This window comes from Mercenaria mercenaria, unplaced genomic scaffold (genome assembly GCF_021730395.1).
Source record: "Mercenaria mercenaria strain notata unplaced genomic scaffold, MADL_Memer_1 contig_5081, whole genome shotgun sequence".
Lineage (NCBI taxonomy): Eukaryota > Metazoa > Mollusca > Bivalvia > Venerida > Veneridae > Mercenaria > Mercenaria mercenaria.
In genome coordinates this window covers 1-72089 of record NW_026463365.1, presented here as the reverse complement: position 1 = coordinate 72089, position 72089 = coordinate 1, and the positions used below count along the sequence as shown (strand labels likewise).

Sequence of the window (72089 nt, the reverse complement as noted above, 5' to 3'; positions counted from 1 at the left end):
AAAACGATTTTGCGCAAAGGCTGAGGGGAAAAAAACCCCGTTTGATCGTCTTCGGGAAAATTTCCCCTCACCAAACGTGTAAAAAAGTGAAGGGATCTGGTAAAAAAATTTTCCAAAACTTTTTTGGGAAATGATAAATTCGGCAAAATGAAATTTTGGGAACCTCAAAAATCGGATGGATGGACTTTTTTTCATCAACCCCAATTTTACAAGCGGGTAGGGTTTCGCAAAAAGGAGGGGGACAGATTTTTTTAAAAATTTTTCAAAAAGGACAAAGTTTTCCTTCGTACGGGAAAAAAGGGAATTTTCATTTTTTTTTTTCCAAATGGAAAATCGTTAAAGGGTTCAGCTGCCGCGTTTTTTTTTCCTTTCCCGGACCAAACTTCTCCGACGTCGACCAATTTTTGGCGCCCTTTTATGAAAATATAATTTTAGAACGTTGCGCTGTACAATTTTCAAAACAAAATGAAACCTACAGCACCTAAAGTCAAGGGGAAAAAACAACCCCGAAAAAACGTGCAAGAAAGATATAAAAACCCAATACATTGGGACTCTGTTGGTGAGAGAAATCTTGCCCGATCTTGAAAACAATCAGAAGATAAGAAAAACCCAAAGCATAAAAAGCAAGACCCTTGATCAACGCCCCGACACTAAGCCCAAAAAACCCAAAATTTAGATAAAACTGACCTTCCACAAAACTTCCACTGAAAAAATAATCAAAACTGCAGCAAAGGCAGCAAATTTTCCCCTATACATACATAAACTGAAAAAAGAAAAATTTTACATTACGGGAGTTTCAGATTTTGGTCTTTTACTTTTCCCTTACCATGTTACAAGAGACTTTAAAGGGTTTCTTGCCAAAACTACGGATTTTGATAAAAATTATTTCTAGTGAACAGGAAAAATTTTTTTGGGCCGACAAGCAAAAGTTTAACCCATGTAGCTAAACCCTGATCAGATTCAGATTCTTTAAAAAACGGGGATGCTCGGGGCCTGTTTGGAAATTCTTGCCCAAATTTCAATTTCCCTACTTAAAAACCAGATGTTTTCCTTTCTTTGACTACAACACCTATACCAAAAAATTTTAAGTAAAACCTTTGGCTTAAAAATTTCCAGACAAAAGGCGGGTCTAAATATTGGGTGATTCTAAATTTATCTACTGATCTTCACCAACAGATTTTTTTATCAAAAAATTAAAAACTTTCACAATAACGTCCACTCGCCCATACAACTTTTGAAATGAATTTTCATGGGGCCCCAAAGCATTCAGGGGAACTTAAAGGTTTTTTTCCCCAAAGAGGGAAAATTTTAAAGGGAAACCAAAATTTTAAAAAAATAAAAAATTCTTCAAAATGGAAAAAAGGGGACCTCCTCCCTGAATTTTTGGGCTTTCCTTTTATGACATATGCACCGGGGGCGGGGAGGCAAAAACCCCATCATTAAGGCTTTTTTTGGGGGAGCACCTGATTGGGAGGCTGTTGCCCCGTGTTCGTTATACGGAATCGTTTTCCCGGGATTTTGGGCCCGGGTTTGCTAGCGAAAAGCTTTTCGCTAAAACGCAATTGGCCTTGGGGAAGGAGGTGAAAAATTTGAATGCCCTTGAAGATTTCTTTAGTTTCGTTTTCCCAGCCAAAAAATGGGCTTTTCAAGAAAGCCTTGAAAATTTTGGAACAGTTGACCCCTGAAGACCCCTTGAATCACTTGACCTCTATGAATGTAAAAACGCCCCATGTCCAGAAAATTTTAAAAGGGCTTTTTAATTTAGAAATAGCACCCACCCATTTAATTAAAAAACCCAAATGTTTGTTTGAACTAAATTTTTTGGTGAACTAAAAAAAATTAAACAAACCCAAAAAAAAATTTTCGATGAAATCTAGGGGAAGATTACCCCATCCAAAAAAAAGGGAATTTTTAAAAAAAATGCTTCATTTTTCCAGAACAAATGAACACTTTCGAACTGGGGGTGCCCCAAACATCTGAAAAGATATGTAAAGGGGCCTTGAACGGGAAGAAGCTTAAACTTTTTTTTTAAGGTTTTAAACGGGCTCTGATTTAAAAACAACCAGGGCAAAATCGATTGAATTCACTTTTTTTGGGAAAGGGAAACCTTTGAGAGACGCCAGTAGCACATCCCATTTGGGATGTGTTTTTACAACTGCCACAACAACGAGAGTTCCCTGTTTTTCGGCCCTGATTTTTGACAGGCTTGAGTCAAAAGGGTTTTGGGGAAACGGGACATCATTAAGTGTTTTTTTAAACCATGAAAACAAAAAGAAATGATGTTTCATGCTTGTTTAAAAATTTGAAATTGATTTTAGTAAATTAGCGAATTGTTTTTAAATTTTTTCATTACAATAAATTTTTCAATATTGAGAAAATATTTTTTTGAAGGTCAAAATTTTGAAAACTTTTTTTGCTTTGAACTTTTTTAAAAAGTTTTTAAACCATTGCGGGTAAAATTGATGATGGAAAACTTACGAATAACTCTTACTTTTCTAAAAAAAAAGTATGTTTGTTTTGAAAATTTTTGCCAAGCGTTTGTATTTTCAAAAACCCCTTTTTTTTGTTAAAAGGTCATTTTTTAAAAGGAACCCAAAAAGACATTCCTTTAAAAAAAAAGTTTGGGGATAAATTTGTATTCCCCCTTAAAAAAGGGGAAGGGTAAAATTTTTTCCCAGATGTCGGTCGGTCGGTCGGGAAATGAAACCCAATCCTTTTTCCGGGAAAAAACCCCCAAGAACCTTGGGGCCCGGGGGATATTGAATTTTTATGGGGTAGGTTGGTTATTATCACAGATGACCCCAAATTGATTTTTAAAGATCTGAAGGGCCCCAAAGTTCAAAGTTACATTGACCCAAATTTAGTAAAAGGGTTTTTCCTATGAAATCAAGAACGCTTACCCCTAGGATCATGAAATTTGATGGGGAGATTGGTCACCAGCGATGCCCCAATTGATGTTGAGTTCATAAGGTAAAAATTTCAATGTCACTTTTGCCAGGAACAGTTAAACGGTTTCTTGACGGTAACTTGAGAACGTTTTGGGCAAAGGGCATAAAAAAGCAAAGCATGACCAGCAGATCCCCTTATTTTTTGAGGTTTTTTAGGTCAAAGGTCGGGTTACATTTCCCCGGGAAAATTTTTAAACTTTTTCCCCAGACAATTACTTGAGAACGTTTGGGCCCTAGAATAAAGAAGCTTAATGGGAGGTTAGTCAGGGACCAGTAGTAACCCCTAAGTTTTTCCAGTCGTACCCAAAAGGGTCCGAAATTTGACCAGAAACATTTAAAAAACCCCTTCCCGGGAAAATAACTTAAAAACCCGTTTTCCCGGGCCTGGGATAAACAAAAACTTAATAGGGATTTGATCAAACCCATCAGATGTTTTTTGAGGTCAAAAGTCAAAGTCAAGGTCACTTAAAACGGGAACAGAAAAACTTTTGTTTTTTTTTAAAATTAGCATATAATTTTTTGTTTTTTGTGAAATTTAAGGGAAATCCCAAAAAGGGGGGGCAATATTTGTTTCGAAGACCCTTTTTTATCAAAAAGCGATTTTTTCTACTGAAAAGAGGTGAATACTTTTCATCAATTTAAGCCAAAAAAATTTCCCCAAATGCCTATTTAGTCTTTGAGAAATTTTTTATTTTCACGGTATAAAAGGTATTTTCCCAAAACAAAAATTGAACGGGGGCCCCATAATAATAAAAATATAATGAGCTTTTATTTTAAACCCCAATCACGTATACGGGGCGGGGTTTACCTTCTTTTTTGCCATAGATAGAAACGAGAAAATCCAATCGATCCGAAAGGGACCCCGAAACCCTTAAAGTTTTAAAAAATCCGTATCATTTCGTACCAACCCCGTACTGCTCAGGTACTGATCGATAGGGAATTATTACTTTCCCATCCATGGCAAGGGGCGCAATCCGTGCCGTATGTGTCACGGGGTAAAATTTTTGGGTAAAATAGTTTCACAATAGGGGCTTTTTTATGCTATGAAAAGCATGCATGCTACAGTATTGAGTAAAATTGAAGGATTTTTTTACATGCATTTTTAAGCTAAACCTAAAGCGGGAAAATTCCCAAAATTGAGCTTTTTTCCCATCGCCCTGTGTCCGAGGGTCGTCAGTGGGTCCGTTGTCGTAAAACAATTTGACTTTTTAAACACTCTAGAAAACCACAATTTGGGCCCAAAAGTAATTTACACTTGGCCCAAAGGGTTCCCACAAAAAATTTTGGGACAAAATCGATTTTGGTAATGGGGGGAAAAACCCTAGTCCCAAAGGTAAATCAAAGGAAAAGTTTGGGTTAACACTCTAAATTTCCAAAATTTTTTGGGGCCCAATCAAAATTTAAAAATTGGCCCAAAAAATTTTGCCCTAAAATAAAATCTTGGACGAGTTTGATTTTGGGGGTCATCTGGGGTCAAGAACTAATCACCAGGTCAAATAAAAAAAAAGCTTTTTAAAACACTGTAAGGCCATTTTTTATAAATTAAATCCTCATGAAATTTGGGTAAAGAATTTTAAAATTTTGGGATATCTAAAGGGTCCAGTTGAATCTGGGTCATGTGGGGAATCAAAAACTAGGTCACCAGGTCTAAAAAGGAAAAGCTAGTTAAAAACTTTTGAGCCCAACTTAATCTTGGTGACAATGGGCAAAACCAAATCTGGTCAGGGGGGGTCGATACTAGGTAACAAGGTCAAATAAAAGGGAAAAAGGGCTTGTTAACACTTTTGTGCCACATTTATGACGTATTTTTATGAAAAAAAGTTAGAATTTTAATTTTTGGTTTCTTTAGGGTAAATTTTCGGATCGGGTCATGGGGTTTAAAAAAAAATTGGGTTCCCCGGGGTCAAATCGAAGGAAAACCCTAGTTAAAAATTTTTAAGAGCCACATTTTTTGTCCATATTTTAAAAAAAAATTTGGGCCCAGATTTTTAATTTTAAAGATCTTTGGGTAAATAGGCCCAGGTGGGGCCGAAAAAAAGGGCCCTTTCTTTCCCTTTTGTATATTTTTTTGGAAGTCATCACTTTTCCAAATTCTTTTTTTTTAAAATTTTTTTAAAAATTTTTTTTTTTTACTTTTCAACATAAAAAGTACATGTTTTTTAAGGACCAAGACTTTTTTTTCCCTTTTAATTAAAATTTTAAATTGGCGTAAAAACTCGAGAGAAAGGCACAGAGTTTTCTAAAAATTAACCCAAACAACTTTTAAAGGGGAAAACGTTTGGGGTAAATTCATTTTTTTAAAAAAGTACAAGGGTGACAAATTTTTTCCAAATCTTTTACCCGGGCCCTGAATTGAACGTTTTTAAAGGGTTTGGCAAAAGGTTAAAAAAATTTTAAACTGCTTGGGTGTTATACTTTTACCCCAAGTCTTTTAAAATTCCCTCGCATTTTGTTTCCCTGGAAGCTCAAAAAGGGGAATGTTATTTTTATTTAACATGAATAATTTTTCATGTTAAATTAGCTTTTAAAATTTATATTGTTTTAATTTTTTTTAAGTAACTTTTTAACTTTTAAAAAAAAGGGTTTAATTTAAAAAAAAATTTTAAATATATTTTTTCATTCATAACATAAGGGAAAACATGTTTTGACACTTCTTTGTATCAACTACAAAACAAAAAGACTAAAAACTGGAAAAAAATTTTTCATTTTTATTTTTAACTACTTCCCAAGCCCATAGGGTTTAACCCTCCAACGAAAAATTCCGATTTTTTAAATCATTAAAACCCTCCTTTTTTGCCCGTCACTACAAAAATTTAAAATTATCTAAAGAGGAAGGTGCTACCATATTTAAATTAAACTTTAGAAAAAAGGGGGGTACATAAAAATGAAAAACCGTGCCCGCCCCGGCACATGTTTGTGTAAAACGTTCAATAGCTTTGTTTTAAAAGGTAGGTTTTTAAATAACTTTCACAAATACCCAAAAAAGGCGAAAAAGGGTGTCATGTGCAAAATCCAAACCCAAATCCCTTAAATGTCAAGATTAAAATTAAAAAGGTTTTAAAAATATTTGGGTGTCACCTTTCTTGTCTCTTATTGATTCTTTAGGCCCATGGATATTCAAATACTTTGGGCACAAACATTTGCCGGAAAAAGGGCAAAGTGTCGCTTTCAAAAAAAACCCCACACCACATCCCATAAAGGTAAAGGCAAATTACCTACAGGTCAGAAAACTAATTCATTTTTTCCAAACTCCTCTGAAATTTTTTGTAAACTTTCATGGTATTCAAAAAAATTAGCCACAAACTTTTACCGCACCCGGGCGGTGTGCCCACTCAAACCCTTTTTAATATCCCCCTTTAAAAGGGTCAAGGTGCATTTTTGTGATCAAAGTTTTTAAAATCATTTTTATTATCCGTGTATCCTTTTAAAATTTTCAAGTCCCTTTGGCAAAAAGCTTTCACCGTAACTAAAACCCAGGGTTTGCATGAAAAGTGATAAGACCCTTATTCAATGTTCAAGGCACTGTTTGAGGCCCTAATTTTTCGGGGGTATAAAATTTTTGTGTAGATTAATTTAAAAATTTTTTTTAAACTTGGCATACTATTTGATTTTGGCCCCATGGGTTTCCCGGGGACGTTTCTGTGAAATGAGAAAAAAAATTGGAACCACTGTCTTACCTTTGCATAAACGTAAGGGCAACTAAAAAGGGCCTTAACCTCGGTTTTGCAGTAACCCTGGGGATTCCAGCAGGTTTTTAAAAATTTTTTGATTTCCATACCTCAATTTTTTTATTTCGATGAAAATTTGAACGGGGAAAAACCAAAAATTTTTAGTCCTTTTTGGCCCATATCCAATACTGGTTGGTGCCCGAAAAACCCAAATAAATAAATAAAAAAAATTTAAATTTTTGGGATTTTACGCGTAAACCCCTAGGCTTTTAATTTTGAAATTTTAAGGGGCACACCTGGAGAAAAAAAAAAAACCTGTTTTTTTTCTTTCCATCTTAAAACTTATGTGCCTTGTATTACAAATATTCACCATAAAAAAGAGAAAGGTGTTTCAAGTGCAGGGCCCTTTAAAAGGGCGTTGCAAAAAATTTAAAATTAGTTTTCGTGTCCCCCGGGTTTAAATTTTTTTAGACGTAAAAAAGGCTTTTTCAGTTTTCCCTTGGGGAAAGCATTTCCCAAAAAAAACTAGACAAAGTGTTTTCAACAAACCTAGACCCCTTCCCCCAAAGATCAAAAAACACTAAAGGGCACAGATGCCATATTCTTTCATTTGTGTTCCTTTTATAAAACCTTTTTAAAAATAGAGGAAAAAATTTTAAAAAACTTTAATCTTTCCCTCATAACAAACCAAGTGTCTCATACACCCCATAAAAATTTTACCGTAAAGGTAAAGGTTTAAAATTTTTGAAGTAAAATAAAAACCCTGTCCCAAAAACGGAAATTTTTCCCCCTTAAAAGGGGAAAGTAACCCTTTAGAATTAAACCCGCCTATATAATGGGCCAAAGTGTATAAATTTTTTTATCATTATTTGATTTTATTTTTGGGGTTTTATAATGAACGTTTTTTTGTGAAATCTTGGGGTTGGGAACTATTTGAATTCTTGGTTTTTAAAAAATTTTACTAAAAACGAACCCAAAAAATAAATTTTTAAAACCCCTGGGTGTAATGGATGAAACATCATGTCCAACAGAATAAAAAAACATTTCTGTTTTTTGCTGTTTTTTTTCCGTTAATAAAATTTCAATACTGATTTTATTTGGGTTTCTGTTTAATCACAAAAACCCTTCGCAATTTGGTTGGCTTTTTTTTTGAAATTAAACCCCAAAAGCCTTTTTAAACCCCCGAAAGGGGCGTAAATTTTGTTATACCCCCCCGGGGTTTCCCTCTGTCCCCCTCCCCTCCCCTTACAATTTCGTGTCCGCTCCCGCAAATTTGGAAAACCCCCTTGGGAAACATTTCCCAAAAAAGCTTTACAAAAATGTTTACCCCTACCGAGAAAGACATGGGGACGCATGTTTTCCCAAACCCCTTCGGGTCAAGGTCACACTTAAGGGGGCCCCCAAACCATGTCCCGTTTGTTTTTGGTCCGCTCTGTAACTCCCTTTAGCTGCTGGGAAAATTTCAAACAAAATTGGGAGAAATTTCAACCCCACTAAACACATTCAAAAGCGCATGTTTTTGGAAAGACCCCGCTTCAAGGTCAAGGTCAAACTTAAAAGGTTTAAATGCCGTATATGACTTTGCTTTTTGGGATATTGCTCTGTTTTTGCAGTGCCTTGTTTTTTTGGCCCAAACCCTTTTTTTTTTTCCTTTACAAAAATTTTTTTGATTAACTTTTTCCCTTTTATGTTTTCTTTTAAAAAAGCTTATTTTTTAAACCTTTTTTTTTTATTGGGGGGTTGGAAAAAACCCCATACCACTTTTTCCCGTGGTTTCAACAAAGGATGGGACCCCCAATTTTTTTGGGGTAAATTTTTTCAAACCGGGACCGGAAGGAATTTTTTTTGGGTTGTGGACTCGGATGTTTTGGGAAGTTCTTTCCCCCGTTTTTTCAGTCGTTTGGGCGGCTACAGTCCCCTTTTTTTTAAATTTTGCTTCCATTTCCCCTGAGCAACCCTTCCCGGGGGTAAATTGCCCCGCTTTGTGGGCCCCCGTTGTTCTTTGTTTCACGAGCAAAAACCCCAAATTCCGATGCAAAACAGGGTCATGAATAAAAAAAAAGACAGAGCCAAAAAGCCCAAAAGGGGGAATTTTACCGATAATTAATGAGTTATTTATCAAAAACATTAAACCCTACCTATTAATAGAAAAAATAAAATGCGTAAATTACAGAAAATATAAATTCCAAAGGCAAGATCAGGCGAAATCAAAAGGCCCCGTGAAACACTTTTGGACTACGAAAACAAGGGCGCGAGTTCGAGCATCCAATCCTCGAAATAAAAAATTTCAAAACACTGGGAAAAAAGTCCCTTGGGGGGGTTTTTTACAACTGGCAAATTTTTTTTAAAAAAGGAAGCTTCTTGAATTGGAGCGTCCCTTTTTGCATCTTTCATTATCCCCCCAAATAAAAATTTCCTTTCCCCTCTTCTGGAAGAGTCCCCCCATATTTTTTACTGGGCCCCACTAAAAAAATAATCTTCCCAAAAAAAAGAATATACCCCAAGAAAACGGATGTTCATCCCCGGAAAGCGGCGCGTCCCGATAAAAGAAAAAATTTGGAAAACACTCAATGCCCCAAAATTTATAAAAATATGTGTCCGGTTCCCTTTTTGGGTAAATAATAAGTACTTTTTTTACTGCTTTTTTCCAAAAAATTTAATTTTTAATTTTTTACCATGTTATGAAAAAAAAGGCATGTTTTGACCGGCCCAAAAAGAAAATAAGGGCCCCAAAACCGTTTTTTTCCATCAAAATCTTGTACAAAGGGTTATTAGATTATTAAATAAACATTCGTCCCTTTTTATGTTCTTTCTTTAAAAAGTATATAAAATACATGTACACCCGCTTTACTGGTGTTTCAAATTTAAAAACCAACAGAACTTATGCGGACCAAACAAAACGGGGTCTGCAATATTCACTAATTTTCCTTTCCTCGGGGCTTCTGAGGAAACTACTTTTTAGGCTCTTTTTGAAATATTATTTTATTTTTAAGTTTTTTTAAATAAAATATCTACATATATGAGGGAAAACATCAATTTGTGTCGAATAGCAATTTTTTCTTTTTTTCGAGAAAAAAATTTTCTTTGTCTCATATTTAAACAAAATCATAACTTCAACCCTCTTTAAATTTTGATTTTTTTTTACGCGCAAAAACCCCACCCCACGTCGCGCCAAAAACCCCTTTTAAGCGCATTCCCCCCTGGAATTGGATTGCCCGTTTACCACCCTTTATTCAAAAAAATTAAATTGTCACAAATTTTTCCTATGATATTTTGGGGGCATGCTCCCAAAACCCAACCCAAACTCCAAGGGCCCAAATTTTTTCCTTCGGGAAAAAATTTTTTTTTCTGGTTTGCCCAAAAAGATTCATACCAAAAAAATTTTGGGGAATTTTGCGCAGACCCAAAAGTAGCATTCTTTTGCCTGTGCACACTTCCCGGGGGTTTTTTTCGCTAATATTTCCAGGGTCTTGTTTGAGCTTTAAATTTAAAAAAAATAGTGCATTTTGAAAGTTATATATACTTGTATTTTTCCCCCATAAAATGTCAAGGCGGGGATGGCTATTGTCAATTACTTAAAAACACACCAAAAAAATAACTGAACCTTTTGTATTTCCATGATGGGAATTAACATTTTTTTATGGAGAAATGTGAATAACAATTTTTTCAGTAAAAAATAAAAGGGTAAACAATTTATTTAAGGTCTAAAAAATAAATTTTTCAATTATTGTAGTAGTAAGCACGGACTTCTTGGGATTAAAGGGGAGTTTAGACCACACTTTGTTTCCCACAGTGTAAGAAAAAGTTTTTAAATTTTATGTTTATAAACTATACTGAGAAAAAAGACGAAAACAGTTTGCGGGTGAAGTTGTGAAACCCCCCGGGATAGATTGTCCACCTGTCATTCTGTAAATAGCTGTATTATACCTTTTTTTACCAAATTTTTTTCCCCCCAATTCAAGTTTTGGGGACAAATAAAACAACCAGGTCCCCGGGTTTTGGTTTTTTTAACATTTTTTAATAAAGATGGATAAAAAAAAAATTTTCTATAGCTTATAATTAACGGTTAATGCGAATACGATAATTTACACACTGAAGCCACACGAGAAAATACATTCAGATATTTGACCCTTTCCGCAGTCCCCCCCACTGCGAAAATATAAAGTGGTGATATTGGATGGGAATTCATTTGGGATGGGGAGGAAACCATCAAGCTGGCTTACAGAAAGTCGTAGGGGGTACCAAGAAAGACCCCGTGGGTAAATAATGCACGGGGGGCACCTGGGTATTTCCCCAACAAAGCTAATGGGCGCTATAGGACCTTTAATGGTGTCCTTGTTTACTTTAAAAAACCCCAAAAAAACACATAAAAAACTACCCGGACAGTAGCAAAACCCGGGGTTGAATATACAAATCCCCTTACTCCGCGAAAATTCCCAGTAAGATTAAAAAAGAAAATCCAAATAGGAAATCAAGGCACTCGAATTTTTTTTTTGCGATCACGTTTTGAAAATCGTGGAATTTTCCCCAAACTGTCCTTTTTTCTTTTAAAGGGCCCCCTTTAGGGTATTTAATTTTTTTTAAAATCAATTAAATTGCGGTTGAAAATATAAGAATCCCCAATTTTATAAGAAAAATATCAAAAACACCCTCTTTGGGGGTTATAATTTTTAAAGGGAAAACTTTTTATATTTTATTGTAAAAAAGCATAACCCTTTTCTGTGTATCGTTAATTAAAATTTTAATGAAAAATGAAAGGTTGAACGTCCTCGAGTTAGAACTGGTTTACGTTTTAGATCAAAAAAGCCAAAAAATCCACATCGATTTAAAGGCACTACAAAAATTTTTTTTAAAATTTTAGTAACCCTTTTTTAAGTCGCCTTTATTATCAGGGGGCTTACACTTAGTTAAGGCCATAAAATTTAATTTAATTTTTCCCTCCTTTTACACCCCTACCTTGATTTTGCCCCGTTTTCCCCATAATGGGGAAAAAATTTTTAAATTTTAAAAGGATTTCTAAAAACCTTCGAAGTCAAATTTTTCATTTTTGATGGGATTCCCGATTCCGCTTTTTTTCTCTAAAAAAGGTCAAAAATTTTCCCCTCTTTTTACCCCCTAGAAATAAAAAAAATCCGAAGAGTCCCCCCCCCCCGGGGCCCCCCCCACACGAGGGGAAAAACCGGGGGGGGGGTTTCCCCCCACCCAACCCCAAGTGGGGGAAAACCCCTGGAAAAATTTCTGGATCCCCCCCGCATGCAATACAAAAACATTACAGAGTGTACAAGAAAAAAAGACACCAAGTTTGGGCGGTTTACCGTTTTTTTTTGGCGGGCTTTGGAGGTAGAAATGTCCCACATACATTGCAAAATTTTTCAAGAATAAACTACCAGGCAATCGAAACAAATTTGGGAAATTTGGGCTTTAAATTTGGGCCCCTTTTTTTACAAGTAAACCTTTCAAAGTGCTTGTATTTGGAAATTTGGTTTTACTCACGTTTTTCAGGTCAAAAGGCAATTACATAATTAGTAAAATTTTTCTTTTTTTAAAAATTTTGCCAATAAACATTATCCTTAAAACATATAAAGGCATTCAAAGCCCCCAAATTGTTTATTGAAAACTTGCCTTTGTTTTTTTTTTCAAAACCAAAAGTACAAAAAAAAAAAAAAATATTCAAATGATGGAACACAAACAAAGGTAAAAATTTGTTTTTAATTACACCAAGTTGGGCCCTTTTATCCATATTTCTTTTAATTTTAAAAAAGCCTGCAGCATCGAAACTTTACAGTAACCAAATATGTTTTAGTATGACCTAAATACCATATTTTCATATCGCCCCAAAAAAAAATAAAACCCTAAATTTGGGGTTTCAATCATGGATCATGTGCTTATGCACCGAAGCCATTTCACAAAAACAATGGCTAAAACGTCTTGATAATAACTTGTTAACACACACAGTTTTAAGGGCCTTTTCCCCTTTAAATTTTGTACAGTTCCGACCGGAAAATTTCAAACGTTTTTTCTTTTTTCCCTCCATGTTCTTTTCTTTAGAAATCCAACATTTTTTTTTTTTTTTTTTTTTTTACATCTACGTCCAAAAGACTTATCCTTTAAAAGGGACATTCTTTCCCTTTCACCTTAGGGAATGACAAGGACCGGCGTAAAGTAAGTCATATACACCATACTCTTTAGTATTTTAAAAATTTTTTACAGGACGGGCCCCTAAGCCCCAAAGATCATTTTTTGGGTTTTCCTTATTGGGGGCAAGTTCCACAGCATTTTAATCCTCCTCCAAAATCGGGTTTTGTAAAAAAAAATTTCATTTTTAAAAAAATGAAAAAGTAAACGCAAGGGTTTTAAACATTTTCCCAAAAATTTTTGTGCTGCCTCCAAGTGTTTTAAAAAAAAAGCCCAGTGAAATATGAATAAACTACCACGGCCTTTTTTTGGGTTTGGTTTAAAAACTCTTTTTTGCTTTACATATATTTTTCCCCGGGAAACATTTAGGGTTTAAAAAACAACCCATTAAAGAAGGGGTCTTTTCCCCTTTTTTTTGCTTAGTTTAAACAAAATAAATTTTCATTTTTAAAAGTTCACGGGCACCAAAGGGAGGGGGGTTTTTTCGAGTTTCTATCACAAGAAAAAAGTAAAATTAAAAGTTATTTATCCGTCCCCAAAAAAAAAAAAAAAAAAAAAAAAAAAATGTTTCCCCGACAAAAAAAAAGATAAATAAAAACCAAAAACCCTTTTTAGATCGGGCTATGGTTTAATTAAATTTCCCTCCCAAAAAAACTTACATATGAAAGCGAGGGAAAAAAGGGGAAGGGGGCCCAAATTTTTGAAAAAAACTTAAACTTTTGGAAAAAGTTTTTTAAAGCAATTTTTAAATACAAAAGCTCTCTACTGTTGGGGAGATCGTAGCGGGAAATGATGGCAGCTAGTGAAGGGACCGGGTGGGTATAACTTTTTCATAAACCAAAGGAAGAGTTTTTCAATTTCCCAAAAACCTTTTTTATGGGCAGAAAATCTTTTTTAAAGACTAAACCTGGGGGCGTCAAGAAAAATTTTTTTTTACCATTCCCGAAAAACACATGGGCCTTTAATTTTAAAAACCCGCCACTCTTTAAAAAGCAAATAGCAATTAAAAAAAATAATAACAAATTATTAAATAATTTAAAACCAAAAATTTGTGCAGGGACATGCTATTTCTTTTAGAAAAAATTTCTGCACATTAAGGGGCCCTTTTTCAAGTGTTTTTGTTTAAAACACTATAACATATTTGTCCCGTACAACCCCTCACCTTTTCGTCAGCTCTATTTTTTAAAGCAACCAATTCTTTTTTCAAGAAAAAAAAAAATTTAAAATTTAAAAAAAAGGGGAAAATAACGTAAAAAAACAATCTTTTCGGGAAAAATTTTTTTATATTACAAAAATTGCCCCTTTAAACGCTGGAAAATTTGAAATTACAATTTCCCAAAAATTTTATATCTTTTGAAAGAAGAGCATTTTTATCCCTATTTAAAAAAAAAAATTTTAAACGGGAAAAATTTCCCAAACAGCTATTTGTCTTTTAATGAAATTTAAAAAAATGTATTTTTATGAAATTTTATAACTTAAAAATGTTCTTACTTGGGGATTTCCATAAAGACAAACCGGGATTCTTTTCCCGGCTTAAAAGATTTCCGGGGAATAATCTATTTTCCCTTTGAGCAATTTTTAAAAAAGGAAAATCCAAAAATTTTGTGCATTGCCCTCCTCAGGGAAAAACCCCCCAGTTTTTGATTTTTCCCGATTTGCGGGGCTTTCGAAACCCTACCTAAAGTGTTTTAATTTGTTTGCCCGGGGTTAAAAGTTTTCGTGAAAGAAAGTCTCAGCTGAGCCAACCCAAAATTTTCAGTGCCTCTATCTCCTCGCATGAATTTTTGGGCCCTCCCCCCCTATTTTAACAGCAGACACAAAGTAAAGCGCCTACCCAACCCTTGGATCACTGCTGATAGTTTTTGGGCCCCTAACCAAAAATATTAAAACTTGAAAAATCCCCCCCCCAAAACACCCGTTTATAGCTTTTTCCGTAGGGTTTTTAAATTATCGTAAAAAATCAATATTCCACAAACAGTTAAAGGTCCCCCTTTGAATAGTACTTCGCCGGGCAATCTTTTTCGTCGACGTAAATCTACTCCTTCTGCGTTCCCAGTTCTTTTAAAAAATTTTTTAAAAGTCATCCCTAAACCCATAGAGAGGCCGGGGAAAAAATGAGCTTTTAAAAAGCATTAAGCCGGACCATGCTTTCCCGTCCTGAAAATTTAAGTTGTCACCAATAACAAATTTTCAACAATGAAAGAGTCTGTTTTGATTAAAGAAAGACATAGATTTTAGTCGGCCCAAGAATTCTTTTTTAAAATGTCCCAATGGAAATTGGTAGCCAAACTGACATGATAAAACTGATACAACTCCTTTTGTTTTTAAAACCCAAAATTTAAACACTGGCATATAATTTCATCAATTTCCCCTTTCACAAAAGACGTTCGGCTTAGCAGGGGACACATAGGGCAAAACCCAAAAAATTAGAAAAAGATGTTTGAGCGATCAAGATAAAAGGGCCCTTCGCACGAAAAGAAAGTTGGTCGCCGAGATAAAAATTCGGCAACAAATAAATGTTGACCCATTTGGGGAAAAAAATGTTGTTTGCTCAAGAAAAATTTTGTTGATCGCCGATAAGAGGGTTTATCGCTCCCAAATAATGTGTTGATCGCCAAGAAATAAATTTTAAAGCTCAGATAAGATGTTTGTGCACCAAAAAAATAAGATGTTTATCGCTCAAGAAATATTTGATCGTCAAAAATAAAATGTTGATCGTCGAGAAAAAGATATTGATCGCTCAAGATAAGATGTCTGCGCACAAAAAAGATGTTGATCGCCGAGAAAAAGTTGAAAACGCTCCGATAAAATGTTGATCGCTTTGAGATAAATTTTTTGATCGCCAAGAAAATTTTTTATCGCTCGAATAAAAATTTTTAACGCCCGAATAAATGTTTATCGCTCAAGAAAAAGATGTCGGGGCGCACGAAATAAGATGTTGACGCTCCCAAGAAAAAAGGGGGTTATCGCTCGAGATAAGAAAGTTTTTCGCTCCAAAATAAGAAGCCGTGGGGCCGAAACAAGATGTCGGCGCACGAAATAAGATGTTTATCCTCACGATAAATGTTGATCGCTCAAAATAACATGTTGATCGCTTTAAGAAAAGATGTTGCTAGCTCAAGAAAAGATGTCCCTGCCCCACGAGATAAGATGTTTTATCGCTCGAGATAAGATTTTTGATCGTCAAGAAAAATATGTTAAAAACTCGAATAAGATGTTGGCCCCTAAGATAAAAATGTTGAAACGGGTCAAGATTTAAATGTTTATCGCCGAGAAAGATGTTTTATCGCTCGAGATAAAAAGTTGACGCTCAAGATAAGTTCGTGCGCCGAAATAATAAAGGATCGCTCGAGAAAATGTTGATCCCCTCGAATAACATTTGATCCCCTCGAAAAAAAGATGTTGATTTGCTCGGATAAAATTTTGATCGGGTCAAGATAAATGTTGATCGCTCGAATAAAAATGTTGAAACGCTCGAGAAAAAATGTTGATCGCTCAGATAAGTTTTGAACGCTCAAAATAAGATGTTCCCTGGCAGAGAAAAGTTTTACGCTCAAGTAATTTTTTAAAACCCAAAAAAATTTTTGCATGTCCTAAACATACCACCGTACAAAAAGATACATTGTTCAACATAATTTTATTATAAGAAGTGTACGTTAACTCAAAAAAAAAAAACAATTTGATTTCTGATGCGTGCTAAAATGAAATTGTTACAGCGCGTAAGTTCATTCCTTGATCAGTCTCTTTCGTCCCCTATAAAATAAATCAAAAAGTTAATTATGTTCATGTATACTGACTATATTCTTTCCAAAGGGAAGCTACAATCTCTTTAAAAAAAGCCTCTATTTATATGCTAGCGTATTTACTCATTCTTAACTGGTAGATCGATTAAAATGTGCGCTGAACCATGGTGAAACTATGCAAAAAATACAAAAGTAGTTTAATAGTATATAGTGTAGACGAAGACACGTGGAAAATAAATACAATGTCATTTAGTCTGATAGTTTTAGGGAAAGACTCTTGCCCTACTAATGGTGTTTCCTTTGGTGCTGTAGCTTCAGCAAACGCATCAAGTCCATACGTTTACGGTTCAATAGAGTTACATATGTGTTGCCTTTACATGAGCATATACATTTGGCAACTGATACATGTATATTTTTATGAAAGGGATTCTCACGGTGGAGGAAGTTGAGATATGCATCGCTTTAATAACCGCCCGTGCAATACCGCAAGTTAGAGAGGTATTTAAGACGTTAGTATAGCCAGGCATACCGAAAATGAAGATCTGTATCTGATTTACGTCATGTTCAAGTATAGCGCAGATTCGTATATAACAAATGACGTGGAAACGTTGTGAATGCAAAAGCAGTATCAATATACATGATATAGATGGACCGTAGGAGGTTGTGGTATAAACCCTGGTTGATTGTTTGTTTTGGGTTTAACGCCGTTTTTCAACAGCATTTCAGTTATGTAACGGCTTGCAGTTAACCTAACCAATGTTCCTGGTTTCTGTACCAGTTCAAACCCGTTCTCCGCAAGTAAATACCAACTTGCCCACATGAGTCAGAGATGGAGGACGAATGATTTCAGATACGATGTCCTTTTTCAGATCGTCACGGAGAACATACGCCTCGCCCAAGGCTCGAACTCGCGACCTCGCAATCCTTAGATGTGCGCTCTCCCTATTGAGCAAAGCGGGCAGGCTTCTGGAATAAAGGAGTAATCTGGTTTAAATATAAGCATTTAGTAAAAATATAACATCATTGAAATAAATCGTTATTTACTGTAATTGCTACAACTTCAATGAAACATGTTTTCTTGTACAATTCTTTATTAAATGAATGTAAGTCTATATAAAAAGAGAATATAAATATATGATGCAATGTCGATCAATCAATCAATTGAGCTGCTAGTCCTCCAAGTAAGCTCAGTTAGTTGACCACAAAACTTTGAACAAAGAGAACAAATGCGATACCCGGGCGCGGCGTGTGATGTCAGTTGCATGCAGAGTAAGAACTGGTGCAGAATCTATGTACATGTATATTTCAAATTGGAAGATTAACTGGCCGGCGTTGCATAACCATGGAACAATATGGTGTTAAATGCGCAAACAATCGGTTGAACAATTATTTCCCAAAAACAGTTATTTTTGCAAGAAAATAATCAGTTTCGGGCTATCTTTAAAGCAGGACTTTTTTTCTCTATTAAAGGTTTTCAAAAGAAAAGTTTTAAATAATCCAATGCTGAATAATATAATATTTTTTCGTATTTTCAATTAGTTGTATAAAATTAAAACTATATGGAACAAGTATACCATCGTTCGTTTTTACATTATCCTCTCCCTTTAGCTAAGAAGGTATAGACCGGCGTCTATGAATGGAAAGGCCGCGTGTTTGATGTCAGGATGCGGTGAGGTTTGCGAGAAGGCAGCGTGTCAATCGTCTCCAACCTAATTTTTCAGTTGCATGCATGGGAAGTTGCAGAATCAAGAACGCTGCTTTTAAGCTGACCTCAATTTGTTTTGAATAATGTGCGCTAAGTTTATCGTTGTATAGTCAAGACTATCAAACATTTAGTATTTGTACCTGTCCAAATCGTGATCGGGCTTAAATACTCCTATCAGTGGAGTATGTGCTAAATATGCGTTTTTACATGCACATTTCAAATTCATTTGAATTTATTTTATCTTCGTTTTTGAGAAGAAAATTTCCTCAAATCGACTTTAGAGCACATATTTTGGAAAAAATGTCCGATTTAGGAGCACGCCTCCAGGCGTATATTTCAATTTCAAAGTATTTAAAACCTATATCCAATTCGCATTTATAAAACATAATTTACAATCATTATTATATTTTTAATATGAAAAATGGCAACTAGATTTCTTCTGTTTTACACCAGACTGTTACCGCGTTTCTGTAAACTTTTTATTTAGAATGATAAAAAATAGCAGTTGTACGAGTATGTACTACGTTTTGAATCTGGCTAGTCTTAGTCTTACTGTATTCTAACAATCGCTCACACATTAACTCAATGGGAAGATCCCAATGATGCCTGACTGAAGACAACATATCCTTCGTCAACGTTTATCCAGCTCTCATCCATAATGCTCATACTAAAGAAATAAAGTTTTATTTACATAACAACGTTTGTTTACAAGACTGTTCAGGCGGCTGTGTTTTAAATCGTCTTTAAACATTACTCGAGTAAATATCGACGGCCACTTGATCTAACCAGTGTTTGTGGACACTGTAAAATTTCTGGCTTGTTCTTTTCATGTAACTTACGGCTTATGCTTATAACCCTGATCATTTCTGTAAACGAGGGATGCGCATCTCGGTCCTTGTCAGTGACTCAAGTATAACCACAGGCCTCCGTGGTTTTGTGGTAAAGTTCGATTGTTTGCTCCTTACCGTTGTGCGTTCGACGCCCCGTTTAGGCTTTATAATTATTTCACGTGAGGTATCCATCCAGTTGGATTAAGAAATGGCGGTGCTTCTACCAAAGTGCAATCCCGTAATTAAAGAATTCTCGGAAGGTCATCTTGGGTTCTGCAACACTATCAGAGCTGAAAAGTCGCCATATTTTCTATAATGGCGTCAGCGTGACGTTAAACACAACACAAAGAAAGACTTTATAACTAAAAAATCCGTTTATTGATAGACTTGCATGCATTTATAATACTGATTGATTCACAATCTCCGCAACTTTTGCTATTTTTTATTCTATAAATATCATACTGAATAATGACACCATCAATAGGAATCGATGAATAAATCAATTTGTAAACAAACGGTAAACAAACGGTAATATTTTGAAGTACAATGTAATTATATTCTCAAACATGTATGAGTTTTACACTTATATACATACAATCTATTTATCTTATATGTCTGAAACTCTTTATTTTCAATGAACAAGAATGATTAAGTTTAGAAGTTTAGAAGCATTAATGTGTAGATTAAATAGACAAAATAAGCGATCAAATCAGGTTACACAGATATCATTAGTCTTTAAAAAGTGCATAAGTTTACAGGACATGACTTCTGTAAACCATATCATTATAATATAAAGTGTATACATATATGTAATAAACATGTTAAATGTAACTAGAGCTATCACTGAATGTAACTGATACCTTGCAAAAACCGTTTGGTCAGAGTAAATAAGAACATTCGTCTGAATCTGAATCAAATGGTGCAATGCCTCAACAGACTTATTTTATGGTGATCAAACATAATAATGTGCATTTTAATCCATTTAAAGTGGTGACAACAATCCTCAATTAAAAATAATATGAGTGTACAAATTTTATCTTAGACCAATTTTCCTTAACTTTGCAAAGTTGATCCGACTCAGGAAATATATGTCACGCACATCATCATTCTATACTTTTTGACAATCATGTGATGAAATTTCTTTAACACTGTAGATGTCGTTCACACCATCGTTTTTTAATCAATGTGGAAATTGAATACGCACCAAAAGACATTTGCTACAAGCAGACCGTTAGATGACTCCTTTATACGACAGACGGTCATCAAGTTCCCAGACTGTTGGTTTTCAAAAAAAAAAAAAGTATAAAGCGAATGATAAGGAATCTTTCGATGTATTATAACATCTTAACAGTAACATCTACGCTTGATCGCAAACTTTTGAATTGAAACAACGTTTTAATTAGCTTTTCTGGCAACGCCTTTAAAACTTACGGAGCACTTTAAAAAGTATGTTTAAGTAATATTTTTTTCGAATATCAATAACGGTTATCTTCTTTATATGATATGTTCATCTATTTTTTATGTAAAGAGCGCTTGGCATACAGCAACACTTTTAACTATTTAGTAAGTAATGGAGACACAACGACTGGAGACTGTATCTGTATTAATATAGTTAGTTCATGATTTTGTAAAAAGTATCTTAACATCTTTAATATCTTGTTAGTGTACTTTGCTCATGTTTGCAATTAGGTTCGATTTAGATGAAGGTCGCATTCGCATTTATTTAATATATGTTTATATATGAGGAATATGCAATATCTACACGTATGTATCCTTTAAATATAAATTATATCTGTCTGTTTAAAACAAAAGAATACATTACCGTGTATTTGTTTGTTTGAAAATGGATAGAGGTCATAAAGTACTGCTACACTGGTATCATTTGATTACATCATTTTTGATTTTACACAAAGTATCTAAACAGTTGTGTTCGCCCACTTACCTCGATAGAGAAAGCGAAAAATCGCGGAGTCTAGGGTGAGTCATGCTGTGAAGATTTGGTAAAAGACCCACTAGTCCTCTGTGTTAAAACCACTTATTCATAGTTAGTAGTTTGTAGTTACTTGCGGAGGACATATTATTTTTGCAAAACGGCATTAAACCCAAAAAGGAACAAAAGAAAATTATACAGTTGGCAAATAGATATATAAAGATGTTCATTCATTATATTTCCTGTTTTCAGTATGTATATTATTTCCACAATGTCGTAAGTCCTTTTGTACTTTTATGGCAAAATTGAGATTTTAGTTTCATTAGGTTTGCCCTATGACCTTTGTTTGATAGTGAAATTGTGGTCTTTTAGAGCTAACATAAACAGGTTAAATTTTAGTTCAACAAGGCTGTACATAGTGTAAAGTAGTTGACACTACAATCTTTAAACATAGTGTCCCAAAACTATCAAAAAGCCAGTTACGACATTTTTAAAATAAGGCAACGAACTGTAGTTTAATTAAACATAACAATTACATTAAAACCTTTTCACTGTTCCAAACATTGGCATTTCTGTTTTATATTTTTCATTGATATGGAACACTTGAACGCAAAACAATGATTTAAGCACAGTATAAATAGTTATAAAATACATCAATAGATACATAAAATGATATGGATACCTAAATAAACTTAGATATACGCACAAGTGCCACCAACATATTTGCATGTAAACGAAATTGGAAACTCTCAAAGAAATATTTTAATTTTTTTGCCAATTTTAACATTGTGTCATCATGCTTTTGCGTGTAACGTTGCCAAATGTTGCATGGATAAAACCGGTGGGTGTAAGTAAAAACCATTAAAAAAGACATCAAATAAAAATATGTTTTACATATAAGATCTCTCACTTGTGAACATCATTTTCTTAATTTTTGTTAAAATGTTGCATGTCTTGTTCACTTGGTGAAATACATTTCGATCTTGCAAATATATATCCTACAGAGCATCAGATTTAAATGAAAGAGCTTTCAAACACTTCGAAAGCAATCAGTTTGCTCTTTCATACTTTCCTAAACTTGGTCGATTTTGATTATGCTGTTAAGGAAACCGGACCTACGGTAAACATATCTTTATTTGTGTCCACTACTAAAACAGATCTCATATGTCCTAAATAAGAAAAACCTCATATTTTCTTAAACGTCTTTGAGATATTTCAGTAATAATCCTGATTACAACCTGATTCAGTAATGAAAATATACATTTTAGTAGGTAACAATATTGTCTCTTCATTTAATTCCATCAGTTTGAAAATGTTCAAATTCGTGAAGGCCATTTAAGGCTTAAGTCATTTATTACACTGTTTTCAAAAATATTACAGTCTAAAGTATATAGTCAATGTAGAAATATTTTACAAGTGACATCATATTTACATAGAAAACATTTAAGCATGCAGTGCGTAGAATTAGCAAAGGAGGTTTAGCAAAATATTTGTACAAGAAACATTAGTTAACTTTAGAAAAACAAACTGCTAAATAAAAAAAATTACGGAAAAGCAACAATCACATAATCATTTGTGCATTAAAATCAAAATCTATGTACAAATGTATAACAAAAATAAATGTATGTGGTTTAAAATATCAACATATCATTGTCTTATTAAAACTTTAGATCCTCAGTTAACCACTGAAGGTATATGTTGTGTTTTATGTTGATACATTTTCAAAAATTAATCACTGCTTTATTTCAGTCCAAAAGGTATTGGGGAAGTGGTACCAATGGTTAGAGCACCAGGTGTTAATGTAAGGATTCGATCTCAACGATTTTTATTTTATTATTGAATAATCCATTTCTTAATATTAATCAAAATCAAAATTGGTGACAATTGGTGACAATTAGGCATGTCATGTTTAAGATTAAGGCGAATTTAAAATAATACGAAGTAAAATCAGTAAAACAAACAAGAGATCTTGATATAGTATTTAATCTGTTTCGGAATGATGCAGATATTCTTCCGACCTGATCAGCTTTCAACCAATCAGTTGAACTGACCCGAATATGACTGAAGTTTACTACATGCCGATCAAATAAGCATCAGCCCATGATATCTACGCATTAAAGAGATTAACCCACACATTGTAGTTTGTGATACCACTGAAATGCCGCCATTGTTTCATATATTTACAAGAAATATAATGGTTGACAGCAAACAAAAACTGCACATGCATTTTGAGGGTTCAGTTTATAGACTCGGGTACCTATTAGGGAAACCAGCATGATTTACTTTGCCTTATTTTAGTAACAGACACTATCGTACTGAATAACATTACCTAAACAATGGACCGTTCCATTATTAAAAGTACAAAAACATCGCTGACCTCAAAAACGAACCATAGGTAGCGCACAGTATTCTGGCGTTCAGAAGAAAAAACAAAGCAATAAGTTAACATGGAATTAAGCCAATACATTAAGTTTACGATTTAGTCAGTGATTCGTCGTTTGCCCAACGGTTACGGTATTCGTATTATACATTTTCGTCGGGAGTTCAATCCCAATTCTTACAGTTTGCATTACATACTTTGTGTAAGTTTGTTTTTCTCTGGTTTCTAATATATTGTTTTGTTTTTTATTTTCGTATATTAAAAAAAAAAAACATTAGCTCATACTAAAGGTGGAGTGTATTTAAACACAACTGCGTGTCAATTGTGACATATATGATTTTAGTAAACATGCTATAACTAGATTTACTAACTCGTTTTGTCTTCAGTGAATCGTATTGAAGAAAATGAAATTCAATACAGTTTTAGAGACAAAATTTAACGGGTCTGGGAATCGGACTTACGACGAAAAAAAAATACAAATACCTTGACCGCTCGGCCAACGTGAAATAACTGACTGCATCGTAAACATATTTAGTTTACTGATTTCATTTGATGTTATCGTTTTGTTTGTGTATGTTTCAAAACATCATAATATTGTGCGATACCTATACGTGTGCGCTCAACTGATAATCATGCTATTTTCTCGCACTGTCATGTGATGTTTGCAATTGTAGACGAACGAGTGTTTTTATCTTCAATTTGTTAGGAAAACAACGTTTTTCAACAGAATTTGATGAAAAATACACTGTTGGTCAGAAGTGTATGACAGAACATTTGAATTTTATGCAAACTATAGAAAAAAGGGGGAGAGGTGGGGAAGTGGGAGCGGTGTGTGTGTGTGTGTGGGTGGGGGTGGGTGGGGGGGGGGGGTAAATAAGTGTGTGTGTGTGTTGGGGAGGGGATTGAAAGGGACAGTGGAACAAGGATAAATACAACGTAAACCAGCGAGGAGAAAGAGAAAAGAAACGCCTACATCTTTTATTAGATGTCTTTAATAACACAATTCGAGGTCTCAAATAGCCTTCTGACCAAGTGTATATACAAAGTCAATGACGAAAACACATTTGTGCGCAATGATACATCAAAGAGCATGCGGTGTACAAACACGCTGAATGATGAGTTCTAAATAAGTTATAGGAATAAAATGTGGCTGATCAACATTTGCAAGGTTAAAGTTTGTTGATTGTAGTAACTGAAGCCAATATGAAAGTCTTTATTGTCTTCCCTGAAATTAAACCGTGGCTTGACATGCCATGCCTTTTTGTTTCCATTACGCGTGTTAGAGATTCACCTGGAGGGGATAACTTTTATTTACACTGTCCCGTGTCTTTGGAACATGGTGGGGGTAAGAGTGAGGTTGGGTGCGCACCATAAACCGGTTTAAGCTCCCCAGTGGTGTTTTTGCCACTGACCGTTCCAAGGCGGTGCCCCACTGTGTTCCTTTGTTTGTTCGTTTTGTCCTCTTGCGTAGGCTTTGTGTGTGTGCGCGTGTATGTGTGTGTGTTCCTTTGTTTGTTCGTTTTGTCCTCGTGTGTTGGCTTTGTGTGTGTGCACGTGTATGTGTATGTTTGTTTGTGGTGTGCACGTCTGCGTGCTGTAGGTTTCGTTTTGGGAGGCTGCGATTTTGGTACGTGGCATTCCCTGTTTGATATTTGTCTTTGTTTTTGATAATTTTGTCAGAGAGAAACTCAGTCAGCTACTTGATAAAGTAAACGAGAACAATTCATCTGCATTTGCTTCGTTGTACATCATTGATAAAGTATCAAAGTCAACCGTTAAAAATGGCAAAATAGTCAAAGCATATCGAAATAAATTTATAACCTGCATTGTTTAGTAACTTGCATATAAGGCAGGCAGGTTAATATGCTGGAATTACTAAAACATGTGTTGTTGCAAGTTTCACTTTACATTTCTGAAAGAAATGAAACTCTCAAAATAGGCAAAAATATCCATAATGTAAGATAAACTTGTGAAATAAAATGAGATGAGTAACCAAATAAACATACAAGGATAGTCTGCACATATTGTGGATAGCCAAGCGTTAGTACAAAGTCTGAAAATAGGAGAAACAACATTTGGCCAGTACTCTGATTTTAGTTATAATGATGCAGATTTAAACAAAGGTAAAATTTTGAAAGAATAGAATTAGTGTTTGACTGTTATAGGCACCACTCAATAAAATCAAACTTCAGGAAACAACGCACAAGGACATATCATTGACAACCAGTGAAAAGAGTAATTGAAAGTAGGGATGTACCATTACCAAATAACTGATCTAATGTTTAGCACTTCCTGCATTAGGATTGACTTGGCTAGATTGTTATGAGAAAGGCTGACCATGCAAACCCTTTCAGACAAGACGTTAACACTGCTGTTGTGTCTGCCAGATATATACTAAGTTGTTTTTGCTCTTACTATGCCATCTGCAGGAAATGAATGCAACAGTATGGAAGATGGCAGAAATAAAAGGATAAAAAACGAAAAAACATTTATGCTAACACAGTGTTAGATAGATTGTTAATAGCTAAAGAGTTGCGTAGAAATTGGCTAGCCATCGATGCACTCATTGGCTGTGAAATCTCTTAAAATGTTGCATTTAGAAAGTTTAAACGATTAAAACTGATAGAAGGCCATGGACATGGACACTGTGTTATGACGTAATGGAAACTTAAGAATAGTCTATTTGCAAAATGTATGTTCAAGCTATTATATAAGCTCTGGTATTGATCCAAGCGATTGTTTCCATTCCAGACCTGGCTGCACATAACAACATAGGCTGGAAGGTGGCAGCTGGCACACGTAAGCCAGTTCTTATTACTAGTAATCCCATTCCTCAAGGTTGTATGGAGATTATTGCTTGCAAGTGAACATCTGGATTTAGGGTCCTCAGAAATAATATAACAAGAAATATCGGTACAACCGATGGATTCTCTCAACAATTTTCATATTAAAAGAACAAAAGTGGCAGTGGTTGCTGAGAAAAGCGCTACTGATATTCGACTTCCGTCAGTGACCTTGACCTTTATTTTAGGAACCAGCCTGCTGCGCGAGACAAGTTGTCTCATCATGGGAATCATTTGTGCCAAGTAATATTAAATCGATTGATAAATGACAGAGTTAGGGACAGGACAGGCTAAAAACTATAGACATTTGACCTCAAAGTGTGACCTTGAACATTAAGATGGAAGTCTCGGTGTTTAGCATGTCGCCTTATTTTAAGGTATTATTGTGCCAAGTAATACCTGGACGGGCGGAACACGTAATCATATAGCCCGTCGGGGAAGATACCAGTAGGGGACTAATACAAAATGCCCTATCTCCGGCTGCATATTTAAAGTACGTGTACTTATTCACAGAAGGGTTACCAAATACGACTACACAAGGAACTGACTTCCGACGATGCTACTTGATACCACTTCCTTACATGTTATGGCTAGTTATTTTTTATGTTAGATTATTAGGAGCTTAGTGTTTGCCTGATGGAGCTTTATATTTGGATAATCGGTTGCTTTTGAAAAATCAAATTGCAACATATATACATACATGTCAGTCCATTTTGTTGTGAAAGAGTTCTTTCATAGACTTGTCTTCACAATATAATACAAAAACGTTTTCTCTCCTTTCCTTGCTTTTCTTGCTTTTCCTTTTCTGGCTTATCTAGCTTTTCATTTTCTTGCTTTTCTAGCTTTTCTAGCTTTTCTTGCCTTTCCAGAAGTTTTTGATAAAGTAACTTAAATTCCCTTTTAAGTAGCTCCTGCTGCTGTTCCATATATTTGAATCTTCTTTCCGCTTCTGCTTTATTAGCCTTTTCCATTCTTTCAATCATTGCCACCCTGAACGTCTCATTCATTTTCTCTACAAATATACATTTCTTTAATAATATTGAATCTCTCGAGACATGAATATAAGCTTGAATCAATTATTCTTTATCATAATGTGAAAGAATTGCGTACAATGTGAACATTTTTGTAACTGGTAGAAACAATGCAATTTTGCAGAAGAAAATGGTTGTTCAAGTTTGAAATGACATATATGTTTTTAGTAATTTATCAATACCTAAAAGTAATGTACAAGAGAAACTGTATATAACTGCATTTTGTTTGTTATGTAAGTTTGATCAAGTGGTTTTCATGACGTGTAGTCATTTATTATCCAGATGACCTATACACACATTTGGACCCGTTTAATTTCGTTAACAATATCATAAGACGATAGTATTTGGAGAATTGGCGTCTTTACGTTTATTTATTTTTAAAAAATGAATACGATACCATCAACATGGAAAATTTGCCGGTCGTGTAAAATTTGTTCGTTGTATTTAATATTAATTCTATAAAAAGTAAAAGAGTGCTGAATTTGAAATAAAAGTAAAACACACAGTCAGCTAGTAAAAGTTATAGCAAAAATCAAACAACCAAACAATTACGAAATTTTCTTACATTGTATTTATTGGAAATAGATGGTGTAAGTGAAGTATGATTTGATGAAATATGAACATGCCAATTACAGATACTTATCTAGATTTTAGGAACTACCTAATTGGGTCATTAAATTGTTCTCAATTTAATTGCCCATAATTTAAAAAGATACACACCAAATTGTTTTAAATCTGTATTCCGCGTCGAATCATTGTACCATGCCATTGTGATCGACCGTTCATTTTCTTTAAAAGTATGAAGAGCCAAATACAGCTGCAATTTAAAATACGTATAAGATATTGAGTCAACATAAAACAAGTTGCTATGTCGTGTGTGAACTAGTTATTTACTAAATTCACGTTCGAAATGTCGGACACATGTCTTAGTATTTGTCAGCATTCCAAAGTACAGAAAATACAAATATATTTTTCTTGTACGATGTTGTGCGATGTGGAAGTGGCCTGTAGACGTGTAGTAAATACGGTTATGTTTATCGTTGTGCACCACTTAGCCTGAAACATACTATCAAAATTTAAGGGAAACATACAATCAGTCACAATGTCATATGTCCCCCCCCCCCACAATTTATACCTTTAGCCCTGGCTGCCATTTTGTGCAGCAAAGCGGAACGTGATGGCGATATTCACAACTAGGCTACCGTCCATGAACAGGCTCAATCAAACCGAGCCTGCAACATTTTCGTTTCTGTTGTGTTGAGCGACCAGTGAAGTTTCTATTTTTCTCTATTTTGGTACTGATCACTCCTGTACAGTTTCGTCGAAATCTGGCCAGCAGTTTGACCTGTGAAAGCCGGACAAGTTTTTTTCAATACCTTTTTTTAGCTTTGGTGGCCATTTTGTGCATTGAATCAGAACATGCCAGCGATATTCAAAACTAGGGTTGGTACTGATCACTCAATCCAGCCAGAAGTTTGACCTGTGAAAGCCGGACAAGAGTTTTCTATTTTTGGCTTTGATGGCCATTTTGTGCAGCGAAGCGGAAGGTGCCGGCGACATGCACAGTAAGGGTTAGCAGTTAGACCTGTAAAAGCCGGACAAGAATTTTCTATTTTTACCTTTGGTGGCAATTTTGTGCTGCGGAGCGGAACGTGATAGTGATATGCATAACTAGGGTTGGTACTAATCACTCCTCTGAAGTTTCGTAGAAATGCAGCCAGCAGTTTGACCTGTGAAAGTCGGACAAGATTTTTCTGTTTTTAGCTCAGGCGGCCATTTTATGCAGCGAAGAGGAACATGCCGGTGATATGCACAATTAGGGTTTGTACTGATGACTCCCTTTTTGTTTCGTTGAAATCCAGCCACCAGTTTGACCTGTAAAAGCCGGACAAGATTTTTCTATTTTTAGCTCTGGTTGCCATTTTGTGCAGCGAAGCGGAACGAGCCGGCAATATGCACAACTAATGTTAGTACTGATCACAACAGTTTGATCTGTGAAAGCCGGGCAAGCTTAATGCGGACGGACGGACGGACTCAACATATGTTGTTTATGTGGCATTTTCTTTGATCTTTAGGGGCTAATGTACCACATAAATTAGGTGGTTTTCTTCTAATTTCATCTAAAATATGAACGGAATGAAGCTCATAGACACCAGGGCGTTGGCCCGGACAAACGGACGGCAAAGACAAAACCAATATGTCTCCCTTGTTTTATCTGGGAGAAAATAATTCATCTGATCTAGAATAATAAAATGGCATTGTAAGATTACCACTCAGGGGCCACTATCTCAAAAACCTATTCGTATAAAGTATGGTTTAGGATAGACCTAAGGTAAGACTTAGGTAGCGTTATTTCTCAAAACACCTCTTAACGCTCTTGTAAAGTGCTCTTAACTTAAGGTTAGATAGTTACATGTACGATATCTTAAGTTATGGATAATCCATTTTGGCCAACTGCTCGTGTATCTGATACCCAACAAGTTGTCGATTGCAAAACAACACGGAAATATGTATTTTCATCCCGTGCCAACGGTTTTATTGTCTCCTAAAAAGTATTTACATTTCATCATACTTTATTTCAAAATAAAATAAAAACAATTGTTTGATATTTGTTCAGCGATGAATATATTATAATTTTAGAGATGCCTATTAGCTTAACGCTCAACTTTTAACTCTAAACTTTTGGCCACATATACCATAATAGAATAGAAAAAGTGGAAACTTCACAGGTCACTCAACACGACAAAAACGAAAATGTTGCAGGTTCGGTTTGATTGAGCCTGTTCATGGACGGTAGTGGAAGTGCATGCTACCGTCCACGCCCTCTAGCCCCGGGTTGAGAAGAACTCAACATTTACACATGCTAAAAGTACAAAAAGCAATTTAAGACATGTTTTGTAAGGAGTGTACAATATTTTTCAAAATTATATTAAAAAGAGCAAATTTTATACATAACAATTCCATTTAAATAAACTTCCTACGAATCAAGTTTTCAACTGTATCGATCTTAGCTTAAAATACATAACCTCTGCACAGGAGTATTGTCTTACCCGATGAGGGTAAGAACAGTGTTGGAGTTTGAAAGAAACAAGGTCGCGCTTGTAGCCCGGCTTATAAGTCATTCGATCTTGCACTTTTTAGTAGAGACAAACCATGAACATAAAATGATTGAAGGTTATGTCAAATAGAAATCTGGATATGAAACACTGACTTTTCGCACCTTCTCTTGTCAGGGGCAGACAACTCATATAAAGGATATTTTTAGCAAATTTCTTTTTAAATCGTCATATTTTGCTCACTTTTTAATAAAACTTCAAGATTTTTAGGATTTAAGTGTTTTGTGTTTATATCTTTCTATTTATAGTATCAAAAGCAGGTTTACTCTAGTTTATTCATGCGCAACGACTTCCGTTATTTTGATAAAAATGCTCTTAGTAGTTATAATTTTTAATGAATCCTGACAGATTGTTATATAATCTATCTTTATAGGAATGCAAAATTGAAATAATGTAAATAAATAATATATTTCAGAAAAAGACAAAAATATTCATTGTGGTTTATAAACAGCTACCGGTCCTTCCTTTTTATCAAAATTACCGTAAAATGTTTGTAATATGATACTCATTTTTCAATACAAAACCCTTAAAACAACACTTATTACACTTTTGTGACATTATCCGCGATCGAATATATCATTTTCCTAGAAAAAAATAATAGTTAACGCAGTTAAAAGGGAGGTAATCGGTAAATGGAAATATATTGTGCATATTTGTCGCATTACCGTGATTTATGTGTTATAATATCGGTTAGTTACAAGTATCCAGACACTAATGTGTTTAGATTAAAATGTTCGTGGTCTCATAAAGAATAATGGAGTGGAATAGTTCATGGCGATTTACCGTTAAATGAATTGCACATTCTGACATAGCTGGATTTGGTTGCAGTTAAACAAAGAAGAAAATAGTCAATCTCTGTATATTCAAGAAATAAGAATTAATATCACGAGGGCGCACCTCGGGTGATATAAAAATACGCATCAGATGACAAACAATGAAGAGCAAATCACTAAATTTGATATGTTATTTCGATTCTAACATGTTACGAAGGAATTTAGAGTACATCCTTGACGACATCCATCAAATGCTAGTATTTGCCTATTTTCTATTTTGTGTTGATTTCTTTTCCTGTGCGACTGACGTAATAATTGTGACGTCAGGAAATTGTATTGATATATAAAAGTACACAATAATCAGCTAGGAAAATGAATTCGGTTGTGTTAGAATCTGCGATAAACAACGGTTGACGGGCGGACCGGTAAGACAGCATTATGAAGTCCATTTTTACATCAAATGGTGACATGGCGTCCGTTTTATTACTACTTGGATAAATGAAGCCAAGCAAATTTTTATCACGAAATTTCAATGACCATCTAAGAATAAAAATAAAGAAGGCCGTCGAGTAGTTTTTCACCTGATTTATCACAGTTCAGAGCGTGATTTATATAAAGACATGGGTGTGATATTTTAAGTGAAATGTTTCTATAAATCTAACAAAGCTGTTTTTTCTCTTTGTAACGGCATGATGTGTGTATCATTCTGTATATTTTTGCAAACTAACGTAATTAAAGATATACTCAAATGAACAGTACTAAATCGCGATTTATTTCTTACGTTAACCAAACTGTATTTATATCTGACAAATGAATGTTTTAGATTGAAAGAATATTGACATTAAAACATAATTTATTCACACAAAGCATGAAAAAGTCTTACAGAGTTGTTATTGACCTATCTTCCTAAAGGCCTATGACCATAGTGTAAAATAAAAATCAGCTAGATATATTCGTGTTTTAAATGTTAATGGGTGTGTATTTCGAACGCATCAATGTAGTACATACCAAAATGGAAACTGCTAATTTGCTATTTATATCATATAAGCACATTTTTTATTTGTCTGTCTTTAACATTGTTTACACTGATTCAGTTTTGCATTACTTTAACTGTTTTTATAGATAAACTTTTCAACTTACAGCATATATTTATACTAGCATGCATCATCATGAAAGTTTTCTTATGACTAATGTCTAGCGTAATCACAAAAGAATGACGACGCGACGTCTGTAAGCAATCGTACATCCAAACGTTCTGATATTTGTAGCCCTGTTTTGGAAAGCCAATTAACTTCCGTAGAACTATTTATTTCATTTCATTTCATCAAATGCAATTGTTTAAGAGTACTGAGTTTTGTAAAATGCTTATGTTCATCTTACACTCCCTTTCATTAAGAAATAGACTGTGGTTTAGTGGTTCACATTTGGGTATGAAACATATGGACGTGTTTAGCTTACAGGAGGCGGTAGTCTTCACACGCGCTTTAAATAAAACTCATGTATTTCATAACCAAATATAAATTTGTAAACCACGTTGGTGATGTGTGTCTTATAACTAATACTTGAAATATTTCAGTCTAATTTTACATATTTTGGGAGTTATACTTCTCTGGAACCCTACAGTAAATGTATTAATGCGGTGTCACAATGCAGTTTCCCCATTGGTCACATGCGGTAACGTACACATTTACCATACCACAGTTGTTCCACCTTTACGTAAAGTCATAGTAATGGTACATAGGTTTATCGTTTATAATGCAGAAGCAAATTTAACATATACAAATGAGGTAGCCTGTCCAAATTGTAATTTACTTTGTTGACTTAGAAACATATGTAAAAGTACATTTATAAATATTTTGTCTACACTCATACGACAGACTAGCACAGTATATCATCTCACTGGTGAAATGCACTTTGATATAAATATGTTAGATCAAAGTCGCCACACTATAAGGCAATCATACATTTTTTTCTCGTTTATGTAATAGACTAATGTATCTCTGACAGGTAAAAACAACCCAAAAATGAAATTTAGTAAGGAAATTGTTTCAAACATGCGCAAATGTTCAGTTTTATTCATCAGTTAAAAAGTATATTCTAAACAAATGTTTAAAGGTGGTCAATCACATTTAAGCAAAATTTAGTGACATTTTTTACTTTTTGTATATTCTGTTAGAGATTTATTTAAGAAACAAAAATACCCATTACTTAGAGTTAGATCCCTGTTAGAAATGTATACTTTATTGATTTTCATAAAAAATTGTAATTACTCCCCTTTAATATGAAAATATTTAAAATGCTTGGTATTTCTTTTTATTTCCATATAATTCCGAGTTTTACATTCGCATTGGATAGATATACCAAATATTTAACAATCTGAATCAAAAGGTGGGTTTTAAAATGCATGTAGCTTCTGAATTTCATTTTTTTCCATTCTATCTTGGTTGCGCAACCAAGATAGGCAAAGGGAGGTAATAATAATTATTCAATCTTGCTTTTCTAATGAATTCAATCTATATATGTAATTGTTAATGCAATTATTTTACGAATATAATACAATATATCGGTTAGTTATACATTTTCTTAGGTAAAGTATGTTTATCACATTTATACTTATGATAAAATAACTCGATCTTGGTTGGGCAACTGCAATAGGAAAACCAATAATTAAAAATATCTCCAGTGAAAACCTAACTTGTATTAAGCGCTAACTGAACATAAATGAGTGTAAATGATCAGATGTTAAAGTTTAAAACAAATCCGTTACTTAGCCAAAATCTGATTATCCACCTACAATAAACAATAAAATATGAGCTAGATACTAAATGGGTTGCAAAATTGAGGCATTGATGTGAATAAAAGTATTTGATATTGCATGTTTCAGTTAGCTGTAATTTTGAAATTTTACTAACAATATACTTTTCTAAATGAGTTGAAATATGTGCATATAGTAATTTAAAAGGTATTTGTAAAAGTATGAGGCTAGGAGATATGGTACGTGCATGTTGTCATACAATTTACAGCTGTATGCAACATCGCGGTACAAATAAAATCTCTCTGACATATCCCTGCAAATATTCTTTAAGGGAATATTTCTTCTTTCAGTTTTATATACGTTTCTTGCTTTTTAACAATTAGAAAGGGTCTGCTTTTCTTAGTATTTTATATGCCATCCCTTAGCCTATCTCTATTGCGAAATAGTTATGAAATTAACCACTCTACATTGTTCTTCATTATGTTATATCAAGTAATATATATCGCTGCAAAAGTGTAGAAAAGTATTTACTTCAAATTAAGATCTACGTATGAATTGATTATTACATAAGTACGAAGTTTAGTTCGTATCCACAAGAAACAAATATACAACATTTAGAGCAAAATATGAGGCATCTATCCCGTATGTGTGGACACGTTTAAAATGACCCGAAAAGGCATTTATAGTCGGAAGAATTCTAAAGCGATATAATCTAATTATGAACACATGTTTCCTCTTTTCTATAACACTATTTTATAAACATTTTGTCAATGTTTGAAAACAGGATGTAAAGTTTAAGAAATGAGACACGTCGTTTCAGATAATTTATCTCTGTTCATGCAAATTATTCCAAAAGTAACCTTTCTTTGATATTTCTTAAAATAATGTAACTTTGAGAAGCTCTACATAGCCTAATTGTTTTGTTACCAGACTATCAGAAATTTCGGAAAGGGCGATACAATTTTAAACGTTGCTGAACATGATCAAACCATTTTTACGAATTCAATAGTTCTAAAGATGACGTCATAAAACAGTTTGCCAAGCCTGTCATGGTTGACTGATTCGAGTGTTCCATATCCAAAATTTATCTTCTGGTATTGTTCTTGAAGAAATGTATTATCTTAAGTCTCTACTAAAATGTGCAAGGTTCGGCCATATTTTAGTATTTATAAGCCGGGCTATTTTGATAAGACTGCATTAATTAGTATCCATGGGTTTTAACACTCTACAAGTGCTTGACAACTCCCCACGCATAAGTCAGAGGTGGAGAATGAGTAACCTTAGATGAATTGTCTTTAACAAATCATCACGCGGAACATGAGCGCCTCGTCCCGTATTCAAACCTTCTTTGAGATATTATGTATTCTACCTAGTATCAAGTTAGCTGAGCGGGGGTGTGCGTGTAGCGTTCAATATAAACATTAAAATATCTTTTATCTGAATACACGTTTCAGTCTGTTCTTTTAAATCATAATACTTTCTCAGAAGACGACTCTTATTGTGAAATTTGCCGTCAAAATAAGTTCATGATGATCGGACAGAAGCGGTTCTTAGTAACTATACTTCTAGTCTTGCACAATGCTTTCGTTGTTAGGAGTTCTACTGTTGGTCAGTTCAGAAAACGGTAACGGAAACATTCAGTCTCACCAATATTACAGTTCACGGGCAATTTATTAATGTAATTGTAACAAGCACATCCGAAGTTCGTACCGGTAAAGTGCATTCTAGCCGAGACAATCTGTGTAGGCAGCCGGTTAGCTCAGTTGGTAGTCTAAGAACACTCACCATTTAAGCAATGAGTCCCAGGTTCAAGACAGGGACTGTGAATATTTTCTTACCCTGACAGTGAGTTGTGAAATGGAAAGATAATAATTTTGTTGTGTACTAAATTGCCTTTGAATAAGTATAAGGATACTTTTGAACATAACTACATTCAAGTCACAATACATGTTTTTTTTGGTTTACTGCTGTTGTTGTTTTTTTTTACATTTCAGTTCCAGTGTTTCTGTTACGAAACACAGTGAAAGTAAAACGTCTACTGTAGATGATCAATGTTGTCTTCAAAATATTGTAGTATTCAGGACAACAAAGAAACATTTTAAAAATATAAAAAACGTTTGTTATATAAGATTATTCAATATTCCTAATCTGTTGCTGCCATTTTAGTGTTATTTGGATTACTTCCATTGAAATTAAGATGACTACCGGCTCCTCCAAAGTGTGCCATCACCTATGTCATACTTGCGAACTCCAGCACTAAACTAACACCGAATACGGCAATGACGTATATTGTACCGTCAGACAATCGCCACTTTGTTTCTTTAAGAAAGACCTTGAAACAGCCCAAAACTTGTAGCAAGAAATCTGAGAAAAATCTCAGCGTGTAAGTTGAAAAATTTTACTGAGAGAGTTTTAGTGAAAGTCAATGAAGATTTTTCTCAGACAAATACCATGAAGAAGGCCATCTTTTATTTTGGAATGTTTTTTCTTTCTTTTTTATTGCCTAAAAATCATAGGACTATCATAAGACTGCTTAATAGCCGTCTTAGGCTTAGGATTGATTTTGGTCATAAACTTATCACTAAAAATTTAGGACTGTTTTTAAGACTTTTTTTGAAACGCAATTTGTCCCAGTTTTGGTCCTAAGACTGTTTTAGGACTTAGGACTCTCTATGAAACGCAATCCTGATGAATAGCAACCGCCACTTAATATATACAGCAGTAACTGTGATAAAGCCAACCTTTAGATGTAATTTTTAAATTCTTATCATATCAAAATACAGTCGGTACCAATTACCAAAAAGAAAATATTGTTATAGGTTGATTCCGACGGGGTCGTTTGAGCAAAAGCGTAGTCCTAGTAATTCAAATGCCTTTCTATTCTGACAAACAGTTAAACCTATAGACCGGTGAACAAACGGACAGGTGACAATATTCCTTTGCTTTGAAACAAAAAAAACTGTGCATTTACATCTAACAAAACAGAGTAAAGGCACTAAATCTATCCATCCATATGAAATGAATTCATGTTTGTTGGCACGAACGGACGGAATGACAACTTTAATAAATATATTCCCGCCTGTTTCACCGTAGTACAATAAGAAAGAAACAGATTCATCTTCAGATAGTTAGAAATACATTAGTTTTTATGCGCTACGAGAACGCTAAGGGGTGGAATTTTTAGCCTTAAATTACGAGGACATTTACGAGAAAGTGGATATACCTGCTACGAATACCTTACGTATCCTTTGCGGTCATTATTGGACTTGAGGTACGTTCGAGATAGTGGCCCCAGATCTCTCAGCTTATTTTTACAGCCACAAATAAACAAGAGGGCCAAGATGGCCCTAGGTCGCTCACCTAAAAAACACACCATAACAGTGTAAAACATGTTTGACCTAGTGATTTCATGGAAACAAATATTCTGACCAATTTTCATTAAGATTGGACCAAAAAAATTGGTCTCTTCAGATTAAACAAGTATTTTCTTAGATATGACCTAGTGACCTAGTTTTTGACCCTAGATGACCCATGTTCAAATTCAACCTAGATTTTATCAAGGCAATCATTCTGACCAAAATTCATGAAGATCAATTGAAAAATACAGCCTCTATCACATACACAAGTTTTTTCTTTGATTTGACCAAGTGACCTAGTTTCTGACTCCAGATGACCCATATTCAAAGTCGACCTAGATTTCATTAAGGCAATCATCCTGACCAAATTTCATAAAAATCAATTGAAAAATACAGTCTCTATCGCATACACAAGATTTTTCTTTAATTTGACCTAGTGACCTAGTTTTTGACCCTAGATGACCAATGTTCAAACTGGACCTAGATTTTATCAAGGCAATCATTCTGACCAAAATTAATAAAGATCAATTGAAAAATACAGTCTCTATCGCATACACAAGGTTTTTCTTTAATTTGACCTAGTGACCTAGTTTTTGATCCTAGATAACCCATTTTCGAATTTGGCCTAGATTTCATAAAGACAATCATTCCGACCAAAATTCATGAAGATCAATTGAAAAATACAGCCTCTATCACATACACAAGTTTTTTCTTTGATTTGACCAAGTGACCTAGCTTTTGACCCCAGATGACCCATATTCAAATTCGACGTAGATTTTATCAAGACAAACATCCTGACCAAATTTCATAAAAACGAACTGAAAAACACAGCCTCTATCGCATACACAAGTTTTTTCTTTAATTTGACCTAGTGACCTAGTTTTTGACCTCAGATACACCATATTCAAACTCGACCTAGATTTCATCAAGGCAATCACTCTGACCAAATTTCATGAAGATCAATTGAAAAATACAGCCTCTATTGCATACACAATATTTTTCTTCGATTTGACCTAGTGACCTAATTTTTGATCCTAGATGACCCATTTTCGAACACTGCCTACATTTTATCAATGTAATCATTCTAAATATTTTTTTTGAAGGTCAGTTGAAAAATACAACCTCTTTCGCATGCGCAAGGTTTTAATTTGATTTGACCTAGTGACCTAGTTTTTGATTCCAGATGACCCATTTTCAAACTCTGCCTAGATTTTATCAAGGTAATCATTCTGACAAAATTTCATGAAGATCAGTTGAAAAATACAGCCTCTAACGCATACACAATGTTTTTCCTTGATTTGACCTAGTGACCTAGTTTTTGAACCCAGATGACCAAATTTCGAACTCGGCTTAGATTTCATCAAGGTAATCATTCTAACCAAATTTCATGAAGATCAGTTGAAAAATACAGCTTCTATCGCATACACAAGCTAAATGTTGACGGACGACAGACAGACGACAGACAGACAGACGACGGACGCCGGGCATCGAGCGATCAGAAAAACTCACCTGAGCATTGCTCAGGTGAGCTAAAAAGAGCAAAAGCTGTATCGCGTGTAAAAACGGCATTCATTCTAGTAACCAAATAGAATGACAACTAACTTATAAAAGATAACGACATTTTCCATTTGATATCGAACGAAAAATATTGTATAGAAGAAAATCAGCGTAAAATGCATAAATATAAAATTAAAAGCGTACTTTTGAACGTTACTTTTCTATATATAGATACTAAGTCTGACATGAAAAATCCCTCTAGCATAGTCTTATATTAAATTCAGCCGAGCCAATAAATATATATCTGCCTTCAATGTTCTAATATACTGTAGCTACAAGACTTTGCAGTAATAATCATCAACAAATTGTTCATGCATAAAACCAATAAAGTATATTAATATATATTTAAAATACGTATTTTATGACCCTTCATTTCTTAAAGAAGACATAAAGTCTGGCCTGAGGAATATTTCTAGTCTAAGAACTGAATGAATACTGCTGCTTAAAACAAAGTCAGGTTAAGTGCAAAATATAGTGTCTTATGTTCGAAGACATATATTTATATTCGTATCGTTATGTTTTGCTAAAAGCCATCGGTAATAACCATGATAACTAACAAGAAACTGGAAATGCCTGTAAGAGCGAGTGGGATAGAACTGCAAATAATCAAATACCTAATTAGTTAACTGAAAACATGAGAAAACCTTAAATTGCAAGAAGAAAACGCGGTTAAATAGCAATCTGGGAAGAAAAGACAACAATAGTTTCATAAAAACGAACATACAAAAAATGAGAATATATGGTCGTGTACTGTTGCTAATTTCGATTAACTTTTAACAGTAATTTAAACCATCTGCCATAATTGATGTAACTAGTGATTTTCATGAATAGTGTTTGTTGTGACGTCACAAAGCTATTTTAACGTGAGTCTTTAATAATACTATAATAATACTCCCAATATAGATCGTTGGAAAAGGTCCTATTATGAGGATAACAGATGGTCCATATTTCGCTCACATTATTTTTAATGTATGTTAGTAAATACTGTATCATAGCAGATCGTTTAAGGTCGATCTACACCCTAGAACCGGACTGTAGAAGTTGACGGAAAAGAATGAAATTTGGCTCAGATATAGATCAAACACTATATTTTCAGAATGTATGTTTCTTTTTCGATTTTACGTTTGTGCGTTTACGTTAAAAGCGCCACCTGGTGGCACCCGATTTTTCACGTCAATTGCTCGTTTTTCTGTCATAATTTCAGTAATGTTTTGGCGATTTCAATTATTTTTACGAATGCGCATTTAGTTGTCTGCTCCAATGTATTTGACGAAATCTAAATGTATTTATTATATTATAAGACTGTCAGTTTTCTGAAAACAAATTGGCTAACGCCGAAATCGTTATAAAATTTGTACGTGCAAATTTACGCATTTTTTAAAAAAATTTCTTATGTGCACTCTGAATGTAAAACTCAATTTTTCGTTTTTTTGCTTGATGATCTACTTCGCTATATATAGAAATTTATCATGTCTTTAATATTGATTTGTGTACTTTGATGAGACTTTAATAAACAATTAAACCTACATACTTAATTATATTTGCAGTTTAACATAATATTTGCAGTTTAACATATTTGAGAATTATTTCCTTTCCTTGTTACTTGTTATTTTTAATAAAACATGGGAAAAAAACCCCCTAAAATGTTGGCCCAAATGAACCGTGACAGGACTGGTGGTAATTATTAGGTGTCGATTCCTCCTTAATTATGAAAACACATGTACATCTGTTCACAGTTAATTAATAACCTAATTAAGAGATAAACATCTTTCCGGCGTAAAAAGGCACGCACTAGAAAACTGTTATCAAATTAATTCTTTAAACGGCATTTAAGTTTAGTACTACATAATAATATAATTAAAGCCATTTAGATTTCGGAAAATGTAAGAACATTTCAGGCAATTTCGAAATAATGATTTTGCTGCTGATTTCACAGAGCATCAAAATCATAGCCAATATCATGTACATTTTCTTAATGTCATTTTAATTCTAATTCACTGATACAATCCGCTACTTTGAAGTAAATCACGCGTTTAAATTAAAAAGCTTATATTAATAAAACGTGGGCACGTGTTACGATGTTATACCTTTCATTCATACATGCCGTGATTAGGATGGCAACATGCGTGCCACTTTAAAATTTAATCAACACAATTTAAATTCTGCGTACGCTGATTTAAGGCACATGGCCATAAAATTTATAATGCTAATATCTTGTCAATACAATACGCTGTCCCGTGCCACGAAGATATACAAGTATACAAGAAACAGGATGCTACTTGACCAAAATGACACTTTTAAAAAAATTTAATTCCAATTGAACTAATTTACTGAAACACCCAATCATTATGTCAAAATAAGTCATAATAAATATGTTGTATTATCATTTTGGTTATTACTACAATGCAACAACAGAACTGCTTACACTTTTATTTTCGAATTTTTTAAAACATATCTCAGTATTTTCAAAGGAAAATGCCATGAAAAAAAACTTTAAAAACTTTTAAAAGAACATTTGTCAGACGGAACGCATCTAAAAATCATGCTAAACTCTGTTATATAATTATACATGTATTCCTATTCCGATACGGCTCCATTTTATCGTAAAACTTAGCACGTTTTTTTCAATATACAGAAAGCGTTGAAACTCTGTTTTTAACTTAGCACGTTTTTAGTCAATATACAGAAAGCGTTGAAACTCTGTTTTAAAGGAATTTTGAAGCAAGAAAGAAATAACTTATTTTATAATAAAATATATATCTAGAATGTGCACGACGAGGACTTTCCAAATATATCCGGGATGGTATTTTAACTTTAACTTTTCCTTCAAAAATACCTAGTAAAAACAGGGTTATCGTGTAATTCTGCCAAATATGTATAGAGAGTATATTGAATTTGTGAGACGGTTTTCAAACGAATTTTGAAGCAGCCAAATATTGACTTTTGAAGGAAAATATACCATCGTAAAGGTATTGAATTGTTTTTTTAAGGAAATATCAGGGATGGTACAATAGAATAAATAGAAATGTGTAGTTTATGACATTTTCTATGGTAAATGTATCATTTTCCTATATAAATCAATGTAAGTTTAGGAATAGGATTTATCAGTTGCGCTGTCTGATGGCTTATTAGAATATGTGCCGTAGATGTACTGATAAGATCGCCAAAGAGGAGAATTGTTCAACATGCCTATAACTTTTTTCCGTGCGGTCAAAGTGTTTCATGTTTTCAAATAGTCTGCTGCTGCGTCTGCTCTTTAAAATAAACAAATAAAAAAGGCACATGTCCTCGTTGGATCTTTTTTGCTAAAAAACTTTGAAAATCATAGATAAATGCCGAAAAGCCCGACGCGTAAGACTGTAGAATCCATGACGTTAAATATGTTCCGTTAATACAATGTAACAGAATACTGTAAATTTCCTACAGTACTGAATTATTCTTATAATAATTCTAAACGGTGTGGCAGAAAACATGATTTCAGATGGTTGAAGTATATATTTTAGTGACCACACAGTTTATTAAAAACTAGAAGCTTCACATATATTTGCAACATGTATATGTAATACTGCACATGTGCGATACAGAAGTAGTTTCCGAATAACGACAGTTGGCTGAGACGCTCCTATCAAATTATACAAACCACTATTTTTACTAGATGAAATTGATTTTTTTTTCGAAATTAAAACTGTCTGCCTCACGTCGTAATGCATACATGCTCGCAAACACTGTTATGTATATAATTTAGGAAAAATGTTTAATTCTCGATTTGTTTAGTGCCGGATTTTCAACAGTATTTTAGTTATGTACCTGAAGGCAGTTAACCTAAACAATATTCCTGGATTCTGTACCAGTACTAACCTGTTCTCCGCATGTAACTGTCAACTTCTTCACATGAATCTCGGGAATCAGCGGTGGGGGACGGATGATCTTAGACACACAGTCTTCAATCAAATCGACACGGAGGGGGAATGTTTATCTCTTAAAGTAGTAACTGACCTTAAAATAAATATCAAAAATTTGTTAAGGGTATATTCAACTTTATTTCAGAAAGAAGTATAAATCAATTGCTATCTTTCTACTTAATGCTGACATAAAATACTAGGCCCGTCAGAAATGCTTAGCAAGGTTCTGAGAACTCTGCTCGTATGTGCGAAAATGACTGTATAAAATAGCGAATGCGTTCGTGCGTGCTGTAGTTAGTAGTGTGGCTACGTATGCGTGCGCACGGACATGCGTTCCTGTGTGTGGCTCCAGCACGGGAATGAGTTGCTATACAATTAAGATAGTATCCAAGATATATCCATTACTGTATTTAAAACAGCTTTTAGCTATTTTCAAACGTTTCACCTAAGCGCAATATATTAAAAATAACGCAGAAATATCAAATAAAAATGCATGTTTACAGTACACTATCTCATCCCCAGTCAGTGTTATTGAAAACAGAGCTTGGCAAAGAAGAGAAAATGGACTCGCTGAAAATATTTTTTTAGGTATACGGTAATTAACTTTGATCATTACATATTTTGTTTTATACCTAAAAGAACGCTTATATTTTGAAAAAAGTGCTGACGCTCTTCACAGAGATGATGTCATTATCTAAATGAACTTTGCTTAATATTTGAACGCACCGCTTCCCCTCCCTCAACCCAACGCAGTTGTGGGACGTTTTTTTTTCGGAGTCATTTGACCGTCGGTGTCTATGATCAAATCTTGCGAAACTTTGCTGATTTACGGCCCCTCATAGCAAAGGGGTGTGTGGTGAACTACATGTACAATGGACTTGTAGATTTCTTGGAGTAACGATCTGAAACTTGATGAACAAATATAGAAGTGCTTGACGCATTCTTCATGTTACACATTTCTGATGTACATCCACGCGCCGTTCCACATTTCGTGCAGAAGTTTGTAGTCCTGTTTAGTGCCATATAACCTATACTGTGTAGGTGCGCCAAAAAAACCCAAATAAATAAATAAATAAATAAATAAGAAATATGGTGAATGATCGCCAGTGTGGGTAGAACAGCGTAACAGAATTTTATGTGACACATTTCTGATCCGCACCTCATGCGCACGTCAACATTTTTTCAGGTATTAGGTTTGAAATGAGCATTCTCGCCCGCAAAGGTAAAAATGTGTAACAGATTTTCCATAAGACATAATTTTTATGCGCATCCAATTCCTATCATTACGATATTGGGTTGGCAGGACGGTTTTTTTTGTTACCTTAGGTGATTTTATAGTATCAATTTACCATCGCTCAGAAGATGAATACTTTGTTTCAGTTTCGTAAAGCCAAACGTTGAACCCTCGGAATCAAGGTCAAACTTCAAGGTCGGTCATATGAATTTTGCTGCTTGGTAATGTCTTTCCTTTATATCTGAACAGTTGTGCAACTGTTCTAACACTGTCAAATTGTACAGCCATGCCTGCAGACAGATCGTCGTCACAAAAACAGAGAAAGTACGGTAACAGCAAAGTTGCGGCTAAGGGATCTTGTTTTGTACAAAATTATTCACATACATGTATCTATTTATTTTCGTGTTAAAAAAGTTTTGAAAGGCGGATGAAATTAAAGACAGTTCGCGTGCTAATTAAATCAACAGAAAGTTCACGTGTTGTTAAGCTTTACGCCATAATAGAAAACATAATTTTATATATTTCTTTGACATCTTTCAACTCAATCTGGTCCATTGAAATATATAATATACGCTTACTTTTTTACCTGATCTCTTACATACTGTGCCGCGTGCTGAAATAATCTAAATTACAATATCCAGTTACATGTATTTTCTTGTGTATTTAGTATGTGAAAGTTGAAATACATTAAATAGAGCACTGTGTACTGTGACTTGTAGTTATGTCCTTGATAAACATAGAAATAACTTGTTATAGATAATCGTCCTTGAAAACATAGTTTTTGTTAAAAGTTGTTATAATTTGTCGAAAACTTTCAATGATGTATCACGGTGATTATGTTCCATGTCTAAATAGGTGCTTGCATAATAATAAATTGAACATAAAACTTTAGTGCTTTAGTCATAATAAATTTTTCAAAAATGTCAAGTATTCATAACGATATTTGGGAAAACAGTGGTTTACCTTTTCAACAGGAAAGAAATAGCCCTAAAGCAAACGCCGTGAATAAAAACAACAAAAAAGAAGAAATTTACTCGCGTTAATAAATGACACAATACATCAAAGCCCTATGTTGGCGTATCAAAAATAATATTAGTTTGAAAAGTCTGTATTTGTGATAAAAATAGACTGGTGTACAGTTGAAAAGCATATAAAAACGGTTTCATCTAAAGCCGTAGTTACCCCGTTTATTGTTACAGCCATGACTTGCTAAATTTCTTGTAATGTCATGTCTTGTAACGGCCTGTCCTGTAACGACGTGATATAATGTCCTTAAAAACGTCGCGCTTTTCGACATTTAACTACGACTTTCAACGTATTTTAGCAAAAAATCTAACGAGAACACATGCCTTTTTTATTTGATAATTTTAAAGGGTGAACATTACCACAGACGCTTTCAAAAAATGAAACACATTGACCGCACGGAAAAAAGTTATAAGACAAAACGCAAAAATTTGCACGTACACATTTTATAACGATTTCGGCGTCAGCCAATTTGTTTTCAGAAAAATGACGGTCTTATAATGCACTAAATATATTTATATTTAGCAAAATACATTGGAACAGACAATTAAATGCACAAACGAAAAAAAATAATGAAATTGCCAAAATATTTTTGAAACTATGACAGAAAAACGAGCAAATGACGTGAAAATCGGGTGCCATCAGGTGGCGCTTTTAACGTAAACACACAAACGTAAAATCGAAAAAGATACATACATTCTGAAAATATAGAGTTTGATCTATATTTGAGCCAAATTTCATACTTTTCCGTCGAACTTCTACATTCCGGTCCTAAGGTGTGGATCGACCTTAAAATCTATTCAGTTTAGCTATTCATGTCCCTTAATCGGGTCAAGAAAACCATTGAATAAAATGAAAAGCAGACATTGCAATAATGCTAATGTTAAGTTCACAAATTTCCATCAAGTTGTTCGTTTAGAAGTTTGTTTCTTCTTTAGCTCAGAAACATCATCACAATAGCTTATTATTATATATAATAACATGAATCTTTGGTTCAGGTAATCAAAATCTAAATACAAAATGTAAAGCAACATATTATACACAAACGCATATGTAGCTTACAAGAATGTATAATTATACCCCCACAAAACGAAGTTTGGTTAAGGGAGGTATATAGGAGTGAGCTTGGCGGTCCGTCGGTTGTCTTTTTGTGGTTTTTGTGGTTTCCGGATGATAACTCATGAAAGGCTTGACTGATTTGAATAAGTTTTGATACACAGGTGTACCATTATAAAATACAGGGCAAGTTCGAATTTGGGGTTAATAGGTCGAAGGTCAAGGTCACAGCGCCCCTGAACAGTTAAACGGTTTCCGGATGATAACTTGAGAACACTTGGGCCTATTATCATATAGTTTGGTACACAGGTGCAACATCATAAAATACAGGTCAAGTTCGCATTTGGGGTCAATAGGTGAAAGGTCAAGGTCACAGTGACCCTGAACAGTTAAATGGTTTCCGGATGATAACTTGAGAACACTTGTGCCTATGAGCATTTTTTTTGGTACACAGGTGTAACATCATGAAATACAGGTCAAAATTGACTTTGGGATATGTAGGTCAAAGGGCAAGGTCAGAGTGACTCGGAACAGTTAAATGGTTTCCGGATGATAACTTGAGAACACTTGGGCCTAGGATCGTAATATTTGGTAAACAGATGTAACATTATAAAATACAGGTGAAGTTCGACTTTGGGGTCTATAGGTCAAAGGTCAAAGTCACAGTGACTAGGAACAGTTAAACGGTTTCCAAATGATAACTTGGACAGCTTGGGTCTAGGATCTTAATTTTTGTACACAGGTGTAACATGATTAAATACAGGTCATGTTCGACTTTGCGGTTAGTATTTCAAAGGCAAAGGTCACAATAACACGAAACAGTTAAACGGTTTCTTGATGATAATTTAAAAACGTTTGGGCCTAGGTTCGTGAAAACTGATAATAACCAGCAGATGACCCTTAATGATTTTGAGATCAGCAGGTCACTTAAACAGTTTTAGGACAACAACTTCACAACGTTTGGGACTAGGATCATGAAATTTGATAGGGAGGTTGGTCATGACCAGCACATGACCCATAATTATTTTGGGTTCCAAAGGTCAAACGTGATTTAAACCTTATCCGGACAATAACTTGAGAACGCTTGGGCCGAGGATCATGAAACTTTATAAGGAGGTTGATCATGACCAGCAGATGGCCTCTATTGATTTTGAGGTCAGTAGGTCAAAGGTCAAGCAAATTCAGCTTTGACATTGGCTTAGTTCTGTGACAAGGCTATATTGTGGGGGCATAATTCGTCACTCCTGTGACAACTCTAGTTTAATTTAAAATAAAGGTCTTTAAATATAATAAAGTATTAACTTATTATGTGTAATAGATGTTACACCAAATTTATATTGCGCCCTTGTCATGATAAACACATCTGAAGATGCTAAATACATACATGATATATATACAAATACAGAGATGATGAAATGCATTATCTGTCACATACTGATCTGGCCAGAGGTACAAAACAAGACAAATTCCTATGAGACGGAGAAATATTGTATAAAGGCATTTCCGGTTGGGTTAGCCAAGTTCCTTGTGAATAGACAGTCTTGTTCTACAATGTGTCCGGTGTAAAGCACTGATAAACACAGAACCCCTCTCCTTGCGAAAGACCAGTTTTGGTATCTTAGTTTGATTGGAAACACTCGTGAGCATCTTGGAAATGTCTGAACCAAAGTTGTAACCCCGCACGTTTGGATTTATTTTCAAGCGCTTTACAACTAGACCATCGTGTAACCCTGGTGGTATTCGACCTAGTGTCCTAGTTTTTAACCCGCAGATGACTTATATTCAAACTTGACATATATTTAATCAAGGCAATCATTCTGATCAAATTTCATGAAGACGAATTGAAAATATTGTCCCTATTGCATACACAAGGTTTTTCTTTGATTTGACCTGGTGACCTAGTTTTTAACCCCTGATGAGCTAAACAAATAAAATGCACTAGAAATATAAACGTAACAAACTGTAAATACGATATCTCCCATAGATATTCAAAAGAAATAAACATCAACTCACATCATCTTTATCGTAGCCTTCCATTTGTGAAAAGAAATCCTTTTCCAGTTGTACCATGTCATTTTTATAGCGTTCATATCCGTTTTCAGCATTGTACTCACTTTCGTGCTTACTCCTCATCTCTCGATAAAGTTCTGTTAGTTTTCTCTTCCCTTCTTCTTGACTCTTTAGAGAAAGCCTTTTCATAAGAGTTTCAAATTGATGTTGCATCTCTGTCTACAATAAAACTTTTTAGTATAATAATGATTTACAAGTTTAGTTTGCAACAGATAGTGGACAAATGTTAAACATCAGGAAGAACGGTTTAATTTGATCTATGTTGCTTACTTTATCTGACAAATGTCTATGTCAGACTTAAATATACGTTGTATGAAACGTAATAAATGCCAATTTGAATAGACAGATGACAAAGACCATCTTCTTACTTATCTTAAACGTACAAAAGTTTATAAATGTATGCCATTATTTTAAATGAGTTTCCTTTAAAACAGCATTTGAATAAAAATCTGTTTCGAACAGATGGATTTCGGCATAGGAAATATACAATGGTTTATAAACATATAAAATAAAAATACGGCATGACTAAAATAGAATGAATCTTAATTTCAGTTGAGAAGAAAATAGCTTATAGCATGCTTCCATTACCATGGATAACACAGTTAAGCGCCGCCAGTAAACTATAAAACGCTGTTTTATTAAACATACATGTATCTGAAACTGATTTGCCTTTAATTACTTTACCATAATTTCTTCTTCCAACTGATCTTGCAAATACGGGAATGACTCATTGCGGTACTTTGCAAGTCCTTGGTCATAAGCGATGAGGAAGTTAGTCTGCAGAATTTGCTTACGCGTTGGAAGTTCCGTTTGTTCTAACTTCTTTTTGAATTCATCTAGTACCACCTTTAAAACCTTTCTGTTGCGCCTATCTGCAGCACATTCATATGCTTTCTCTAGGCTAATAGCTGATTCCTTTCTAAAAGCCATAACATAGGTTGTTGCGTAAGACGCGAAGTCTGAAAAAGGTCAACCACTGATTTCAAGTTCTTCTAAGATGTATGAACAATAATAAATAAAAGCCAAGAAGCACAGAGCAACCCAAACACAGCTATAGAGCCATGCATCTCAACGTATACCCACAACAAAATGAAACTGTAACGCAAAAATAAAGAAGACGGGTTGCTTCAAAATTTTAACTAACTTTAAAGCGCACGACTAAACAAGCTGCAAGACAAAATTCCGTCCAGTTTTTTTGTAAAATGTAGGAGAACGGCATCACGGAGTGTGACCTCTAAGTAATCATCGGTCATCGCAGCATCAAATAGAAAAGCGTAGTGAATGACTGTAGAAGGATTAATTACATAACATGCTCTGTACCTAACAATTTTTGCATTGTATTCTCTTATAATAAACATTAAAAACATTAAAAGCATTTTACAATGTTGTATTAAAATAAGCATTATGATTCATTTTCCGAATTTTATGAACAACATCCCATAGAATGTGGGGTGTGTAAGACAAAGTTTCAGGAGTGCATGAACAAGCACATAATAATATTACGTGTTGTGTACAACAATTCTGTTGGGTACTTTAGTTAAACCAAAGTATATCTCTTTGACATTGTAGTATGAAGAAATGAAGTAGTTCTTCAGATTATTTTAGTCACTGGGTTGCATCACAATATAGATACTAGTATGGATATCTATAAAGCAATATAAAACTCTTTCAAAAGAAGTAGAGATTCACTGGAAGTAAGATAAAGGGTATAGGGTATAACCATAGAATGAAAAAAGCATACCCGTTCCGTCTACTGTCTTCTTGCTTATATTGCAAATATACTTTGGTTCGCAATTATACACATAGTTAATCAAAGCTTGAACATTTTCGAGGAATTTCTGCTCTAATTGATCATCGCTTTGATCTTCGATCTCCCGCAGTTTTTCTCCTATGGCTGGCTGTGCTATCGTAAAACATTTTCTGCCTGGAAAGTAGTTCTTGATACAGGTTTTGATCTTATTGTATTTTTCTTGGTTCTTTTTCGTTGATATAATAAGGTTATCCTCTAGATACTCATCTGCAGTTTTTTCCTTGTTGTTCCGTTTATTTTGAAGATAAAAATCCCGAACACAAATAATCAACTGTGGGGACGCAAGTTTGATAGTGCTTGCATTGAACTGTTCATCATCATCGTCAGTTAAAATGTGGACTTTTGATGTGAGTTCTGTAATGAAACTATACCAGGCTAAGGAAAATATACATTATAAACGCTCAATAATATGTATGTTCCAAATAGCATCTTTATCCTTTCATTTAGCTGCTACTTTAATTTTCTTTTAAGTCTATGATTTCAAGCTCTTTAACACTTTTTATTTTATTCTGTAAGAATGTAAATAACGCAATGAATATAAATGCAATAACACCTTAATATTTAGGAAATGTTATAAAAAAAAAAAAAAAAAAAAAAAAAATAGAAATAAATTTATGGCTAGAGCTCACCAAATTAACAAGTTATTCATTCGATTTGTTGCTCGTTTATTTTCAGACACACTTAAAATTATTATTATTCTTTATCTTATTGCATCAAAGTTACTTTCCTTATGCAGTAACGTCCTTTACTTCGAATGATTTACCAAACTGAGTTGCTACAAAAATTGGGTTTATTTCATTTAAAATTGGATGAAAAAAATACTAATTTATTTAATATCATCAATCTACATTATTTTGATAATAGTGAATACTTAATGATGCTCCAAATGATCAGCATTTGTATACGAAAGTGGGCGGGGTCAGGAATTTACATTATGAGTTCTGTTCAGACCAATTTGGATCTTCGAATTTTCCAAACCCCGAGTAGAATAATGTTCAGGCACGACAATCTCATTTTTGACCTTAATGAGACTTTGTTTCAACACATTTAATCCGTCAAGAAAGTTTAAAGCTAGAACAAGAGCTGCCGTAAAACAGCTCGTTCAACTGATCTCAGTGCTTGATTCTGAATTCGAGCTTTGCCAGTAAAAGGGACTTAATAGTCAACCGCTTTGAAAAAATAGATATATTCGACGTTATATAAAACTTTAACCAAAATATCTAAGATAAAACGGGGCATAGCTATGTCAAAATTCAAATCAGATTGATGGCGATTGTTTCTCTTGGTGCAGACGTTGATAGTAAAATACTACTTTAAGTTTGAAGTTAACAACTTTGATAGTAACTTCAGCTTTGATAGTAATAGATATATTTGACTTTATCAAAAACATTAACCAAATTATTCTAAGTTAAAAAGAGACATAACTCTGTCAAAATTCAAATCAGAGTTAAGGGGATTGCTTCTTCTGGTGTAGACTTTGATAGTAAATAACTATTTCTTTTAAGTTTTATGTCAATAGCTTTGATAATAAAAGAGATATTTTACTTTATCAAAAACTTTAACCAACGGCGACGGCGAATATTCAAGTCAAATATCTATGTCATGTCATGATTATGGTTAAAAATTATGCATTGTTGTTTAATACATATTTTCTAACAGCGTTTTCAAACACATACATTATTTGATTACACTGAACTGTAATTACTTTCCTTTGTAACCTTAATAGCAGGATACTTCAATTCAATAACAGTAATGTTTTCGCATTTCATGTTTCATACTGAAAAACTATATTTTATCAAAAATATTGGTCCCGGATGGAAAAATGCAGACAGTGAAAAATAAGTCATTTGGGAATTTTAGAAATATGATTAAAATATTTAAAGCTCCTCATGTGTTTTCTAAAAATAGAATTTACTCTTACATGTAGATACCTAAATCTTGTATTTCGGTTAACGCCCATGGCAAACAAAACGTTTGTAGGGAGCTGAAGCTCCTTTCAAAGAATTAATATAGATAAATATTCCTTTGCTTTTCTGTTAAGGCTATCTTAAAAACTGCTAAGTGTCGTCGACGGCAGTTAGTAGATTACCATTGAAATCTATGAAAGTACGCCGAATTCAACAATTATCAATATTTCACTATTGAAACCAGAATTATTTCACCACGTACGAGTAGAATTATTTTTCTGTAACGAAATTTAATTAGACTGTTGAAAGCAGCTTTAAAACTAAATTACGGACAAACTATATGTTACGTAAACACATGATAATTTACTGTTTTTAATACTTTTTACAGTACAATTGGAAAGCGTTTGTAACGCTTTACTCCGGGTAAACTGTCTGTATTATTAATATCTGTATTTTGAAGGCATTATTTACTAATCCCGCTATAGCGCTATTGGTTACGTTGACGGGAAAAATGTCTTTATTGCAACTGCGGCCCAGGGTTGTATTCCCGATTTTGAAATAGTTTAGAAACAAAAGCTCATATTTCAATGTTCATAATATTTTACAAACTTCAATTTGAAGAAACTATTATTTTTAGGCAAATCTGGAGGTAAATACCTTTAAGCACGACTTCTATGATGCGTTATTGGTACTCGATAGGTTTTCAGCAGGAATATTTCGGCTTTGGTGTTTCAAATACTCATGCTTTCATACCTTTGGGTACTGTATAATCAAAACTTAGATATGGTGCCTGCTTTGTAATTTTCTCTTTTTGACGTTTTTGAAATATGAAGACCATGTAACCTCAAATTCCCGTTCAAATTCTAGTTTGTTTAGTTTTGTCCATTGTTTGTTTAAGGCAAGCCCCCTTCTTAACTTGGGATACGTCACTTTTCACGGAATTTCACATTAGTGAATCATTGAAAGTTCCTTGTGTGCACCTCTATATGACACGTCTGTGTATAACACTAAATTATAATTTTATACTTGTTACATGTTTAAATGCTGAGTTATACTCAACCTGGGTTAAGGAGCATGGCCGGTAGTATGCATTTCCAATGCCATCCATACAAAGGCTCAATAAAACTGAGCCTGCAGTATTTTCATATTTGTCGTATTAAGCGTTCTGTGGTGTTTTCACATTTTTATTTTACGTTAACCTACAGATACATGACAAAAAATTCAGTGAAGTAAATATTAAATTCAAAATATGGAAACTATACTGGACTTTAAAACTGAGAAAAAAACATTAAAGAATTGAAAATTTCCAATAGTGGTGAACAGTTTCCAATTATGTTACAAATACTTGATTTAAAACAATGACAAACATTTCTGTTGACAATTTGACTGCTTCTGATGACTGAGGTGATGGTACGAACTAGTTAAAATATAGAGTTTCAGAAGAAGTTCTTTAAACAACAAAGCCTGAAGTGTTTCTATCCAAATGCTACAAAAGCATACAACAATATGTACAAAATAAAGTGTCGCCGTTTATAGATGATCTTGAAGAAACCCAGCGATCACAAAAGTAACAAACATCCAAGTCTTTTAGCCTTTATTTGGAATAAATACCAGTAAAGTGATACCTTGTGACACTTTCTTGATACGCTTGCATATGATGAGGATATCGATCATGTATAAGAAGGTTCGAAGTCCGAAAAGACGGAGAATTCATAACTGGAATCAACAAGGCAGATAGTGAAGATTTATTTTCAAGAAAACAAGTAAACTGGAATACATTCTTTGCTATTGAAATAATGTGCTGTAATGGAGGGATTAAGGGTGATCCTGAAATTTCTATTGAACTTGGAAGATATATCAAACTATATCTAGTCAATTAATATCATTATTATAAATATCAATGAAATAGAAAGCAAAATAGAAAGACAAACAACAAGAAAACCACCTTTTGTTTTTAACATCAACAACATGAGATACTAGTACTGCTGGAGGATTATTTAGATTGATACGCGGTAATACTAATCCTTACGTAGGTCAAAATAGTTATAATGTAACAATTAAAAAAATGCGGATTATGATTATTCATTCTCGAAGAGGCAATAACGGTAAATAAAGGAAATTATTTCTGTCTTTTCGAATTTTTATTTCATGAGCACCATAAATAGTTAAACAATTAGGAATGTTTCCATTTATACGCTTTCTTGAGAAAAATCTTGTAAGCATGAGTTACAGAAATGAATTTATCTTGGTATTTGGTTTTATTAAACTTCTATATATTAAAGTCTTTAATCCAAACCTACAAATGTTGAACCTGCGCTTCCTTGAGAAAACATTTTATGTAGGTTCATAACCTGCGGTTCTTTGAGAAAACTTTGTTTTTGAATGTGTTTATCTTCATTAATCAGAAACATGTTGCATTGCTCTTTATATTAACAATTTGAAATATATTGTGGAAAAAAATTAATTACTTTCATAATCAAATATATTAAATAAGATATCAATATGAACTTCCATCTTAGGAATAAAATTAAATGATAGAGGACATTTGAACCCATTGTAGTAACATTATGCAACGTATTTCGATATTTTGAAACACTTTGAGGCTCTTTTTTTTCAACAGAAAATTCGTAAGCTAAACGGAACCATCTGAATTATTCAAAATTATTGTTATTTATGTTTTTCTATGATGTTGTAATAGCTTTGTTAATTATAAAATAACTTGAAGCAAACAGATGGCTATATTTATTTATATATATCTTCGAAATGGGCATCTATTGAGTCTATTCTCCATCTACTACATTCTGAAATCGGGATACTAATTTTATTCATATTTCATGAACTAATTGACGAAAAGTGATTTTATTTCATTTAATAACTTGACAATGAAAATAAATATATACTTGACAATGAAAAGACTCGACACATGATGGAAGTCTATAAATTGAATAAATAAAATGACTTCACATGCCTTTCCAACAGTATTTAATTACAAAAATACAGATTAGTTTCGCCTATCGGCTGATCAGTATACATGCAAATGTAACGTTACGTTACTATGGTAATGACGCGACGTCAATATAGAGGGACGTAATTCTGACTTTATTTGTCTCAAAGGGGCGTAATAACAACAGTTATTTGATTATTTAGAATTTAACTGTCACTGTTTTGGCTTAAAGCATTTTATAAGATAATTTTCTTTTGCTAACCTAGCTGAAGTACCTTCTATTTTCATCTAAAAGACCGAAACATTTGAAACTTTGGATCTTTATTACTGCAAATATCTATATGATTACTTATTAGTGGAATTTGTCTAGTTAAAGGATCTCTTATGTGTTGTGCGTGAATAGCTCTTCTTGTTCTTAATTTATCACCAGTTTGGCCAATATAATATTCTTCACATCCGTTGCAGTTGATACATACAGTACCTTTTTCACATCACAAGACATATTTTCATTTACATAAAATGTTTTGCCCTTAAAGTTGTAGCAATTGCTTTCTTTTATATGTTTGCATAAACTACAGTTTTGTCTTTTGCATTTTGTAACGGCGAAATTTCCGCTTTTATCAGACATTTTTTTTCTTTTTCTTCTCAGCCACCTAAATGTGACCCATTATTCTCCCCGTAAATAGGTGAAGTAGGGATCGGAAAATATTTCCCTACTGCACCTTTCAATTATATATACATAATACAGTTATATATGCAAATTATGCAATTAGTATGACAGTTATCCTGTATTTACCCACATGCCTGCAAGATTGGCTTTAAATATTTCTCAAAGGTGCCTAGTCTGTTTTTATTTTTTTATTTTTTTGGCAATATGTTCATATGCAGTTAATGACCATCTTATCATATTTTTAAACGCTTTAATAAACAGAGGTGTGCCTAATCGTTTTGAGAAAATATAATATTTTGTTTCTAGAATTAGGATTAAAGGGCCAATATTGTATCGTTTACCAATATTAAATATATATAATTCTTCAGAAAGATGAAACTGGATATTTTAAGAGTGGAGCATTGATTTTATTTGTTCAAGGAATTTTTTAGTTCCTGCACTCCAAAGCATATGAGTAATTGTTTCATCTACTGTTAAGTTGTATGATGTACATAATGGACTGTCAATAATTTTGAACTTACATAAATATGATTTTGTTGATAAAGTTCTATGGTTTAGTCTATACTGAAACCATTGTAATAATGAGCTTATTGGGAGATTTAAGGGGGGTTGATAGATCTCTTTTCAAGTTTCATTTTCTATATTGTAAGTGTTGTCCCATTTACTTTTATATGTTGGAACATCATTATTTTTACTAAGAATATTGTAAAACTCACTACATCCTTTTGTGCTTTTTAAAAAAAATTATTATGGGTGGTCTTATAGGATATGTTAGTTTTGTAACCCCAGTTATCTTCGGAATTTTTTATTTATATGAAGTTAACGATGCATTAAATCCGGTGCATTGTAAAAAGTTTATCTTTATGTTAAGTTTTTCTTCTAATTCTTTTGTTGTGACTACATTTTGATTTATAATGCCATTTACATAAAATAAGATAGAAAAAAGTGGAAACTTCAAAGGTCGCTCAACACGACAAAAACGAAAATGTTGCAGGCTCGGTTTGATTGAGCCTGTTCATGGACGGAAGTGGAAATACATGCTACCGTCCACGCCCTCTAACCGCGGGTTGAGCAGAACTCAACATTTAAACATGCAAAAAGTAATTTAGAGTCATCCGCAAATGTATTCAAACGGCGATGAACATGGAACACTCAATGATACACGTGATGAGGGGTGTAATTCCATTCCATGAAGAGCGGCGTTTGGTCCCCAGATAAAGTAAAGGGTTTGCCCCAAACAAGAAAACAATGGACAGAATTTAACAAACTTGAATTTAGGAAGGGGAACTGAGGTTATGGAGACGGCGTATCACAGGAACTGTCAAAAGACAAAATTAAAAAGCAGACACTTTATCCAAGGGGTAATTATACAATACTCTAGGCTATATCCATGTTTTAATTGAACTACCAAACTTAAAATAGAGTCTTAAACACTTAAAATAAACTTTCATGATATTGAGTCAAATGCCTTAGCAAAATCGACTAGGAGAATTAAACCAGGTGAAATATATTGATCAGTGTGTCAGGGATAATACCAGATTGGTCTCTGCTTATTACTTTACCCAAAGTTGATTTAATTCTGTTGGAAATGGCGCCAGAGGCAATTTTATAAACACGATTAAGTAATGAGATAGGTCTGTAATTAGTCAGCATTGTTTTATCTCTGTTATCTTTTGGGATGCAGGTTATAATTCCTTCTCTTTAGGTAATAGAGAGTTCACCTTTAGCATAACCATAGTTGATACTTCTATCTACAAAGTGACCAATGTGTTTACAAAACACTTTAAAAAGTTCTGCTCCGAACCTATAGCTACCAGAAAAACTGAACATTCCTCAATAGTTAAAAGACCTTCCAGCATCTTGATTCTTCATTTTCAAGTTTGGGGACATTAAGTTCAGACAGTTCAATATTTTAATCAACATTTTCTAGTTCGTCATCTCTACTAGAATACAAGTTTTCATAAAAACTTTTTAGTTTCATCTAAGATTTCAAACTGATATGTAATGATGTCTCCATTTGACTTCCTTAGTTTTGATATTAATTTAGAAGTATAGATATGAGTTTTAAGATTGCAAAAGAAATGGGAAACTTCAATTATTTGTGCTCTAGATCTAATTAAGTGACCATTAAGATTATGTTTTCGAATGTTGTATAATTTTTCTTTTAATAATTCAAGTGGTTGTATGCTATCATCTGATTCCGTTAAATCATGGTCTTGTTTGTCTATTTTTGAGATTTATTCATTTTCTCTAATGTCAGTTGGCTTCTTTTATAACATGAGTAGGATATTGATTGACCTCACAATTCCATCAGTAGCACTTCTAGAAACTATTGATCATTAATAGTAAATTGTATGTCCTGACCAGGAATATTGTTCAAATTATCAGGATTATAAATTGGCACTTTGGGCTTTTATTTCTAAAATCTTTTTATTAATTACTTTTAAATATTCTGCGTCAAATAAAAGACTATTATTATGTTTCCACAGAGGTCTGTGTTTAATAAATTTATTAAATCTTAATTTTCTGTTATCAGGAAATAGTCTAAATGACTCATTTTAAGTGGATTTGATTTTCGCAATGTATACCTTTTTAAATCCGGATTTAATTCTCTAACTGAGTCAATCAAATTATGTTCTATTTTCAGATTTTCTATTTTTTTCATGTGCTTTTTGTCGAGCCCGCTTGCGGATGCGAAGACATAGTTGTCCAAATGCCTGTTCGGTGTAAGTGCGTGCGTCCGTCAAATTCAAAAATGACTTTGTCCGGAGCATTTCTTCTTCATGCATGGAGGGATTTTGATGTAACTTGGCACAATTGTTCACCATCATGAGACGGAGTGTCATGTGCAAGAACCAGGTCCCTAGGTCTAAGGTCAAGGTCACACTTAGAGGTCAAAGGATACAAGAATGACAACTTTGTCCGGAGCATTTCTTCTTCATGCATGCAGGGATTTTGATGTAACTTGGCACAAATGTTCACCACCATGAGACGGAGTGTCGTGCGCAAGAACCAGGTCCCTAGGTCTAAGGTCAGACTCTGTCTGGAGCATTTCGATTTGATGCATAGAGGGATTTTGATGTAACTTGGCACAATTGTTCACCACCGTGAGGCACCCTTGTTTCTTTTTTTTTTTTTTAAGATTTACGTCCTTTAGTTGTTACTTTAAATAACTTATATTGTAACTTTTTGCAATCTCTTTTTTATTTGGCATAAATGTTTGCCTCAATGAGACAGGGAGTGTCATGTGCAACTCCCAGTCCTTTTGACAGCTGGCGGGCTCGACATGTTGCCCGTGGGCATCTAGTTTATTATTAATATGTTTGTAATTATAGTAGTCTAAGTTTACATTCTGTACACAGTTGAAGTCTCCGCATAAAATTATTAAATTGATGTGTTTGTTCAATCAGTTTTTCAAAAAATGTTGAGTCATTATTTGGGCCATACAGTGTGACAAGAATAAATCTGTTATTATCAACAGTTAAGTCTGCAATTATGTAGTTACCGTCTGGGTAAGGTTTATGGTTGTGTATTTTAAAATCTACATTATTGTTAAACAAAGTACGGGTTTGAGGATAAGGAGCTAAAATGCATTCATTGTTGCCCCATTGTGTACAAATAAAATTTTCAGTTACTTTTTTACATTGTATGTCCTGTAAACAATATATCTGACAGATTTATTTTAGCTTTTAGAAAATTAAAAACATCTATTTACTTTTCTGACGAGCCAAGGCCTTGACAACTGACTGACAGAATTTTGATGTCAGTCATTATTATAAAAAGTTAAAGTATTGTACAAAGGGACCACATAGATACAATTTATCAACAAAAAATAAAACTAGTGCAGATGATGTTTTTGGTTAAGTCTTATCATTTTATCAAATTTACTCAAAAAAATGTTTGAAAGAAATTGACCTGTGGTTCATGATATATGACATTTTGCAAATCCAAACCATAATCTTAGTAAGTGATTTCTTATGATGCACAAACAGTTGATAAATGAGGTATATTTGAAACATGTCTTACTATATGAGTATAACACCCCTGTGAACAGAGAGTGAAAAAAGGTGATAAATGAGGTGTATATGAAACATGTCTTACTATACATACATAACACCCCTGTGAACAGAGAGTGAAACTGATATTTTAAATCCATTGTTTCAGTTACTTAGAACAGATATACATATCATGTAAAAAACACTAGAGCACACAAATTTGCGAGAATTATTCCATGCCAATATTGACTTTTTTCTAAGGAGGCACACATAATAGTCCCTGTTCATAATCCTTTGATGCATGGAAACGTATTTAACAAGAGATTTTTTATGCAAACTGTATGTAACGAAACTAACTTTGTACTCTTAAATTTGCGCATATAATCTCATAGTCTATGCAGATATGACATCTGAGATCACATCATGGATGTCAAACTTAAAAATCTGGCCTGTCTTGGTTCTTTCATACACTGATCCATTGAAGAACCATGCTCAGTCTATGGCATCGTGTTTGTGAAGCCGGGATATCAGCTGACCATTGGCTTTAGTAACATCATCGACCAAGCGGATACCGGTTGCCTTAAACTGGGAACGTTTTTTTCTTTTTTTTCAGAGTTGTTCCGAAGTTTAACTAGCATTGGTTGTGTGTGTCCTGGATTTCCCTTTTATCATATGGATTGCCAAAATTTTTGAAGATTCCAGAGTTATATCCTTCTCTTCGACAAGACTTATCAGACTTTATTGTTAATCTAGCTTTTGTCAATAGCTTTTTAAGGTTTCATGGTTGCCGTTTGTTTCTGATAAACTTTGAATTGGCGATTACCTCTTTCGTTTTAGCGGGTCTAATATTATTATAGGTACATTCTTTGTAATAATTGTATATTGTTTAGGGTTTTTAGGGTTGAGTGTAGACACGTAAGGAAATATGTCTTTATGTGGTTTGATTTGTGTTTTAAGTAGTGTCTCTCTTGGAATTTTAACTGCTTTGCTTATTCCATTTTTGGTGATAGTTTTAGGATAATTTCTGTTAAGAAGTGATGACATAAGTTCTTTTGAGCGTATATTCCTGATATAACAATTGTGCAAATACGTCTTGCAAAATTATATAGTATGCTTATTTTTTATGTTTATGGTTGCATGATTTAAAATTAAGGTATTTTTGGTATCTGTAGTTTTAAAGAAAATTTCTTTTGAAAAATGGCAACCATTTTTCTTAATCAGAATATCTAAAAAAGATAATCGTGTTTCCCTTATTTCTATTGCGAATTTTATATCTGGGTGTAAACTATATAAAGGACATGGAAATGCTCAAGTAGATTTTGTGATTTAGTCCAAATGACAACATAGTCATCTAGAAATCGTTTCAAGTTCTTTTTATATATTTAGAAAATGTTGTGTATGTTATATGTTCCAAGACTGTGTACAGTTTTTTTTCAGGTAACCTAATACCAATGTTGTATATGTAGGTGCAAGTTTTGTTTCCCATAGCTGTTTCCCTGGTTTGATTGTTAAATGTTCCATTGAATGAAAACTTGTTATTTTCCAAAATTGATTTGATGCCGTTTAAGATGAATTCTTTTGTAAATCTTTTATAAATACAATCATGATATTTTTACAGGCAATGTTAAATTGCTTCTAGTCCCAAGTTGTGTGAAATATTTATATAAATTGAAACTAATAATGCATCTTTTGTTGTAATTAACGGAATGTGGAAAAGAAAGTCTATATCATCTCTAATGTAACTTTTAACATGACAGACTAAGAGTTTTGATAAAATATCTATGAGGTTACTAAGTCTATGTGTTTCACATATTGGGCCTGCTACTATCGGTCTAAATTTGAGATCATCTGGCTCTCCTATTTTTTTATAAATTCAGTGTTTTGTTCAATGCACTTATCTTTCAAAAGCTTACTTTTTGAATTTTAGGCAGACCATAAAACATACTGGGTTTGAATTCAAAGTTTAATAAATATTCTATTTCTTTTCTACTAATATCTCTACTAAATTTAATGAAATCTCTAACTTTCTTAAATGTTGTTTTAGAACATGTGTCATCGGTTTCTCTGTAAAATGTTTTATCTTCAAGCATTTCTAGAATTTAAGTTTATAATGATTCTTTTTCATTATAACTATGCCTCCCACTTTGTCTGCCTGTTTGATTGCAATGTTGCCATCATTTTGTAAGAACGTGATGTGATGGAAAGTTGTTTATTGGCTCCGATAAACTGGTCTAAATTTATATTATGACCTTTAGGTGGTGCAAACTTGCTCTTGTTACGTACTAATGAATCATAATTATCTATAATTTTATCATGCAAAAATAGAAGTATCGTCTTAAATAGTCCTAACTTTCTCTAACAGGCATCTATATATAATTGCTATTTACATAAAAATTCTCTAAACAGAACTTACTCACACTCATACTCTCATTCTGACTCTGATTCTTACTCAAAATATCTGATTTCTTCTTAAAGTTTGTTTCCGTAAATTCTTTCCACATTTTACTCGACTTTCACGGCACCTTTTTTATATCAAAACTGGGTTTATTCAATGGGCTTTTGATGCAGCATAAATGCTTCTGTATGGTTTATGATTTGTGGTACCACACTCTGTTGTTGCAATGATAACTTTACAATTATTCCCTAACTTATTATTTTCTTTTTGTGATAATCATATATCCTATTTATTATTTCTTGTTCTGGAATTAAACACCCACAACTCTATTTGAATGTTTTTTTTTCTTGTTGTTTTTTTGACTATAAAAGATAAGGAGCTATAAATTTTTCTAATTCATCGACCACATGCTGTTTAACTTGGGTATTTGTTCATGTTTAGATTTAATAATGCGTAGACTGTGAATGACCACATCGAGTCTGTTTGATATATTTCACTGGTAAATAAAACATGAGGAAAATAAAGCACTTATCCAATATTATGTTAATAATGCTTGAATAATTGTGCGCCTACAGATAATTTTAAATCAGTTACATTTGGAGATGATTCAAAAGTATGATTTATTGGCACTTTTTCGATACACTGTTTTCTTTTTCTTTTTACCGCTACATTAAGTACGACGTATGTCATGAAGATGTACGTAATCCGACGTAGAATTTGTGAGAACATGTTATGTTAAATTGTACATTTGCTCAGCAACTTTGTTCGTATCTATAAATTTCACATACCCATATTTCTATCTAGAGTGCTGCATTCTTTGAATGTGTCTTTTCTTGTTAGACATTTGTCCTTGTTGTTTTATTGGAAGTAAAAATCTACGTCATATGCAAAGCATTGTTACAGGTAATATGAAGATTAATATTTTAGCAATAACGAAAAGCTCTCTGTGGTAAGAAAGCAGATCCTGCTCTGTTCACGCACTGGACCGTCTATGTGGTAAACAATGAACTCCAACGTCCCCGTTGCGTCAGGAACTCGGAAAATCGAAACTTTCGTCCTTAACACAAGTTTGTACATAAAAACATATGAACCACGGGAAGATGTAGCTATATACTTCTATAAAGAAAGATGGAATGTAGACAGAGGGTGAACATGTTTATGAAAATTAAATACGACTTCCTTGAATATAGCAAGTATCTGATACCTTAGACGTGAAGCCGTTGATTCCAGCTTATTTGTAAATACACTTTATGTGGTTATTTTAATCACGTTTCCTTAATAACATCCTACCTTCGATTTCGTTAATGTACGGGACCATTCAGTCGGCGCAACTTTGCCTCATATGATCTCTCTTGACTCTGCACCCGTCACGGGAACCCACTCGGACACAATTTTCTATCGGCACCGGCGCCCTTACTTCAGCGTTAAAAATATGAGATGGTATTCGCTTTTAAAAGCAGCACAATAATACAGAAGTGTGTGCCCGGGCGGTCGAGAGCTGTTATGGTACAGATGTGCCGCTGAAATGCACCCTTTTCAGACTAGACATACATGAATAGCCCCTTCTTGTATCAAATCATATTATACAGTTTAAGTATCATTCTAACAGTCCTGGGTCAGGACAAGGCGGATCCGATGATGGCATTTTTCACATTTGGTGCCAAAATACTTAGCGCACGGTTACAAAAGCGCTTATGATAAAATGTAAACTACAAGCTGCTAGCTAATCAGAGCAAGTCTATTTGCCTACATTAAAAATGTTGCGGGGCGATATTTTGCGGTGCGGCCGGTGGTATACGAGTTAGAAAATGATTTAACTACTGATATCTGTTTTTCTAATCATGGAAATAGAATACATATGCTCAAATGCTCAAATTACATGTTCAATATTGGATTTTAGATTATCATTAGCTCATGTAGCCTAACCCGCCTTAGCCTTCGATTTTTATTGCATATTTGGCATTTTCATTTTTTCATTTTTTTCATCCGGCCTGCAGTGTCTCATAGAAACTACGCCACTGTTGGACCAAACTATGATTCAGCGTGCAGATAACTAAGCAAAAAATATTAAACGCTAAAAGAACCATATACATGTAGTATACAAAACATTGCCCAAAGATGAGAGGGAGCGCAAACACCCTACACGGCCGTATTTAAACGAAAATGCATTTTAGTCTTAAATAATACTCCGCTTAATAATTTATAAAAACAGCAGAGGGGCCGGAACTTAGTTTGTATGTCTTCAATAATTGACCAAGGTAAATATATAGCATTTAAATGTTATCATCATTAGTTTAGACCTAAAGGTCCTGAGATATATATGTATTTCGCAATTGAACTAAATACACCGAATATTGATTGTTGTTAGTTAAAGATGCATCTCTGTACATTGGGTACAGTAAATTTTATAATTATTACTCGTGCAAATGTTCTGATAGTCCTCCCATTTTAAAAACGAAAACTTTACATCCCCCTGGAATTCGCTTATAATAGTACTCATTCAATGATCAGGACTTTACAAAGGATACGCCAACTTGTCTAAAGTACCATAATCGAGAACTCCTTTCACATTCAGAAGCATAGTGCTGCTCAACAGGAGGGTAAGACAGAACAATCTGTTGTCATGATCCGTGTCTCCCTGTGAAGAATTAAAACATTATTCATGTAAAATTATCTATTTGTTGGAACATGGGAAATATAAATGAATTGCAAAAAAATAAGCGTGACTTTTTCGAAAAAGATATAAACAGCTATTTTGCTACTTAAAAAACACCTTATAAATCGATTACCTTTAAAAACATTCAGCACAAGAATGATACTTTTGCTCATACAATGTTTAAATGTCGTACATTTTATCTTTCCTCGCAGATTATAATATTTATCTGTATGCGTTTGCAATACTATGGATATATTGACAAACATTAAGATAAAACAGGAATATCCGCGTTACAAAGTCGCAGCTTTTAGCAATTTAGCAATCAAAACTCTACAACAGTGAATGTATGGGTTTGTAAACGATAATATATGCAAAAAACATATACAACAAAAAAACACCCAAAAAAACGGAAAGACACCGTATATTGGTCAGTAGAAATATTTGGGAGTTTAAACTCGCTAATTATACACAATTACCCTTCATATTAAAAGCAACGCAGAGGACAGTTTAAAGAAAGTAATCCCGGTCAGACGAATACCCTTTACACTTGATACGCAATAGTTGAGAGGCCGGGATGGTGAAATATCACACCTTAAGGAAATAGTGCAATTTTTTCCAAGCAGAATAATGCGGCTAACTAAATAAGAATTTAAAGCCCATGTGCGTTAGATTTTTATAAATTCAGCTCAAGGGTCATGATCTGCGTGTGCGTGCTTGCGTGCGTGTGTGCCAGTGTGTGTTCGGGTTTAACGTCTTTTTCAACAATTTTTCGGATATATAAACGACGGTGTGTACTTCTAACAGTGAGCACAATGCCCAACTTTATAGAGCTGCTTCACTGGAATATCACGCCGTAGACACGTGGCATGATACACGACCCAGTCGCATTATACTGACACTGGGCTGACCAGTCCTAGCACTATCCTCTTAATGCTGAGCGCCAAGCGAGGAAGCTACGACTTTTATGTCGTGTTATTGGTACTGTTTAGTTTCTCAACATGACCATTTCGGCCTGGGTGGTTCCAATACTCCCGCGTTCATAGCCTTGGGTATTGTTTAATCACCCCTTGGATATGGTGCCTGCTTTTTAATTTTAAACTTAAAATATTCGGAAAAAAATGTCTCCCTTTGAAAATGAATTCGAATATCATTTATAAAGAAATAAAGATAAACAATTGCTGAAAAATGTGTTCCACCTTGTTATTCGACATTTCACCACTCGCACGCTATTGCAAATGCATCAAAACATGTGCATGTGTAACAGTTCTTTGAAAATCATGAGTTTTTAAAGGCGTTTGACTGTCCGGAAGTGGGGCCCCTTTTGGCACTCCTTTTCCGGGATTCAATGTTTATATCAGTATACTGACACTTGTTTCGTAAAGTAATATACATGTTTTACATGCTGTTCTATTTTCATGTCAAACAACTCTTTCTTTCTATGATTTGGTGTTGTTTGATTTTTGTTTCTCAATGCCTAATTCTTAACCTGAATGGCATATTTGATTCATGTATTACATTGATTATACAAGGCTAAATAACTTAGACACTGTACAATAGGTAGACAAGGTGAATCAGAGCTATTTAAAAAAAAATAAGTTCGGATCCCATTGAAATGATAAGAAAAATCAGAAACTGGATTCATAATTAAAAAGATTCTTTCTTTCCTTGATTTCTTATGAAAAACATAGGATCAAGGCAAGTTAATAAAACATGTTTTTGTGTGTTTTACTGACATGTATGTTTTTTAATCCGTTGCCTGTCAAATACAGTATTGCTTTGATTATTACTTTATTTTATCATATTTTAAAGAACAAACTTCTAGGCATGTAAAGTTACACAAAAGTATTGTTATATAGACAAGGACATTCAAACAAAATGTTAATACATTCACCTTCACACAAGTCTCGTTTTCCTCGAAGAAAATTATTATACATGTTTTTGTGGGAAAGTTCTTTATAAAATAATTCTCGGATTTAGCCGTCATTTGCTGGCGGGATTCAAAGTTTCAAAAGAAAAGAAAAAAATGTATATAAATGTTTTCATTTTCTGTTGCTAGACGACGCGTATTTTGCAATATCATCAGCTAACACAATGTTGATATTTTAAAGAAATGTTGTATATCTTTACAAGCATGATTTTCTTCATGAATCTATAAAACAAAAAAAGTGGAAACTCCACAGGTCGCTCAACACGACAAAAACGAAAATGTTGCATTGAGCCTGTTCATGGACGGTAGTGGACACGCATGCTACAGTCCACGCCCTCGAGCCCCGGCATTTACACATGCTACAAATACAAAAATAATTTAGAGACATCGCAGATGTGTTCATACGGGGGTGCAAATGGAACCTTCAATGATGCACTTACATGTAATTCCACGAGAAACGGCTTTAAGACAACATGATTTATATAAAAAAAATCTGGCTACCTGTTTTCTTGCTTTCTATGGAATAATATTCCAGCTTAACTTCCGTTTATTGCCCAAACCAAAATATTAAGATCAATGCAAAATCAATCACAGAGAATTATTGACTTGGGTCTTGAATGACACGACTTTAGCTAATGTAAAGGAGACAATCCAGTTTGAAGGGTATTGCTTTAACACAGTCAATAATTAAGGGTGAGAATTCTTGGAATTTCTCGTTAAAAGCTAACCTTGTCACTAAGCTGCATTCTTTGCTTCCGGAGAGTTTTATTAACTATCACAACAACAGTCTTAAAGTGTCGTGTGGTGGCTGTTACAAGTCTGTCCATACATGTGTTCAGTGTTGTTATTTTCTTCTGGTAATCGGAGTACATTCTGTTTCATTACAATAGAATTCCGCTTACGTCGGTGCAAGGGGACGTGAGGTGTTGCTCATTTCATTACCTCAAATCGAGTCTGATATTAGTTCGCTTGATTGCATTCCATGCTTCCATATGGTTTCCATGTAGTTTTTATTATGTAGTGAAGTAAGGGGTATTGGACGTTATTATTATATTTTATGAGTAGACTACTTTAAAAGTAATTTGTTATTATATTGATAAGCTGTGTTTTATGCTTCCAGAGGACTTTCTCGTTTGTTATATAAACATTTGCAAAAACTGTTGCAGAAGTCATTAAGTGTAGTGGTGCGGCATGGCAGTAAAACGTAGTCCTGTACATGTCTTCTGTGTTATTTGTTTTCTAATATTTGGTAGGATTTATTTAATATTTGAGTGTAACTGGTATCCAATTGGACATGTTCTAAGAAGGTGGACATGTGATGAGTGATATAGAATTCAATTCGTACCATGAACTGACTCAATATAACCGAGTCTGTTATTATATTGCTTGCCTACCTTCCGTGCTTTAAAAACACGTTTCTTATATCTTTTTTTAACATTTGTCAAATATTCTCCGAAAGGCTTGAAATCACAGGCTAAAGATGCATTGTATTCTGCACATGTAAACTTTATAATTAAAATCTAAATACGAATTGCAAAATGTGTATCATCTGGCGTTCCATTTACACCTCTGGATGAACACATCTATGGATACCTCTAAATTGCATTTTAGTACATGTAACCTTATGCAAATGTTTCTGCTCAAGCCGGGGCTAGAGGTCTTGGACGGTAGCATGCAACTTCACTACCGCCACAGCACACGCTCAGTCAAACCTAGCATGCAACATTTTCATTCTTGTCGTGTTGGGTGACCTGTTTCTAAATTTTGTATTTTAAACTCCAGTGCCTATGTGGATGTCTCAATAGTAGTTGTATCCATAATATTTGTATTACCAATTTTTGATGTTATGTTGTTTGACTCTAATATTCCATTTTAGGATTTTCAGTAGCTTATATCGAAAACTCAGACAGTACCTACTGTATATAACTGTAAAGAAATTTATAGACATCTCCTTTTAACATCTAAAACCAATAAAAATGCAGGCCTGGCTCAATATCATTTCTAAACACTTACAAAACTTTCAAAATATCTTATGCCTGCATAAAAGTAAAAGCGTCCTGTAAGTAGTTTGAAATGTTTTAGCAAAAAATTGTTTTTCTTGAAATTTTATTTGGCAAAATTATAACATTAATTTTAAAGATCAACTTTTATCGAAATTTTCATGGGACGACTACTTTTCCATATTTTGTTATAGATTTAGTTTATCAAATTGTAGGAAAATATTGTTAAAGTCTTAAACTTTTTATGGAAGTGCAAGGCCAACGGTCTTTAATTTCGGTATTTTTCCTGTGATAACTACTGAGACTCAACAGCCGACCGTTTTCTCTTTTGTGTCGGTAATAGATAAATCAAAACTTTGTTATTTTTTATCCCTATCCATCGCTTCCTAAAGTCTTTATGTGTCTTCAGTGCGAGATTCTGTCGTAATACGTTTAATATTTACATTTCGCATTATCAGTCTATTTTCATCTATGGCAACTTTATGTACATGATGTTTGATAAGATCAGTAAAACATTTCAAATGGTCAATATCTATGATAAAAGAAATAATATAACATTTTCCGATTCATTTGACGTAGTTATAAGATAAAAGTAGACTTTGGTCTGAATGTTATACAATAACCTTATTGGTATGCACTTTGCTTGATCCGTTATCGGGGATTCTGGGGCCGAGTGGTTAAGGTCGCTGACTTTGAATTAATTGCCCCTCATCGATGTTGGTTCGAGCCTCACTCGGGGCGTTGAATGGGGCGTTGAATTCTTCATGGGAGTAAGTCATCTAGCTGGCTTACGGAAGGTCGGTGGTGCTACCCAGGTGCCCGGAAATCTTCGTGAAATAATGCATGAAGGGGCACCTGGGATCTTCCTCTATCATCAAAGCTGGAAAGTCGACATACGACCTAAATTATGTCGGTGCGATGTTAAAACCAAAAAAAAAAAAAAAAAAAAAAAACCTCATTGTCATGTTCTATTATTCAAGCTTAATTCTGTCAAAATAGCATTACTGAATTGCTTATGTCTTATCTTGAGCGAGATAACAAATACGGACAGGGGGAACATACAAGGCAATAAGTCCCTCTTAAATGCAGCTGTTAGATATTTATTGGTGCTTTTAAGACTGGATGTACGTCCCAAACCAAAGGAATTCCCGGTGCGTGTTTCTTTTGATGACACTAGACTCCCCTAAACGAGTACCGCCAGTTGTACTTTTAAAAACAAAATTTTAAGAATATATTCGATATAAAGTTATTACAAAAATGTGTTTTACCTTCTCTGGATCCGCTAAGCCTTCCGTATCGATGAGAAGAAGTGCCTCGTTCTTATGATTAGGATGGTCCTTGCACCATACCCATATTCCTTTGGTTTCGGACTGGGTGGTATCACCAAGTGGAAAACCTAAATGTTTTGTCAATACAAAATCACTACAGTTGCAATATACAATAAAAATATTCGGCAGCATATCGATGTAATGTAGAATTAGATGTGAGTTATCTTTCGTTAATTTAACTTACGATGATTGCCAGTTTATTTAAACCTGGAAGACTAAAATAACATATAGCTTATATGTTTTCATATCCAAAGAAATATTGTTACATAAATGTCTACCTGCCCTTTCTCCAGCTAATCTGTTCATCAAATAAGATTTCCCTGTTCTGTAAACGCCACAAATGCTGACAACGTTTAGCGGACACTCAATCTGAGATATTGCATTCAACACGCCTGTGTTAATGGTTAGTAAACCTTCATCGTCAGTGTACACCAGACATCTCGGTTTTGAGAATATATCAAATTCACCAGTCCTAGTATAGCAAACTCTAATTAGAATAATATGTAATAGTTACAGTGTAAGAGACATGTGACACAAGACATTGCTTTTGGATCTGTGTCGTTCTATCTCAAATTGAGTTTGTATAGCATATTTCAATAGGTTGAAAGGACGCTCTGTTGTTTTTTTCATGAACAAAATCTATGATTCATACTATACCAACTTTCACTTCCAATCAGCGATTCGCACTTGTACAAACTGACCATCATTTTTTGTATAAGGTCTATGACCTTATTTATCAACTGTAATCTGATAACACTGATTTGTTCATTAATATAATGTGTTTTAACAAAAGAAGACGATTTAAAATGCATATGTCTCGGTAGCCCGATCTTGTCTAGGAACAGAAAAGGCATTTACATGCTAATAAAATATCACGTCTCACTTCTTTTATATAAAGTTTGTTCCTCAAAATCTAAGTTGTACTGGAAAATAAGTCAATAAGCCTCATCCATAAATGTTAGAGCCTACATGTTAACACCATAATGTTTTTTTAACACAAGAGGAAATGAAGTAAAATGTTTACGTCTCGGTTTCACGATCTGGCCGAAGAAAAGGAACGGTACAATAATGCTAATGAAGTATAACACCTCATCCTTTAATGGCTGCACTGACATAAAATTACCATAATGGGTTTTTAACAAAAGAATTTGGAATTAAATGTTAATTCTTCAGTTACACAATTACGCAGAAGAAAAATGTATTTAAATACTTATGAAATATCAAGACATAACAGGTGTTCTCAGAGCATACATGTAACAGTTTTTAAGGTCTAAGTCTGTATAAAAGTGAACCCTACAGAAAATCTTCATTTGCGACAAAACATATTTATTGGAGAAATGAGAAATTCATCATGTTTGTGACAATAGTGTTTTACGTTACACTATACGAATTTAGTTCCTTCTAATTCTGTTCTGAAAAACATCACCCTCTAACATTGCTCCAATGAAAATAGCCGTTTAACAATTATGAGTATGTAAACATTTTCTCAATTAATAATAATAAATAATAAATGATAAAATCTGTAAAAAGATGAAACCTAAACAGCAAGGAACTGCATTTTAGACTTCTTCACATGTAATACTGAGTAGTCATTTCTGTTTGGTGTAATCAGTCTCTTATGAGTTTACACTTTTCTTGGATGAAAGACTTCTAAATTCAAAAGGTAAGTATTTTTTCTTGCATTCCTGTATTTAATTCGTTAGCTACAACAAGAACCTTTATCTCACTGTCCGTTTATAATTCTGTAATTTCATGTTATCCTCAACAAAATAACAGCCGACAAAGTTATATATACATCACGTAAGTAGACAAACAAACAGATTGAAGAACACAATAACAGTCTGCTGAGTATATTCCTTAATTCTCCTCCAATTCACTGTAACATTCTCTGTCAATCGGGTTAAGGTCAGTTCCTGGCTCCAAGGATCCTCCCGAGTCTTATGCAACTAGGACTCTATTTGGTCCCCTGCAGACTTCAAAACACCCTGATGCCAATCAAATTAAGGTCAGTGGACACTCCCGACTCTAATTTATCAATCCGTGACTGTTTCTTGCACCCTTGCAGACTCTCCCAGGACCCTCCCAAGTCTTATGCAAAAAATGTCTGCGACTGTCTCAGGTACCCTCGCAGACTTCCGCAAGTCCCAGTCGAGGTATGAACAGTTTCGGCTTCTGGGGACCCACTTGAGTCTAGTAACTCTTCGGTTGTCTCTGGCACCCACACAGGCATACAGGCAATCCAATGCCATAAGAGTTAAGGCCAGTTCAGGGTTCTGACGATCCTCCCGACTCTAATGTAGCTGGCTGCAACTATCTCTGGCACTTTTGAAGACTTCCAGGCACCCGAGTGAGGCAGGTTTCGGTCTCAAGGGGCCCTTTTATGTCTAATGCAACTGTCTGCG

The 72089-nt window shown here is 34.0% G+C and overlaps 1 protein-coding gene across 1 annotated transcript; it reads right to left on the bottom strand.

The window, feature by feature from the left end:
* Positions 1 to 47998: 47998 nt before the first annotated feature.
* Positions 47999 to 71917, bottom strand: LOC128554498 (guanylate-binding protein 1-like; the record flags this gene model as incomplete). The annotated part of the gene is made up of 7 exons (XM_053535772.1): positions 71811 to 71917; positions 69966 to 70159; positions 69628 to 69755; positions 64324 to 64414; positions 49797 to 50240; positions 48740 to 49014; positions 47999 to 48214 (listed from the first exon to the last, which is right to left on the bottom strand). Coding segments are annotated over exons 1-7 (1455 nt in total), but the record flags the coding sequence as incomplete, so codon positions are not given.
* Positions 71918 to 72089: the final 172 nt, after the last annotated feature.